We start from the raw sequence: 72,089 nt of genomic DNA, 5'->3' as shown, positions 1-72,089 counted from the left end.
GGAGTCTGCACACTCTCCAGTCCTCTCCAGAGTGGGTGCTAGACCTCCAGGTCTAATCAAATGTGTTTATCTAAGGCCTTTCATGCTGATAGTAACTTGGCAACTTGACCAAACAATTCCAAAATATCATCATGCGTTGTAGGGAGTGGAGGACGTTGTTATTTTTGTACTCAATATGACCAGCATGTCGACTCTTCCATGAGGACAAACAGGAGGGTTTCATTTTGAAGCCTTCTCATCCACAGCACATTACTATATGTAATTGTACTAAGAACCAGTGTGTCAAGTTGTCAACAACACCACGAATGCTTAGCTAAAATAAGATGAATCAAGAATTAGGCTTGTTAAAGTAATCTGGCAGGTACTGTATATCAATGTAGGCCTACGTGACAACCTCCACATCGCTCTCTCCTTTATAATGGCCTTTGTTTTGTTTTATGGACATGACTTGGAGAAGCACCAAAAGCACCTTTGCCTTCCAGACTGGAAGGTAAATGATTATTCAGCCATTATATTTAACATGCGCAAACAGAGATGACTATCTACACACTACCTTTATTAGAATGAGTCATTACATCAAATCTTCATAAAATGTGTTTTTAATCAACTTCCTTTGAGCACATGAACGTATAGAAGACTAGGTTTGGACATTCATCCACCCAGCCACTATTAGATATCCATGTCACCGCAAAATACATTATTATTATTTATTAATCTATTATTATTATATACATTACATTGATGTATTTGAGGTTTAACATGTTTTTATGTATTTTCATAATCTAACACAAAGTGTTTTCTAATTGATTTATTCTGCTCCCATCCTTTTCTGTTACTGTGCACACCAACAGTTTATCCAGCCAGGCTAAATTATTTAAGTGATAACGCCCGAGAGGCCGGTGTTTGGAGGTTATATTGGCAAGGGTGTTGTTTGTCTCGGGCCGGTGTTGTGCCGAAAATCTGACGAATTTTGGCAAAGATATTAATTTATAGATTAATAAACTTGAAACAAATAGCCAAACCTAAAACTGCATACATTACTAGTGCCTCCCCTGCGATCAAACCGCCCCCCCCAAAAAAAAATGTTTTAAACGCAGTCTAACGTGATAATTGACAGTTGCCTTGAAGGACACAAATAAAAAATAATTTCTGCTACTAAAATCTGTGAAATGTAGGCTAAACAGACAACGGAGTGAAGAGCAGAAATCTCAACTAGCAAGCAAGTCGCAGCAATGAAGAATTGAGTGTGTGCGCGTTCACGCGAAGGGGGGAGATGTTCGGCACAACACCGGCAATGTGTTTATACTATTTCATCCTTCCACAAGATATAGTCCCGAAAACAAATCGAGGGTTGCTACCTAAGCCGGCTGGTCGTTCGTTCTATTGGTTCGGTTGCCAGAGACGAGACCAAGTTCTAAATGTTCCATTTCCACACTGGCTGGCAACGTCCTTATCTCTTGCTTGCTAGCTAGCCAACTACAGCTAACTTACAGTCACGTCAAACAGTGCAGACAGAATAACAACAGTAGCTGCATTTGTTTAAGCTGTTTTCCAGTTACATTTATTTGGATACATCTCGTTAGGACACAAGGACACAGTTAACACAGTAACTTCGAATTGAAGCTGGAAAGACTGCAAACTAGCTGCACTTAATTTCCTTTTACCTTTTTTCAATTACAATTTCTTTGTATCCATAAACATGATTCCAGCTGATTCATGATTTCGACTGGTTGAGAAACGCTGCCTGCCTTTATCTCGTCCCGACTCCCGAACCCTACACATTCATTACTATGGGACAGTTGGGGATCAAATTTGAATATTGAAACAATGTTGGAAATGTCGGAGCGACAGACAGCAATGTTAATACAAACCTCCGCTTTTGAAAACTAAATGTTGGTCTAAAAGAAATGTGAGATAATATCTAGATGCTTTTTATAGTGGAGATGACGTTTATAATTTCCCTGCCTGGGTTGATGAGATAGTGGATTGCGCAGTCAGATGGAACAGAGTAAATATGCATTATAACGTCATAGATTTAGCCTGTGGTAACTAGTGGAATAGACACCAGCTGGAATGCGCTTTTAACCAATCAGCATTCAGGATTAGACCCACCCATTGTAAAAATAGGTACAGTCTTTGGATAACTGGGCCAGGGCTTTGAACATTGAAGTCATTTCCACAACTGTTAAGCAAATTGGCTACTTCAGAAGTTTGCGTATACTTTACAGTTACCGCAGTCTGATAGTAGGATATCTTACGAAAGGGAGAGCCACTCGATCATCTGTCAGGCCTGGAGCCTGCCTGCCTCTCTCCTCCCTAGTCTCTCCTCAGTCTCTCCCCAGTCTAGGGTTCCAGAATGAGGAGGAGCTATCTATGATGGAGGGGGACAGATAACAGTGTCTGGAGCCCAGAGGGAGCCATGATTCCATACAGTACACAGTGGCTAGAACCACATGAATACCCAGAGAGGTATAGATACATTGGTCTCGATCTGTCTAACTATAGCTTCATACCCCATATCATGCCAGTATTGTTCGATGGTTGTTTGTTTATTTCAGGCTGTAACGACCTGTAGTGTATAGCTGTGTGGGTAACGTACCTGTATATAGATCTTGTTATATACAGCTCAACAGTTTGATTATCCTATCCATTAATGTACAAACAACCTCAACGCGTGGTTTGATCGCATTGCCCCAGCGAACTAATAGCATCCCCTGTGATATTTTTCCATTGCTAGTGCTTCTTTGGCCTGGCATGTTTCTTTGTATGTTTAACACATTCCACTTGTTTGCTCTGTCACGTAGTGGAAAATAACATGTGGCTGAGTGCACGGAGCAGCGTGAGGTGTCTGTCACACTAGTCTGCAACCTGCAGGCACGAAGCCCCTGCTGCGGAGGATATGCACCATGCATGATGACATCATCACATGGTTTCTGCAGAGTTCTATATCTAGGCAGATATCAGAGAGAGACATAGTGTTACTTTTTTTCTTCTTCTTTTTAGCTTGCAGATTTTGCAGAAACGCAGCCTCCATCTCTCCTCTCCTCACCCACACTTGAAGAAAAGAACTCACAGGCTCCTAGTCTGGATTTTCATTGGTTAATTTTATTTTTTAGTGTAGACAGGATTCTGAAGAATGACTGTTATGAGTGTGACTCTGAGATTGTTCACCTTCTCTGATGTTGGCAGACAGCCATGATAGACTTAGATGCGGGTTGTTGACTCTAAAGTTTGATGTTCTATATCTTTCCCATATGGTTAATGATTTTGCAATGTTTTGTCACTGAGGTTTTTGTCATTGTATCACCCCAGGCTCAACGTCATTTATAGCTTGGATTTCACTCACCACATCACATTTTTCAGGTAGCTCAAATATGCATCGCTTGATTACAGTTATTTGCATATGAGATCTGAAATAAATATTCAAATTATCAACCAAATGTTGACGATGTTTGGTAGACGACGGTTGACAAGACAATGTCTGACATACAGGCCCAGTGTGCATGCTTTCAGGTATCTACAGTGTGACTAGTTCAACCTGTGCATTTTCTGAACCGTTTTTTAAAGGTACTGGCTTGGAGGAAATGAAGACCGTTTGAGGTGCTGGCAGATGTGAATCTGTGATGGATTCAGAGAGAGTTATTTCCAGTGAGCATCTATTTCTAGTGAGGAACTGTACCTACTGGCATTGATATACAGGGGCTTTCAGGCAATGGGATCTATTTAATATCCTCCTACGTTTCATTTGAGTTCTAAGGATCACAGGATATTTATAGTACTGCCAAGATATGTGATTTTTTCCAGACTGCTTGGCTGGGCTTTGGGGAGTGCCCAGGCCCAGCAGATGGTTATTTTATTCACCTTCTTCTCTCTCTTCTTTTTCCTCTCTTTCTCCCTCTATGTACTTTTTCATGAAAAGAATCAGCTGAGTCTTTTGGAGAAGGAGAGGAAATCCATCAGATCCGCAGCACAGCACCCAACCCCAGTGCCATACATTCTGGATGCTTCAAAGTAGCAGGAAGTGGAAACCTAATAAGGTGTATCCTCCAGGCTTCCTGTTAGGCTAACCCCGGAACCCTGGGCCCAGGGTACTTTAGATCTGCCACTAGATCCTCACATTTGACCCCCACACTTAAACTGGGTCCATTATGTGGTCAAGGCTGCAAACTCACCACTCAACAGGTCTCAGTGGTCATTTTGCTTTAGCATAGACCACCAAGGTAGATCTCTGAGTCATTGTTCATTAAAAACGCAATCCCATTACACATAATGCAATGTCTAGAATTGCTGGAAGAATATTATTATTTTTGAAGAAAACACACAAAAGCCTAAGAGAGGTCCATGATTTTCTTCACATGATCCTCTGCTCTCTTCAGACTGCAGCCTAGTGATGAAGGGGTTAACTGCTTCCATCAGCAGGAGACCCCGCCCACCCCAGGGGAGGAGATCAGGTGCCCATCTGGATCCAATCCCACCTGGACCCATGTAGATAAAAATAGAGGCTGCAGGGTGATGGGCCGTAGCTAAGGCACACCAGCCGCACATCAAAGCCCTTGAGACAAGGTACAGAGCTGGGGCGAGGGTCGAGGGCTGGGTTGGGGCAGTGGGCAGCCGCGTGCGTCCATGCTCATCTCTACTGGGCTGGAGTGTCTGCACGGTCTCATCTCCAAATTGAGCTTGGCTTTGAACCATGGGGATCAGCCTCTCCTTGGCCGTTTCGCAGATAATATGCGTAGATTAGACATGTTGAAAGGATATGTTTCCAATTTGACTCGTGCCACCCTCCTCCTCCCCCATCTCTCCTCCTGTCTCCCCTCTTTCTCTTCTCATCCCTTCCTCCCTCTGTCTGCCTCCCTGTCTGCCTGGGCCATGTGTCTGACAGCTGATTAATTCTCCTGTGGAGAGGGGGAGCCAAACGGTGGATTGATAAATCATTTCTTTATGCATCCTCAGGTAAATAAAAAAAACCTGGCCCTGGTTAAAAATACATTGATCCTCTGTCTGACGTGCCACAGATGCTCCACATTAATGTCTTCCTGGCCTTCCTCGGAGTAGCTCTGTAATTTATTAACTGTTTTTACATACAGACCCAACAGACGTGTTTTATCTCTACAATAGCACAGTGCTCTGCAAGACCATTAAATCAAAAGCAATGTTCAACATATTTTTCTCAAAAACAAGCATACTGTAGCTAGCTAGCTTGTGTGTGTGTGCGTGCGTGCGTGTGTGTGTGAGAGAGAGCATAGGTGTGTGTTGCACATGTATGTACTGTATGCACATCTGTTACAGCGGAGATGCAGATATAGAAGCTATTCAGATTGACCCCAGAGGGCTGGTGAGTTGATAGTCCACAGAAAAAATAGTTTTTTTAAGTAGGTTTTTTTCCCTCATAATTTGCTTCTATAAGCCTTGCTAGTAACTAAACTTCATAAACGATCTAGCCATGGTTGGGTAAATCCAACACTAGGTCTGAGTTTTAATTAATGTGTTTTTGTGTGACTCCCTTTAAGGACTAAATGACTCAAATGGAGTAAATTACTTAAATGGAAGGCTTTCCTAATTACATTGAACAAGGTCTGATATATTCAAGAATCCAAGAGAGCTGTGTTCAGTCAATTTATTGAAAAGCCCAAGTGAGTTTTGAAAATGTTTCTTATGAGCAAGGCATGCTGTTCAGTACCCCACCTGCACACACTCTTTGTCCCTCCAGATGTTCTCTCAAAGCAATGCAGTGTAGGGAGATATGAAGCTCTGGCTTTGGTCTGGTAGCATACTGACAGTCATCACTTACAGTATAGTAATGACAACACACTCTCGTCTCATTGGAGCTCCTCAAGCCCCAGAGTTTACTTTCAAAGCAGCTGCCATCGCTGGAGAGAGTCTGTGCTATAAACAAACGTCTTTAAGTTGAGAACAGTTTGGTTTGAGACAATGTGTTTACACAACCAATGTATGGTGCTGGTGTTAGACAGGGTGGGTTTTCAAATGATATGAGATTTAGTTATGAGATGCAGATGGGAGTCTGTAAATGAATTTGTGTGTAACACACTTATGTTTACAGCTGCATTACGTTTTCTTTAAGCTTCTTACGGTCCAAACAGACTTGAGAATACATTGGGGTGCAGGTCCCAGAGAGTGCTATTGTTTTAGTTCAAACCCGGTGAGGGCACAGCGCTCTGTGTTGTGGTGCGCTGCAGAGATGTCTTCTGGGGTGTTGTCGCGCTGCGATGTGTTTCTGATAAAGGTGGTTTCCTGCCACTGCTCCACTTAGCTGGGAGAGATAGTGAAAAGTGCAATCACAGCTGAAAGGGAAGATCCAGTGTGTGTGTGTGCGCGTATGTGTGCTTGTGTGTGTGTGTTTGTGTTTGTGTGTCTGATTAGCGGAGCACATCCTCTGGCCAGCCCAGGGAAGGGGTGTCCTTTCTAACAGCCCCTGATTACAGTTCCACAGCAACACACTAATGGCTGCCAGGTCATTGACCCAAAAACAGACCTTTTCTCTCTCCTCCCCCTTATCTACTTTGCAGCACAGGGGGGAATGGGGGACGGGGTGTTCGAGCTAAAGTAGCACTCTTGTTGGGTGCACGTCTGTCCTTTGTCAGTGTTTAGGCAGTGCAGTGTCTTAGTTTGGAAAGTTGGTGTATTTGTAGTCTGCAGAGTATAGAAATGCAAGTATTCATCAGCATGAACATTTCAGGAAGAGTTTGTTCTTGTCGACCCAAGCTGCTGTAACAAGATACAACTACTCTTACTAGTCTGTACACTGCGGTCAATGACTGTCCTGTTCTATATAAGTCTCCTTATCACCTGACACTACTCACACCCCTGCTGCACTGGTTGGCTCTCCCCTTCCCTGCCTCTCTCCTCTGCACTGGGGCTGGAGGCTGGGAGCACGAGCCAAGTCCCCAACCACACATCTGCCTGTGGGCTGCTCCGAGCCTCCTTGCTGTGCTGCAGGGGGAGAATGTGAGAACGGTGGGCCCTGGCCTTTCCCAGCCAACAGCCACGGCCCAGGAGATTGCCATGGAGCGAGTCTGCCTCGCCTCGCTCAACCCCGTGATATGGGAATTGGAATAGCCTGGGAGGGAGGGAGAGAGGGAGGGAGTTTGTCCCACTGAGTAGACTCAGGCACCCAGCCCGGCCCGTACAGTTAAAGATAGTTAGCTCTGTGTGTGTTTCCTTTTCTGTTGTTTCGCCTTGCCTCAGAGACCTAACAACAGTGCCACACAAGTGGTCGGGACTGGAGTCTACGCGGCCAAGTGGTTCCAGGGGTTATGACCTCTTTGTGACTTCATTTAAGACCAGTGTGTAAACGTGTTTGCATTGTTGCAGAAATTGGTCACTCCAGGGTTATTGATTGTTATTCTCCCATGTGCCCCTCGGTTGTTTTTCTGCCCTTTGTCCTTTTTCAACTCGTTGCTAAAGTTTCTCTTTCTTCAGTTACCACCTCTCTTGTTCTTACTACAAACAACTGTCAGAATTATTACTAGTATCACAAACACTTAACATTGTGTTATGACTCAGATCCACCTACCTCAACAGACTGTTAGTGTGTGTTATGACTCAGATCCAGCTACCTCAACAGACTGTTAGTGTGTGTTATGACTCAGATCCACCTACCTCAACAGACTGTTAGTGTGTGTTATGACTCATATCCAGCTACCTCAACAGACTGTTAGTGTGTGTTATGACTCATATCCAGCTACCTCAACAGACTGTTAGTGTGTGTTATGACTCAGATCCACCTACCTCAACAGACTGTTAGTGTGTGTTATGACTCAGATCCAGCTACCTCAACAGACTGTTAGTGTGTGTTATGACTCAGATCCAGCTACCTCAACAGACTGTTAGTGTGTGTTATGACTCAGATCCACCTACCTCAACAGACTGTTAGTGTGTGTTATGACTCATATCCAGCTATCTCAACAGACAGAGGGAGCACACCCCTATCCACATCGACGGGACAGTAGTGGAGAGGGTAGTAAGTTTTAAGTTCCTCGGTGTACACATCACGGACAAACTGAAGTGGTCCACCCACACAGACAGCGTTTTGAAGAAGGCGCAGCAGCGCCTCTTCAACCTCAGGAGGCTGAAGAAATTCGGCTTGTCACCAAAAGCACTCACAAACTTCTACAGATGCACAATCGAAAGCATCCTGTCGGGCTGTATCACCGCCTGGTACGGCAACTGCTCCGCCCACAACCGTAAGGCTCTCCAGAGGGTAGTGAGGTCTGCACAACGCATCACCGGGGGCAAACTACCTGCCCTCCAGGACACCTACACCACCCGATGTCACAGGAAGGCCATAAAGATCATCAAGGACAACAACCACCCGAGCCACTGCCTGTTCACCCCGCTATCATCCAGAAGGCGAGGTCAGTACAGGTGCATCAAAGCAGGGACCGAGAGACTGAAAAACAGCTTCTATCTCAAGGCCATCAGACTGTTAAACAGCCACCACTAACATTTAGTGGCCGCTGCCAACATACTGACTCAACTCCAGCCACTTTAATAATGGGAATTGATGGAAATTTATGTAAAAATGTATCACTAGCCACTTTAAACAATGCCACTTAATATAATGTTTACATACCCTACATTACTCATCTCATATGTATATGTATATACTGTACTCTATATCATCTACTGAATCTTGCCATCTTTATGTAATACATGTATCACTAGCCTTATACATTACTCATCTCATATGTATATACTGTACTCTATACCATCTACTGCATCTTGCCTATGCCGTTCTGTACCATCACTCATTCATATATCTTTATGTACATATTCTTTATCCCTTTACACTTGTGTGTATAAGGTAGTAGTTGTGGAATTGTTAGGTTAGATTACTCGTTGGTTATTACTGCATTGTCGGAACTAGAAGCACAAGCATTTCGCTACACTCGCATTAACATCTGCTAACCATGTGTATGTGACAAATAAAATTTCATTTGATTTGATTTGAGACTGTTAGTGTGTGTTATGACTCATATCCAGCTACCTCAACAGACTGTTAGTGTGTGTTATGACTCAGATCCACCTACGTCAACAGAGTGTTAGTGTGTGTTATGACTCATATCCAGGTACTCAACAGACTGTTAGTGTGTGTTATGACTCAGATCCAGGTACTCAACAGACTGTTAGTGTGTGTTATGACTCAGATCCAGGTACTCAACAGACTGTTAGTGTGTGTTATGTCTCAGATCCAGGTACCTCAACAGACTGTTAGTGTGTGTTATGACTCAGATTCAGGTACTCAACAGACTGTTAGTGTGTGTTGTGACTCAGATCCAGCTACTTCAACAGACTGTTAGTGTGTGTTATGACTCATATCCAGGTACTCAACAGACTGTTAGTGTGTGTTATGACTCATATCCAGCTAACTCAACAGACTGTTAGTGTGTGTTATGACTCAGATCCAGCTACCTCAACAGACTGTTAGTGTGTGTTATGACTCATATCCAGCTACCTCAACAGACTGTTAGTGTGTTTTATGACTCAGATCCAGGTACTCAACAGACTGTTAGTGTGTGTTATGACTCAGATCCAGGTACTCAACAGACTGTTAGTGTGTGTTATGACTCAGATCCACCTACGTCAACAGACTGTTAGTGTGTGTTATGACTCAGATCCAGGTACTCAACAGACTGTTAGTGTGTGTTATGACTCAGATCCAGGTACCTTAACAGACTGTTAGTGTATGTTATGACTCATACCAGCTACCTCAACAGACTGTTAGTGTGTTTTATGACTCATATCCAGGTACCACAACATACTGTTGGTGTGTGTTATGATTCAGATCCAGGTACCGCAACAGACTGTTAGTATGTGTTATGTATTACACAACCACTATCATAACTGAAGAGACTACAGGGTGGTTTGGTGACTAATCTCTAGTCTAGCCCCACCATGTTACACTGATAAAGAGCAGGACTGTCTGCTCTGGCTCAGACCTGAAAACCAGACCCTCCTCCTCCCCTCTTCCCTCCCAACACCTCTCCACTAGACACCACACCCCCACGGAGAACACTGAGGGCCACCCAAGGGCCAAACTTAGACCAGCAACATTCATCTGGGCTTAGTGATGGGTTTCAACATCCCTGTTCAGTCTATTGTACGCATTCATGCTATGAGAATCAGGAGGACTTCCTCCGTCGCCTACACCTTCTCTTGGAACATAGCTGCTTTTGGGCAGTCACACACACGCACACACATAGACATAATACACACAACAACACAAATATACACAGACAGACACACATGCAGTCACACAAGTTATGGGAAGTTCTGTTCTTCCAGTCGATGAACAACACTAACTCGATGTCCATATGTCACTGTGATCCTTGTATGGGAAAGTCGGTGACCTGAGGTGAGTTTGTCTCCTACGCAGCGTGTGAAAAACTGCTTTCCGACCCTCCCCCTCCCGTTCCCTCACTATTGATGGTATGTGTTACATTGTATTTTCTCTCTTGTCTTTTAAAGTTTCATTGACTCAGTGGGGTGGTACCCAGCTGGCACAGACAGACGCCTGACTCTGGTTTATATTAGGCCTTAGTCACTTGGAGGGCCCTGTTTATATTGCTGCCTGATTCTGGGGAATGCAGACTTGGGAAGCAGGCCCAGGGAACTTTTCCTCACCCCCCCCCCCCCCCCCCCCCATTTTCTCTCTCTGGCTTTTGTGAGATACACGCATGTAGGCCTAAGTGCCTTGGGGGGGGGGGGGTACATGCAGGCACTGCTAGGTCATAGAGGGAGTTTGGACAGTGTCATCTTGTTGGACAGTGTCATCTTGTTGGACAGTGTCATCTTGGACAGTGCCATCGTGTGACATCACACTGAGACAGTGAGAGAGGTAAGAGTGGGCTGATGTGTCTACTTAGTCATGTTGAACGATTCTGTGGAAAAATACTACTGGCAACATGGCTTAGTTGATTGCATGATTTCAGCTTCCTTGGAAAGAAGTGGTGGGACTTACCAAGCTTAATTCTAGGTATTGTACACTGTGGGTTTGTGGAATGTTGCCTTCCACTGAAAATAGCCATGGGAGATGATGATTTTGTTGTGTGTTCTGAACAAGCAAAAAATGTGCCACTGACTAACTTTAGAGCTTGGGGGTCAAACGACTCCAGGAATGACTTCAAGAAACCTCTGTTTCCAAATGTAGACAGTGTTAACCTTTGAACTACAGTGAAAAGAGACCATCTTTCCATGTTCTTGCCAAACTGAAACCTTATCTAGCCATAATCACCTGTCTATCAACTCCTTCAGATGTTTCCATATTTCAACAGTAAGGTTGTGACATTTTAAATACAGAAAATAAATAAATGAAAATGTAAGAGTGACTATGATCTCTGACCTTTAGGAGCTCTTGAGAGTTCCCTTGAAGAACATTGTATTTCCATTAGCAACTGCAACCCCAAAGAGCAATGATATGCAACTCTGCTTGTGACCATCTTCTGCCAGTTTAGGGCTCATAGCTGTCCGTCTAGATGCCCACTCATGGGCAGCAAACCACTCAGAGCACCTCCCAAGTCCCAGTGGCCTTCTCCCCTGCCGGCCTGGCTGCCCTAACCACTGGCAAAGCCACCGGCCAGCAGACCGATCAATTTAGGAATGTTTTCTTGTGTAAGTTGACTTCCACCTAGTTTATGGCTCAAAGCAGAGAGGATATATTTTAATGTGTTATTGCAAGAAAATGTGTTAATTAATGTTGTGTGAGTTCATTCATGTTGTGTATGTCTGCCTTCACACAAACTCTAAATGCTCTTGTCCTTTCCCACAAAGCTTTAACCTCTGAGATGCCAAAGGTTGTCACAGATTACTTTACTCAGTGTGGCCATTGGAAGAGAGAGGGAGGGTTGAATTCCTCACAAGGACAATATCTGCTGTAACATTCTAGTGTTTTAAATCAAAGTTAGACTTTGTGAAGATTTTGCATTTTATTTTCTAAACTGCTTACATTTTAAAGTGTCACCCGGTTTGTCCTTTAGCTTCAGTTGAGGAACCATTTGTAAAGTAGCTATAGAGATGTATTATAAATTGATAACATAATTAATCAGCCTTAAAAATATTGAAAGATACTTAGGGCTCTATTCAATCCCTATTGTGGAAGCGTTTGTCACGCCCTGACCGCAGAGAGCTTTTTATGTCTCTATTTTAGTTTGGTCAGGGTGTGATTTGGGTGGGCATTCTATGTTCATTTTCTATGTTTTGTATTTCTTTGTTGTTTGGCCGGGTGTGGTTCTCAATCAGAGGCAGCTGTCTATTGTTGTCTCTGATTGAGAACCATACTTAGGTAGTTTTTTCCCACATGGTTTTTGTGGGTAGTTATTTTCTGGTTTGTGTTTCTGCACCTGACAGGACTGTTTCGTGTTGTTCTATTTTTGTTATTTTTGTTATGAGTGTTCAGTTGAAATAAAAGCATGAACACTTACCACGCTGCGCTTTGGTCCACACCTTCTTCAACAGACAATCGTTACAGCGTTACAGATTTTGCAATATAAATGTAAAGGTCATTTCCGATTGAGCCGACATATGCAGCATTTACCATGAATGCCGTCTCCGCCAACGAGGGAACAATGCCTTTAAATTCTTATTTGGCTTTAGCGTAGAATTTCCGCAATACGGATTGAATAGAGCCCTTAGTGTGAATTAAGACAAGAAGCAGGTAACCAATTCCCCATGAGTTACTAAGGATTGTGGGATAGCAGGTGCTGAATATTACTTTATTTTCCTTTTCTCCCTCTTCTGCTTAGTTAGCACAGGCTGCAGTCACACACATTCACCCATGCTTGTTCTGTGTCCATTTTTTTTATTTTTGGTTATGGCAACGCTTGCACTCTTGCATCCTGGTCAGCCACCTCTGAGAGGCTGGTGGACGGTGAGAGTAGACTGGTGAAGTGATGAGAGGTGGAGGGGTGAGAGACCACTGTAACCAGAGACCATAGACCAAACATGACCTGGCTGTCTACTGCCTCCTCAGCTCTGCTCTCTGCCAAGGAGACCTCAATTCCCACAGTCAGAGGTAACCTAAGGTTTACTCAACTCTTCTACTTTCACAAGTGCCTGTGCAGGAAATACAGGCAAGAAGACGGTCCATTAAAATATCTCTCGTAATGTTTTACTTGCATTCAGTCTAGGTTGAATCAATGCGATTTACCAGAAAATGTCTTAGGCAAAGGATACAACCTAAGAACCCTGTCTGCAGTTTGACCCTATCTCCCTAGACAGAGACAGTAGATTTACTGCCAGGCCAGGTCCAGGCCAGGCCCTGGATTACCCAGGAAGAGCAGTCAGCACTACTGGGCACTAAATCACAACAGCTTCAGCAGGAGCAGGCCAGAGAGCCAATGATGTTAAGGGTCAAAGGTCAATGGGAAGGAAGCTCAAGAACAGTCTGTATCTACATCTTAGGTCACTAGAAACCCATGACTTGTGTTTGTGCCTTAGAGCTAACATGTTTGTTATACTCTTTATCAGTGGCTGTTCACTAAATGATGGTAGGTTGTGGTTCACTACTGGCATCACAGCTACAGTGTTCATTGTCCTTGATTTATTGATGTACAGAATTTGACATTCATTGTTTGTCAACAGCACATGTACTGCACAGTACAGGTTGTACAGCACATGTTAGTGGGAGTTGGAAAAATCCTTAACCTTTCTCTGACTAACTTTTCTCTCCAGGAAACATGTTTCCCATGTTTAGCCTTGAAGCCTCAGAGGCAGAAGTAATACAGTAAGACAACCTCCTGCGAATGCCGCTGAGAACTCCAGTAAGAGCTCCTTAGATTGTGTGTTTTTGTTAGACTACAGTGATTCACCATGCTTATTTCTGAATATGTATGGAAAGTGCCTGCTATGATAAGCAGGTTTTTCACTGTTTATTGACTCAATCTACATGGTTGAAAGTCACGCAAGAAGAGCTACAACTGACCACACATGAGGCTGAAGTAGTTTAATGAAGGGGGAGGGGCTGGGGGTTGAAAGCATTAGTAAAGGGGGAAAGGCAAGCTACGTACAAGAAGAAAGAGAAAAGACAGAGAGTGGAAGCCATGGGGCTTTGGTGAAGAACGAAAAGGGTTGACTGTTTTCTCAGGGAGAGGGTGGGAGTGGGGTGCTGAGAGCAGCAGTTCCATGATGCAGCTGTGTGTGTGCATGTGTGTTAGTGTCTGTGTGTTCACTTTACCTTAATTTAAGACATTCATATCTGATCCACTCACTCTTCACCCACCCACAACTCTCACACCCACAATGGAAAACATCTCCTCTCAAGCCAGTTATATTTCTTACCAAGGACATTAGAAGATAATATTGTTTTGATTTGTAATAATGACTTTATCATATGTAATGAAATCAACTTAATTTGCTGACAGACTTAATGAACCTGAGACAAAGCTAGACAATTAACACTTCCCTCAGTTGTTGAAGGTTATTTGAAAGCTTTCAAATCCTAACCATGGAAAAAATCTTACTCATCATGAATGTAATGCAAGGAGTCATTACAAGCGAGGGGGAATAGAGAGGGCTAGGGAGTGGAGGGTCCATAGCAGAAAGAGAGAGGACTGTGGGCCTTTGAGGGGTGGGCGGCAGCAGTGGCAGGGGTTGAGGGGGTGGCCAGCATGGGACTGGTGTGTGTTTGTAAGAAAGCCAGACTGGGGGGAGGGGGGGGGGCTACTCGCTGACTGTGATTGGAAGCAGATGTTGGCGAGAACCAAGGCAGAGATGAAAATGTTTCGGAAAATTCTCAGGCCTTCCCTTTCTGGGCCCTGGCTCCAGCTGCCAATCAAAGCACGCACACACTGGTCTGAGGGGCGTTCAATGCCGTCTGATTGGCCAAGGGCTCTAACGTGGGCGCTCTGAGCAGATGTCCTGGGAAAGTTGTTGAATCCCAGCCGACCCGCTGTAAAAGAGAAGTGAAAACATTCGGTCCTACAACTGGACAGTGACCAAAACCTGTTCTAATCCAGCTGCACACACACACACACACAAACACACACACACACACACACACAAACACCCGTGCATGCTCACACACACACAATCCACTTGTACAGACAGAGGAACACATGCATGGAATCACATTCTTACAGTATGTCCAACTGAAACGCTTCTAGACCTATAAATATCAAATGCAGTGTCTGTATTCAAGTCAAGTAATAAATTGGCCTCTTAAGAACCAAAATTGAAAATGACCTTTATTCAGGAAAATAAATTATAGCGTATTACCGTTCCCCTTTGTTCTTGTGGTCTGGAGAAGACATTTTGTAATCAATGCAGGAGAGTGGCTCCACACATTCACGACCATCCCTTCACCCCACCAACCCTCCACACTCTCCCCTTAACCGGGCAAGACCACTCCACTCACTCCTCAAACACACATCTACTCCTTCACCTCCTCACAATGAAGCCACCCCCCTCAGTGTGGCCCTGTATCTGACAGGTACTGTAGTGCCTGGGTTGTAAATCAATCACCATTACTAATGGAAAGTCCACATTACCATGTGAAGCCACTCCATTTCCTGCCCAGAATGCCAGGTCCCTGGTACCCAGGCCCTCATGAATGCAGGGCGGGCAGTCCACCAGCCCCAAGACTGGCTCTCATTTCAGCAGGGCTACCACGAGGACCAGGGGTGCCTTTGGGAGTCAATGGCATATTAACTGGGGATGCGACAACAGCAATAAAAATGCAAATTGCAGCCCAAGCTGAGGATGCCCCAGCCGTGACCTTCATAAACCTGTATAATACAGTCCTCCACCTGCAGTGACATGTGGGTCAACCCATCTCCTCCACCACAATACACACAGATGAATGAGAATGAAAAGAAAAAAAGCAGGAGATTGACTACCTCCTTTTCCCGGAGTGGGAAGTCATAGTAAATACAATGTCTTCTTTTGTATGTCAATCAAGTTTGTTAATTACATGAATGTTCCGTAAATGTCAAACATCTTAAAAGTGTCACTATTTTCTGGGTGTTTACTCAGTCTCTGACAACTGTGGTGATTGTGTAAATCCTTCGTCTCTGAATGATGTTTGGTCACAGCAGTAACCATGAGAAGGGTCAGACCGTTGGAAAAGATAGTGTCTCTTGAAACGGACATGGACCAATGTGTTTATGTGTTCCCCAGACACCACTCCTACCCTGGGTCCATATTAACTCAAACAAGCAAACTCTACCATGGAGAACAATAAGACCAGAATAGAACCAACTCTGTTGTGTTACTGCCAATGGGGGGCCGAGGGGAATGTTGGTCATATTTCATGCCTTCTCTGCGTAATGGAAGCAGTGAGCTGTATCTGTCTGCGTCACACTCTCCCTCTCTCCCTACAGAGGAGCTGTGATTAAGTACTGAGAGAGGCAGAGATCAGGGAGGTATTATGGGTTCTACCATCCTAGACAAATTGCTTAACCAACTACGCAATAGGCCTGCACAACATAGAGTGCTTACTAAATAGGACTAGGAGTTTTGCCTGGTAAGGTCCGGTGGTTAGGAGAATCTAATGGCAGTAAACACAGCACACAGCCAGTCAAAGGTCCTATCCCCCTCCTACTCTATTCTTCCCCTGCATCTCAGTCTTTTCATCTTAACAACATGTCATCCTGAAACGTGTTGAACAACACAATTCACCAACCTCTGTAGTGCAGCTATCTCAGTCTGAACCTTAGTGTGCCCTATCCTCCTCCTCATGCTCATCCTCTTCCTCCTTTCTCACTCCTGTTTAAAAGACTAGGCGTAGGAGACAGATGAAGCTTCGCAAGCGAGGCCTTTAGATAAATATTTGGGTTGAAGTCTGACAAATGCGTCTCTCTCCATTTCTGGAGTGGAGTAAGCTGTGAGCGACATGGGGTCTCAGACAGGGAGGCAGACATCTCCGTCTCCTGACATCTTGGTGCCACCACCAGGCACTACGGTTTACTTTTCTATTCCGCTGTTATGTTCTCTCTCTTTTCTCTCTTTAGCAGTGATTTAGTTTTGGGGGTCTGTGAGTTGAGTGAGATACAAACAAATTACCATGTGAAGTCCACACCTCATCTGAGTGCTTTGTCTCTCTCTCTCTTTGGATGTGAAACCAACAGGTGTGAATGGTATCATGATGTGTTGGGTTTTGTTCCGGGTTCTTTGGCACGAGGGGCCTGGTTATAGTGTCTGGTCTGGATCACAGGCCCACGGGGTGGAATCGTAAATGTTAGAAGAGCCACCTGCATCACCTAAGCCACCCTCTGCACATGCTCCTCCAGTCCATTAGAAAATTAGCCAGTGTGTCTGTGTGTACGTGCTCGTATGCGTGTATGCGTGAGTGTCAGCATCTACATCCTGTCTACTGTATTTATAAAAAGTTGCAGGTACGAGACGTTTTAGTCATGTTGCATCCAAGTCCCAGTAAAAATTATACCATTGTTAAGGAGTCTGAGACTATAGTTTTAATAGTAAAGTTCTAACCTAAGCTTCTTCCCTACAGCTCATTTGAACCATGAGCATATTGCACGCTATTGAACATCTCAGCAAGGATCTTCCTACTTGGTTTTTGATGTACAAAACGTCTGAAATATGGTACGGATTTCAAGGTCTAGCCTCTGTTCTGATGTGACATCTCATACCAAGCCATTATACATTATCATCCCAGTAAAGGAATATAACATTTTTCATCTTTATGCCAATAACTGATAAAGCTTAGTTTGGTAGAGACCATTCTGTGACAGTGGGATGAAAACACTAGTCTGTATTGGGACTGGTCCTTGGCCTTTTATCCAGTGTGCTGTTCTAGAGGAGCCAGACAGCTGTGCTGTGTCGGCCAGGGCAGCGGCTGGGGAGCAGGCCACGGCCTGTATGGTTTTTATCTGAAATGGAATTGCTAGGAGCCTATGGTTACAAACACATGAATGGGCCCAGTGTGCCTGCTTCTGCTTTGACGTCACCCATCGCCGTGGAAGCGACATCCCAGCATGCCTTTCAGAGGGGACCTGGATCTGCCACCAGGCCCAAACTGAGACCAACACATACTATTAATCTGCACATTGTAGATGTACTGTATTCGGCTGCATTTACACAGGCAGCCCAATTCTGATCTTTTGTTTCACTAATTAGTCTTTTGACCAATCAGATCAGCTCTGAATAAGATCTGATGTGAAAATATCAGATTTTATTGGTCAAAAGACCAATTAGTAGGAAAAAGATCAGAAATGGGCTGCCTGTGTAAACACAGTCTTAAGTGTTATCATGGTTGAGTGAGATACTGACTTGCTCAGGTAGGTTTTGGATGTGAGTTATTAATATGCAATGTGTGATATGTATAGGCCTAGTATATGCCCAGGTAGTTATTAAAATGAGTACACAGAAATATTTTGAGGATAATGATGTGTACAGGATAAAATTCTGTATCTACTTTTATTGTGTTTACAAAGAGCTGACTAAGACTGCAATTTCTAAGACTGCAATTTCTGATTCATTTCATGTTAAGAGCTCAATGTACTGTAAGTTACAGTATAGATGTAATGTTTCTAAAGCCTTTTTTGCTCTGGTAATATCAGAAGAAATAACCACACAATACACACAAAAGTATGAAATATTTGTTCACATATATTTTTTATGACAATTTTTTTTAAAGTACATTAAGAAATAGAAGCTTCAGTTTATAAAACTTTCCAGCAGAAATCAATGATGGGCCAGCATCAGCCTTTTTCTTTAACAGAAAGGTCTATTCTCTATATCGAAAGAAAATCGCTACATTTTTCCTGTGCTACCTTTATTTCCCATGAAAGCACCAGCTGTCTGTGTCTTTTTCTTTTATAAAATATAAATTATTGAAAAATATTCAAATGTTTGTGAACTAAATACATAAAAAGTATCTCATTAACAAAAATACAGAAACACTATAAAATATACAAAAAACAACACCATCCATAACAAAACAGGTTTCCTAATGGATCAGTTTGAGATATGGTAATATGTTAAGGTATCTGTGTATGTATGTATTTAGTCCATTTAGAAATAGCTGTGCAATACTTGTGTCTACAACTTAACGTATATGACATTTACTGAAACAAACTTGACTTTGAAGTCCAAACAGACACAGTATATGTTCCATTTAAACAGACAAAGATATTATATTCTGATCTACTCAAAATGGTGACTGGCTTGGAGCTGGAAGGCATCGTCAACAACAAGTTAAGCATATATTTAAATATCTGAACAGTTGTCCTAACATAAAAAAAACATTCTTTGAAGTAAAAACATTTGAACAGTAATAATCAAACAGTGATGTGAATCCTGGAAATGTAGCGTGCATAAAGGACGGAACCACAGAGATTGGGTGTATTGATTTGTTCAAGAGAATTCAATCTTCTCTACACAATTACATGTGTGTGTGTGTGTGTGTGTTTATGCTGACTGACACTTGAAGTACCAACTCTGTGGTCAGTTGCCCAACTAAAACGTAACTAATATGGAAAGATATCGCTTTCCTATAATCTCAAGGGGGAACTACAGTCAGTCCAGCCAAATCTCTTCGCTGAGTCCTAACGCTGAGTGCTTTCCAACAAATCAAAAGATCAAAGCAGAAACAACACTTTGAACGTGAGGGAATAACGGTCCCTGTCCTCCAAGATGGTGGACATACCCAAAGCCCTATCTATCGCCTAGACCTCACATGGATTTGGTTATTATTCCTGCTTTGTCTCTTGCTTATTTGTTTAATCTGGGTCTTAATAAAGCGTTATGAAATACAATCTGTACAAATAGACATTTCAAAACCTATTTTCATCAATATGGGTAACATTCAGCCACTGTAAACAATAACATTTGTATTTTAAGATGATATTTCTTGACTTCGGCTTTTCCCCTAATGCCTGCGTACAGTCATGTTCCCACTGACGACAACCAGTGGGAACAGTGGGAACAAGCCGCACAAGTACATACAGTATTCAGGGCATATAATTTCATTTATCGATTCCATATACTGAATAGGATGTCCTTCTGTCTTAGAAACAATAGAAAAGCATGTACAAAGCATGGTAAGAAAATAGCATATAATGCCACATCTCTCCAAGTAGTCCTTTAGCCCAACTGTTTATGGTAGTCCTGTTTTCTATAGATCTCTACCTCCTCCGAAAGTGGTGAAAGGGAGCATCAATACAAACACTTCAGTTAACAAAAGCCTCCAAGCTGTGCAGCGGCACAAGCATTAATCTCATCCTCATGCCATAATGATGATCATTCTCTTTAACTTCACAACTCCACGCTTCCCTCCCAAAACCACCCACTCCTCTTATTCAAACAGTCATCCAAAGTTTATACTCCTCGCTTCGAACCCTTATCTTTTCATCCTACTACCATAATGCATCCTCGATATACCTTACCTATCTATGGCAGCTTCCCTTCATTCAGAGAACACCACATAACACACAAAAATACAGTATACTCTACATTCCTAAGCTTTCCGACAAAACCAATCCCTCATGTACATGGCTCGCAATTCAATCTGTCGACAACAGGTCCCTCCTTCTTTGTTCTCGTCTAAAACAATGCTAAAATGGGGCATGGAAAACCACTTAATATACAGATTGAGCACGTTTGTCTCTTTTATGTCCAAATACTTTCAAAACTCACCACAGAAAGGGTGTCTAAGGACTTTTATTACTGGTGGCAGGACAGTAATGTATGCAATCTGCAAAGTCCTGGTGGCAGACAGTATATTTCTATAGTGAAGCGGCAAATGTGCAAAGGTGAAAGCGTCAGTTTTAAAGCAACGGTTACTTTCAGTTGTCTATCAACTGCTCTTGGTATGAGTAAGTTACTCTCCACCCAACCTATGAAAATGAGTAAAAAAGCCAGTGTCTAGTGTCGTCTGTATAACCAAATCAGCATGTTTCAGTTATTGGGCTTTCGCAGAGAGGAGACAGGACTAACTTAGCCTTAAACGGTGCAATGTTTAGTTTCAGAATAGCTTCATCAGCATAAAAAAAACTAAACGGGGGAACCCTGGTCGGACTGAGACTCAACAGTACAATCTCAACGATAATACTGGCACAAACATTATGCTTCTGAAACAACAGTAAAAAATAAAAATACTTTTTTGGTCCAAGCTGAGAACTCTACCCAATGTCTATTGTGTGCAGTGGCATAGAGACAGTGACCTACTTCCACTACTTTCCATTTTTAATTTGGCAACAAATTCCATAGAAGGAACTCTCCATCCATGCAATGTCCTTCCCTAAAATGAATCCTTCACTGTCTCTTGGCCCTCTTCCTCAATGACAGTTTTTTGTCCTACTTAGGCTAAATGGCCACTCTATTCTAATTGATAGCTTTCCATGTGCCTTGAGTTACTAAGTAATACCTGTATCTATCTCAAATGCAACAAATTATGAATTTGCACATTTGGCATAGTGCTTCCTTTCTGAACATCGTTTGACAACAGCTCAAAATGATACAGACCACAGTTTAGGTGTTAAGAATGAACATGTTTGGTCTCAAAATGGACGCCCCCTTTAACCGGACGGTAAATATCAATCTCTGAGCCCCAGTCCCCTCAGCTCCTTTACTCTCCTCTTCTTCTTCTCTTCTCTCATCCCTCTGTTTTCACTCGTCCACATCAGGCTTGACGTCCAGCATGGCGTGGAGCTCCTCGGGGGTGTATCCCAGCAGGCTTTTTAAGTCACAGACAAAGCGGTAGACGTAGCGCTTCCCTGATGTCTTGTGGATGATGTTCTTGTCGTAGTAGTAGCGCAGGCCTCGGCTCAGCTTTTCGTAGTTCATCTTGGGCTTGTTTTTCCTCTTCCCCCACCTCCGAGCCACCTGAGTCACAGAGGGAAAAGGCACCCTGTTACACTGTGTATCAAACTTGAGACAAAGCTCTGCACTAACCTCACAATACAGTGTTATCGTGTACATGTCTTCTCTTGACATGGATCAATATTTAATGTAGCTAAATGTACCTGATACCTCTAAGTCTAAGTGAGGCAAATTACAGTGTTGTTGGCCTCACATTAAAAAGACATCAACCTCATCTGTCTAACTGTTTTGGGCCCCCATGCCATGTAAGGTCAGTGGTGGGGGGGGGTCATGACCTCTCACCTCGTCAGGGTCGGACAGCTTGAACTCCCAGCCGTCTCCCGTCCAGCTGATGAAGGACTGACAGGATTTGTCCGTCAGAAGCTCCAGCAGAAACTGCCACAGCTGGATGGGGCCACTGCCTGCAGAGCAGAACCAGGATAAGGGAGAGAGATGAGAACAAGGTTAGAACACTGAGAGAGAGGAGTCTTGTTTTCAGTATAATACAGATCAGTATTACAGAACATGTCATCATCAGCCACATGCAAACACAGCATATCTGTGACTGACTGTTCTCCTCATGCTTCTCATTAACTACTCGTCTTAGGGTCATTCATTTCCTACTATAAAAAGACAAATATTCAATTCTAAATCAGACGTGCACAAGGCACGATAGTGGAGAGAAATCAGTGTTTTCACAGACAAGGGTCCCATTCATCATGAATCCCTTTGTGTACACTTTTCCCTCTGCAGTATCTGGAGCTGGAGTTCACAGCATATTTTTGTCTGACTGTATGAATTCCATGGCAATGAAATCACTGTGGTTTAAAAAAAGAGGGGGTCTTCGTGTGTGTGTGTGTGTGTGTGTGTGTGTGTGTGTGTGTGTGTGTGTGTGTGTGTGTGTGTGTGTGTGTGTGTGTGTGTGTGTGTGTGTGTGTGTGTGTGTGTGTGTGTGTGTGTGTGTGTGTGTGTGTGTGTGTGTGGTGTAGACTCCCAGAGATCAGCCATTAGAAACATTACATTTAATCTAATTGGTAAATAAATGTTGTTGCCTTCTGTAATGTTCAGGTATGCACTGATAATGCAATATACTATAAAAGCAGTTTAATACAATTACCTACAATTTGAATAAAAAAATATATACTGTAATTTGTAGACTTAACAAATGGCCTAAATGTGACAACCAGAACTGCTGGGGTTATTACATGTGTGTTGACAAGAAAAAGAGTAGCAGAAGTGAAAAACAAAGCTTCCGTACTCTTTGATCTTGTGGTTTTCTGTACAGACAGAAAACCCCACTCAATTCAAATCACACCTGCCTATGCACTGGCTGCTTAGCAAAGCTGTAGCCGAGCAGAGCTGTTACCTCCCAGAACTGGCTCATAAACGCACCCTTATACAACACAAACCAAAGCTTTCAGAGAAATGGGACTGTGGGTTGAACACTTGAAAGCAAAATAAGTCATTTTCAATCCAGGCCTTCTACCCTCTTCACTCAGTTATGAACATGAATGCAAAGACAAATCTAACTAACTGCAGGTCAGGACAAAAATAATTCCAACTACCTTCTTAGGGTTTGAGGGATGTAGTTGTGAAAAGACAAATGTTTAAATCCATACAATACATTCTTCACAGTCCCAAGGTTAAATCTGGCCAGTATCTAGGGGTGATGAAATTGGGGGTAAAGGCATATATTATCAATTAGGAATCTAAAATGGCATACTGCATAATAAAACACACCAAACTTCAGCAAATAATCCTCCAGATCAAGTCACATTCCAAAAACCCCGCTACTGTAACAGTGGGCCCACATAAGGATGATACAACAGTGCCCGTTTCCAACCCCCTCGAGCGCTCACACGAAAATGTTGGCGACCCCCCCAAAAAAATCTCCAAAAATATGTTAAAAGCCTCCAAGCACAATGGGCCTCATTGAAAAAACATCTACGGTGGAGAAAGGGTGGGGGGCTGGCATTCATAGTACTGTTTAGGATCTGCCCTTAGGCTACAGTCTCATCTGTAAAGCCTATGCAGGGTGGACAGAGAGACAGAGAGACAGAGAGAGAGACAGAGACAGAGACAGAGACAGAGACAGAGACAGAGACAGAGACAGAGACAGAGACAGAGAGAGAGAGAGAGAGAGAGAGAGAGAGAGAGAGAGAGAGAGAGAGAGAGAGAGAGAGAGAGAGAGAGAGAGAGAGAGAGAGAGAGAGAGAGAGAGAGAGAGAGAGAGAGAGAGAGAGAGAGAGAGAGAGAGAGAGAGAGAGAGAGAGAGAGAGAGAGAGAGAGAGAGAGAGAGAGAGAGAGAGAGAGAGAGAGAGAGTAGGCTGTAATTGTCCAAGGCACTGTGGCTGACTGCCTGCTGCATCCCAAGAGCTGACAGAAGTGTGATTGGTGATGAGAAACACAGTCAACCTCTGAGTTGACGACTGACTGAGCCTCACTTATCTCACACCTTCTTTATCACACCAACTCATCACTGTGTGTGACAGAGAACCGTGTGTGTGCCTGTCAGTGCACAGCTACTGGGACAGGAAGCCAAAACACGTTTTCATCAACAGCTATTTGAGATACTACATACACGTCTTACTCTTTTTTGGCAGATTCTCTCTATTTTTCACATAGTAAGAAAATGCATTTGTTGCTTGGGGGCATAATGGGGTGGTCTTTCTCTTGGCTGCAGTACAGGATACAGGGTGATAACAGTTAATAACAATGGTTGTTGCCAGCTAGACATAAGCATATTGAAGTCTCATGTTTCTTTTCTTCTCTTTAGTTCTGCATGACTAAAAGCTCTGAGAAAGTATTCTGACTCCAATGAAAATATGTGAACATGCATTAGCCTCTGAACATGAGTCTACGGTAGCTTTGTATCTAATGCTACATCATTGTACACATAGGGAAGTGAATTACTTTGCAGAAATGCGTGCATGCATGATGACATGCAGCAAATAGCCTACAGATGTAGGATCTTAATTTGAGCCAGTTTGCTACAGCAGGAAAATAATCCTGCAGCAACAGGAAATGTGAATTATTATGTGGATTAGAATTAATGGACATTTTTGTAGGGGGATGATACATTTTTCATAAGGGAAAATCAAGTCTGAAATTTCTAAGTGGAAATTACAAACTTCAGAAGCCTTTTAAAACCATTGCAGGAAAGTTCTCCTTCAACAGGGTGGATCAAATTAAGATTCTACATCTTTACCACAAGCTGGCATTATATTACTAATGTCAAAGACTTCAATGAGGGCATGCCAATTGTTTATATCTATCTTTCACTTTATCTTACATTTCTAATTTACATCTAATGTACGTCTCTGTAAGTATACAATTATCATCAAAAGATTAATGCATGAATTAGGTAATTTACATAATTGATTAGTACAGACAACCTTGCAGATCAAAAATGACCTTGAGATGCCAATTGTAGGCAATGCTTTAAGCAATCTGAAGTATACGTTGTCAGTGACGTACAGTGTGTGTTCTGGCATTTCCCTTCTTCCCTACTAGTGACCTTGTGACTGCAATTTAATACAGAGGGGAGAAAGTCCCCAAAGGACTAGTCTTTCTAGGGCATTAAAGTTATTGAGAGACTGTTTCCCCTTAAATTGCTTCTCAGTCTCCATAGATGTACAGTGCATTAGGAAAGTATTCAGACTCCTAGACTTCTTCCACATTTTGTTACTTTACAGCCTTATTCTAAAATGGATGAAATCGTTGTTTTTCATCATCAGTCTACACACAATACCACCAAGCAAACACAGGTTTTTAGATTTTTTGCAAACGTATTACAAAAAAAAAAACTGAAATATGACATTTACATAAGAATTGAGTACCTTTAATCAGTACTTTGTTGAAGCGCCTTTGGCAGCGATTACAGCCTCGATTCTTTTTGGGTGTTACGCTACAAGCTTGGCACACCTGTATTTGGGGAGTTTTTCCTATTCTTCTCTGCAGATCCTCTCAAGCTCTGTTAGGTTGGATGGGGAGTGTTGCAGCACAGCTATTTTCAGGTCTCTCCAGAGATGTTTGATTGGGTTCAAGTCCGGGCTCTGGCTGGGCCACTCAAGGACATTCAGAGACTTGTCCCGAAGCCACTCCTGTGTTGTCTTTGCTGTGTGCTTAGCGTCATTGTCCTGTTGGAAGGGGAACCTTCGCCCCAATCTGAATTCCAGAGCGCTCTGGAACAGGATTTCATCAAGGATCTCTCTGTACTTTGCTCTTTTCCTCGGTACTGACTAGTCTCCCAGTCCCTGCTGCTGAAAAACATCCCCACAGCATGATGCTGCCACCACCATGCTTCACCATAGGGATGGTGCCAGGTTTCCTCCAGACGTGACGCTTGGCATTCAGGCCAAAGAGTTCAATCTTGGTTTCATCAGACCAGAGAATCTTGTTTCTCATGGTCTGAGAGTCCTTTATGTGCCTTTTGACAAACACCAAGCAGGCTGTCTTGTGCCTTTTACTGAGGAGTGGCTTCTGTCTGGCCATTCTATTATAAAGGCCTGATTGGTGGAGTACTGCAGAGATGGTTGTTCTTCTGGAAGGTTCTCCCATCTCCACAGAGGAACACTGGAGCTCTGTTAGAGTGACCATCGGCTTCTTGGTCACCTCTCTAAGCAATGCCATTCTCCCCTAATTGCTCAGGTTGGCCCGGGCAGCCAGCTCTAGGAAGTCTTGGTGGTTCCAAACGTCTTCCATTTAAGAATGATGGAGACCACTGTGTTCTTGGGGACCTTCAATGCTGCAGAAATGTTTTGGTACCCTTCCCCAGATCTGTGCCTCGACACAATCCTGTCTCGGAGCTCTTCGACCTCATGGCTTGGTTTTTGCTCTGACATGCACTGTCAACTGTGGGACCTTATATAGACAGCCTTTCCAAATCATGTCCAATCAATTGAATTTACCACAGGTGGACTCCAATCAAGTTGTAAAAACACAATTTGTAATAAATGCGCAAGAATTTCTAAAAACCTATTCTCGCTTTGTCATTATGGGTTATTGTGTGTAGAGTCATGAGGGGAAAAAACAATTTTATCAATTTTAGAATAAGGCTGTAACGTAACAAAATGTGGAAACGGTCAAGGGGTCTGAATACTTTCTGAATGCACTGTATATATACTGTATATGAGCTCTACTTTGAAACATGGAGAATTCCACTCCCTTACGGAAAGACCACATGAATTTCATGTGAAATCATGTGATTTTCCACATGTGAAATCATGTGGTTGTTCTGTATAGGTTCCAAAATGTCAAATGGTGAATAGGGATTTAAGTAGCAACGAACTGAAAACCTCATAAAAAGAATACTAAAATAGAATGTGCCAGACTTGGATCTTTTTTTTTACTTCTAAAATGTGTTTCTTTCTGTTTAAATAGAAGATAGAGTAGTTTTTTCATCAGGTAGAAAGAAAGGGGCTATAACAGATGAACAGATAAATCTACTCAAGTGTTAAGTGCACAGGGCAGGTATCGTTTTGTGTTTGCACCCGGGTTGCCAAGACGACCTGGAAAATAGGTTGAGATGCGGCCACAGATAAAACGGTGCAGATGAAAAAGTCAGAAGTGCAAGACAACGCGAGATGGAGAGAAGAAAGAGAAGAGGCTGAGAGCAAGTGTTTCCTGTAAGTGCATGACTCTGGGCCTGCAGTGCCACAGAGGCTGATATAGAGGAGTGTATATAAACGCTCTCAGCCAGAAGCTGTGCTGCCAGTTACGGAGACCCAGTTACATTGAGGTACACCTACAGTATGTACAACTGCTGCAACTGCCTGGCAAACATGTAACATAGGGCCCAGTTGGGTGGCATAAACACGCCTGTAAGAAGTAAGAGGGATGAATGTTTGGCCATGCCTATTGTAGTTGATCGCACATTTTTAAAACTGTAACCTGCATTTAGTCATCTTATCTATCAATATAGAGAGGGCTCTAACTCCTCTAGCTTCACAATGAGATAGGGTGCAGGCCAGGCAGCAGGCTGTTAGCCAGCCTGCCAGTTTAGTGGAGTCTGCCACTTGCACAGTCAGTGTAGTCAGCTCAGCTATCCCCATTGAGACCGTATCTGTGCCTCGATCTAGGTTTGGCAAAACTAAACATGGCGGTGTTCGCCTTAGCAATCTCACTGGAATAAAGACCTCCTCCATGCCTGTCATTATTGAATGAGATTGTGATATCTCACATCTCAAAATAGGGTTACCTAATGTTAGATCCCTCACTTCCAAAGCAGTCATAGTCAATTAACTAATCACTGATCATAACCTTGATGTGATTGGCCTGACTGAAACATGGCTCAAGCCTGATGAATTGACTTTGTTAAATGAGGCCCCTCCTCCTGGTTACACTAGTGACCATATCCCCCGCGCATTGCGCAAAGACGGAGGTGTTGCTAACTCTCTGGCTACCTGGATAAAGAGCTAAATAAACTTCAGTTAGTGCTAAATACGGCTGCTAGAATCTTGACAAAAATTTGTATCACATTACTCCAGTGCTTGCCATTCTACACAGGCTTCCTGTTAAGGCTAGGGCTGATTTCAATGTTTTACTGTTAACCTACAAAGCATTACATGGACTTGCTCATACCCATCTCTCCGATTTGGTCCTGCTATACATACATACATACCTACATGTACGCTATGGTCACAAGACGCAGGCCTCCTTAATGTCCCTAGAATTTCGAAGCAAACAGCTGGAGGCAGAGCTTAGAGCTCAATTTTCATGGAATGGTCTCAACCTTTAAGTCTTTACTGAAGACTCATCTCTTCAGTAGGTCCTATGATTGAGTGTAGTCTGGCCCAGGGGTGCGAAGGTGAACGGCAAGGCACTGGAATGACGAACCACCCTTGCTGTCTCTGCCTGGCCGGCTCCCCTCTCTCCACTGGGATTTTCTGCCTCTGACCCTATTACGGGGGCTGAGTCACTAGCTTACTAGTGCTCTGCCATGCTGTCCCTAGGATATGTGTGTCACGTCGTGCCAGGCTTTTTATGCTCTACTCGACTTGAGTGGGTTGTGTCACTGACGTGATCTTCTGGTCTTGCTCCCCCACGTGCTTGTGCGGTGCAGGAGATCGTCGTGGGCTATACTCAGCCTTGTCTCAGGGTAGTATGTTGGTGGTCTGTTGATATCACTCTAGTGGTATGGGGGCTGTGCTTTGGCAAAGTGGGTGGGGTTATATCCTGCCTGGTTGGCCCTGTCCGGGGGTAACTGGGATTATTATTTGACCCTGCTGGTCATCTATAAACGTTTGATAATCTTGAAGAACAATCTGGCCTCAATGGCCATGTACTCTTATAATCTCAACCCGGCACAGCCAAAAGAGGACTGGCCACCCCTCAGAGCCTGGTTCCTCTCTAGGTTTCTTCCTAAGTTTCTGCCTTTCTAGGGAGTTTTTCCTAGCCACTGTGCTTCTACATCTGCATTGCTTGCTGTTTGGGGTTTTAAGCTGGGTTTCTGGCATAAGCACTTTGTGACATCTGCTGATGTTAAAGGGCTTTATTAATACATTTGATTGATGAATTTATTGATGACATCATTCATTCATTCATTTCGTCTGACCTGTGTATCCTGCGAGTGCTGCGGCGGGGATGACAGGTTTGTCCTTGCTGAGGTCTGAGCGCTCCCTGACGTAGTCCTTGAAGGTTCCCTTGGGCTTGTGTCCGTGTAGGGCGTTGGGGTAGTCCTCGGAGTCAAAGTTGTCGTAGGATGGGACGCGCTGCAGACTGTTGAAGGAAGACTGGCTGCTCCAGGACTGGGTCAGACGGTCACAGCTTTCAAAGCTCTCAATGCTCTCAAACGAGTCCTGTCCTCCCAGCTTACCTGAGAGACAGAGAGCAGAAGCTGTTAGTTGTATTGTCTCAAGGTGTGAGAGGGAATGATAATATAATTTTCTGAAAGTAAATCGTATTGAGCAGGGACATTACGATTTGACAGAGGACAATATTTATAGCAGGAATACACATTAGACATTGGCAGTAAATTACACTCTCACTGAGCTTCTTTGTTCTGTATAACGCAATGTATGGTCTTGGCCCCTTCATTTCACACTCAGTTTAGCATACGCAACTGGCATTTGGTTTTGTCTAATTGGAAGAAGATCAATACAAATTGAATTGCTATTTCTGGCCTTGGCAAAGATAAGAGGAGCATTTCAACTGAGAGCTATTAAAGAATGAAAGATAATCCAGTGCCTCGACTGATGCTGAAATCTTCAATTGCACAAATTGAAGCCACGTGTGGTTTTCGGTGGTGCCACAAATACTTTCCCACATTGAGAAAGCACAATGCGCTGCCAAAAACCCTGGGATTTATTATGTACGAGGCCTGGACATACCTTGCAGGCGAATGCCCAGTCAGTCCACTGGATTGGTCCTGTGTACTGTAAAATCCCTGATACCCCCTATTCATTTGTTCAGCTGGGGGATTTGAGAAGAAAATCCCAGCTTTATTGGTATCAATGTAAACCACACTGTTAATTCTTTTCCAAACGATCAGTGGGAAAGCAAACAGATGTGCATGTGATTAAGTAAACAGAGCGGTTCTTGAGAAAGAAAACCCACGCTCTCTGACACTCTGTCACTCTCTGTCCTTGCTGAGAACAGCCTCAAGGTTGAGATGTGAGAAACAGAGATGAGAAAGTTGAGAGAGAGAAAAAAAATGTGGTTGTTTTTTAAAGTTACCTCGCTTGAGCTGTTTTACATGAAAGCTATAGGGACAGACAGCTCTAATGAACCGTCTGGCTTTGTTCACTTCTCACTCTTGACACAAACAATTCATTTATTTTCTCCTCGAGGCGAGTTTGCTTGATCCACAAGCCAGCTATAGGGCCTCCTTTCTACTATCCTGGTACATGAGTGATGTGGCAGGGCAAGATTGGAGAACATCAGCAAAATCACACGCTCACAGTGATGTTCACAAACCCAACACAATTAGCTAGACCTCAAGACTCACACAAATCATATCTATCATAGATTCATACTGTATGGATTGAATCAGATTGAATCAGAGTCTCAGTCTTATGCAGAACTGAGACATGGACTAAAGGCCTACTCACGTAATGGCCCCAATTACCCAAGTTAACTTGTTCCTCTTTGAGATAGGGCACCTAAAATACAGCAGCTGTAACAGCCACACTACACTAAACCTTGATTTCCAACCATTTCCTTCACTATCTTGTGTGTAACCCCTCACCTCTGCTGATGCGGCCCACACACATGTTGTCGGGGGAGACCACCTCCTGTTTGACGGAGAAGTAGTCCCCCTGAAGTGGATTGAGGGGCATGTCTCGGAGGATGACGTTGGGGTATTCACTCTCGTACTTGAGTGACAGCAGGTCCTCTGAGCTGATTGGGTGAAGGGTCTGGTAGGACTCTGTGATGAAGCCCGGCTCGGAGTATTCAGAGGGAGGAACGCACTGGGCATGTTCAATGCCATAGCCTGCAGAAACACAGGAGTAGGAGGCGGATGAGGAGAGAGAGAGGGAGGGGGTGAGAGAAAGGGAGGAGGAGAGAAAGATAGAGAGGGATTAACAAACCATTGATGCATTAGATCCAGACTTACAGTACATAGGATGTAGTCCCCTCAGTGATACTTACTGACAAAGTAGTCTGAGGTATAGTGGGATTCCTGGAAGGTAGAGGTCAGGCCGTTGACAGGGAAATGCTTTGTGTCTTCTTCATGAAAAATAGATATCAACTGTCACTGACCCCGTCATTGATTTCATGTATCCTATAATTTCATGTATCCTATAATAGCCATAAACACACTGCATGGCGCTTGCAACGCCAGGGTTGTGGGTTCATTCCCCACGGGGGGACCAGGATGAATATGTATGAACTTTCCAATTTGTAAGTCGCTCTGGATAAGAGCATCTGCTAAATGACTTAAATGTAATGTAAATGTATGGTTGGGCCTAGCTGATTAAATATTAATGACCAGGAGGAACGGGAGGTCTTCCTCTTCGTCTCAGATTACCATGTAAATGCTAACAGCGCTAACACTTGAAATCGTTTTGCACAAAGATAGACAATGCTGTGCTTCAATACACACTACAGCTAATGTGACCGGAACAGTAAGCATTTCTGAGGCTTGTGATTGATACCAGGGTTGGGCTCAATTTTTCATTGAAGGTAGTCAATTCAGGAAGTAAAGAGAAATCACAATTTAATAATATATCAAAGGCATTTCTTTTTTTAATTACTTCTCAATAAACTGAAAAGTATTTAGATAAAAAGTTTTGACATTTCTGAATATTAAATTACTTCAATTCGAATTGAGCCCAACACTGATTGATATGTTGTACGGAGCATTATGGGTACTGTAGTACAATCATGCTATAGCCTGGGCCTACCTTTCTGAAGCATCTCTAGATGTTCCCAGAGAATGTCGCCCACAAAGTCAGGAGCTAGATCGAGGAAGCGTTCCTTCCCCAAAGCACACAGACTGGCCCCGTTCATACAGAACTTGTGGAAGTCCACGCTCTTCAGGCTGAACTCATTCACCGTCCACGTCAGCCACTCTCCCACGTGGCTCTCTGTCCACTGCCTGGGGTCTGAGAAGGACATGGGGGGAGAGGGAGGGACATGTCACTGAAGAGCTACCTGAGGTCACAGTCATATACATGGTCACAAAATACCTCCAGTCCACTCCTCTGGTTTAATCTACACTCCCCTGAACTAGAATGGAGATGAGGTATTATCAGGCCACAGAGCCATTTCTCTAGCACATTCATTTTCATTAGCAGTTTCAGTGGGTCATGATTTTAGACCTGCTGCTGCTATTAGAGGTAAGAGGAGGAGTGGTGCAGATACGTGGTGACAGTAACAATAGACTGTCAGTGAAACCCCAGCTATTTGCAGACTGCCTGGTAGGGCTGGACTGGGGAAACCAAATATAGACCTGCTATTAACAAAATGATGAGCTCTTCGGTATGCCTCAATCGAAGAACCATAATGAATCATTTTTGTCTGTCTCTCTACCCCGGCTTTCTCTGATTCCTACAGTCTGTCTGACAACCAGTACACTCAATCTGTCATTTTGAATATAATGTCACCACTTAGCTATCTTTAGTCATACTGAGAGGAAGGGTTTAGGTTTTGAGTGTGTATAGGGAAACATGCCACAGTGGTTAATCTAAAAATATACATGTAAAGTGAGAGATAGAACAAGAAACAGAGGGAGAGAAAGAGAAATAGCGAGAAAGACACAAAAAGAGAAAGTAATCCCTTGTTTAAGTGCCTTACCTTTGGGAATAGCCAGTCGTTGCTGTTCCTTTGTGAAGCCGCTGAACGTGTCCTTCAGAGCCTGCGACATCATCTCTTTACTCCCTGGAGTGAGCAGGGGCACGTCTCCACACTCCAGATCTGTCAGTCACACAGGAGAGAGAGACTAGCAGTCAGAGACAGAGCACAGGGCCACACACACACACACACTGTCCAGACAGACAGTGTATCAACTTGGGAGAGAATCAATTATACTATAAGGTAGCTGCCGCAAACACATTGGTCAGATACGTGTGTCCACAAACAGTACATGCTCCAGCTTCCACTCTCCGTGTTGTCAAAGTGCCTCAAAGCGAAGGGTTGTTTGTTTGGCAATATAATACATGAATGACTCACACATGGACGAGGTAGAAGGGCTTAAGAGGCTTTCAGAGGCCATTCTCACTGACCTGGTCACACCCTGGGTGGGACTCACAAGGTGGGGCTAATACCTATCAGTGGCCACTGTGACCTCCTAACTATGTCCTCCCTTGACACACAGAGGGTCTACTGTCACCCCGACACCACGGTGGTCAAACGGCAAGGGTCAGAGGTTAGGGACGAGGTGATGATGTCACCCTGAGCCCTGCCAGGCTGGAGGGGGTCGAGGGGGTGTATGAAGGGTGAGGGGTGTCTCTGGGGTCCCAGACACACAGGCTCACTGTTCTCTCCTCACAGCCAGTGGGCCCACAGCAGGAGACAGAGCACTCTTTGATGGCTTTAAACAGTGCACGATGACTCGCACTGATCTAATTCAACTCTACCAGATTACAGAGGGGTGGATGGAGGGAGGGGGAGAGGGAAAGCCCCCAGGGCAGGAGAGCTAGACTAGAGTGCTAAAACTCTACTCGGATCAAGATGGCAACAGTCTGAAAAAACAAAGACATGAAAAGAGAGAGAGAGAGACAAACACAGACAGAGAGACAGACAGAGAGACAGACAATCTACTGTGAATAAATATAGAAATCCCCACACCGCATTTCATAACAAAGAAAGGCATAAATGACTACCACGGCTGTATGTCACTCTGTCTCTATCACCCCTCGCCGTGTGAGGTAAACTACCAGATCACAAGCAGGCCCGGAGGGAGATTGGAGATGTTTTGTCACCACTCTGCTGTCTCTCAACGCCACAGATGTTCTGGCATCTCTGCCCTGGTTTGATCTGCCAGCCCAGCGAAGGGGAGGCCTTGGCGATGTGCAGTTCATGCGTGTTTTCAACGCTCGTCAATGTTCCCGACTTCATATGGAATGCACAACAGCTATCTCTCCTCGTTGGGCTGTGGAACTGTAACCCAACACTGCCTGACTGGAACCCAAGGCTCTCTCTCTCTGTTTAACTGCTGGAAGCTGACAGGCCACATTATGCAGAGTGCCCAAATGGAGGCGAACCGTAACACTAACGGTGTGTGATTGGATTAGGCCTCCATGCTCCCTCTCTCTCCATTTGGAAGACCTGATTATACTGCATATTAGAGTATCCACTCTGTTGGCTAGGTTACACATTTCTACAGTATCAAGCTATTTTAGTATCATTTTGCAAAAGACTGTAGAGGCTTTTGTCAGACAAGGCCCTCGACATCACACAGCAAAACAGGCTCCGATTCTGAAAGCATTCTGAAATTAAAATAAAACGAGACCTGACTGTATAGCGTACACCATGTCCCTGACTGCACGGTCAACTTGACCGTCTTCACCAAGGCGGCTGGTTGTTGAGTAACTATGTAGTGTTAGATAGCACTAGCGGAGAGCGGTCGCAGTCTGAGATGAGATGGAGCATGCTCAGAGTCAGACTGTGCCTGGGCTTTGATATCTATCAAAGGCAAAGACTGAGGGAATGTTGCATTTTATTTGAGATGGATCGAGCGGAGTTTGTCTGCACTTTCAAACCAACTCAAAGACACACATAGCTCCCTCTGGGTGAGCAGGTGGGGCTTCAGATCCTTCAGAAACAGCTGAAACAGGCGGTTTAAAAAACCTAGAAAAGACAGGTGTCCTAGTTATGACTTAACCAATGTGCGAGGGTCTGTACTTAACCAATGTGCGAGTGTCTGTACTTAACCAATGTGCGTGTGTCTGTACTTAACCAATGTGCGTGTGTCTGTACTTAACCAATGTGCGTGTGTCTGTACTTAACCAATGTACTGCATAACATTCATGTTTTAACTTGAACATGATATTTCCTGGTGCATGAAGCTCCTATAGTCTGAACTGAATATGATTCTGTTTTACACATTACAAATGATTACATTTCATACAGTATACTGAGAATGGTGCTCACTCCCTCTCTAAACAGCCTATGCAGTTCTCTGTAAGATAGCTAATGTACTGTCCATCCATTAACTGGGGAGGCAGGCTTGGGTCTAGAGTCTCTGCTAAAATATGAGGTCCTGATATGGTTTCAATGCCTGGGAGTCCCATTATGGCAGGCTGGGCAGAGCAGGTCACTATCACTGAGCGTTAATAAGCATCCGCTAGCCACCTCTAACACAGAGTGGTAGTCTATCATAGGATAAGATCCATCCATTTAGTGGACTGACAGTGTGATTGGGTTTAATATGGGGTGTGATTATGACAGAAGAAGGGTAAGGTTGGTGATCTATGACACCCACAACTTAGATTACAGAGTGGAGAAAGGGAGGACCGTGTCTGCATGTGGCTTGTGGTAAATAGTTTTATTGCCTGCCAATTAAGAGAACATACGGATCATTCCAATTTTAATTAGAAGTGGTATGTAAAATGGGACTATATAATCATTGACAGACATTGGGAGAGAGATGTGCTGTAGATATACTGTAAAATATATTGACAGCCACTGCTCTGGTGTCATCCTGTGAGTAATGTCAGTGAGTGCTTGATGTGCGGAGTGCCACTATGATATCTGTCCCGAGAGATACCTACTGAATGGATGCTGTGCGTGCCGGACTAACCATCTCCCTTCCCCCACTCCTAACCTTCCCTGCAGACAAAAGGTTCCAGTCCACACCTCTGGCCGCCAGGTCTGTTAGCAGTCGGGAACAGGAGGAGGAGGGAGGCACACGTGAACCAAATTAGCAGCCTTCTTCGCCTGTGCGCCGGAGCGAGGGCGTGAAATTGGGATTTTGTGGCCAGGGCCATGGCCCTAAGGAACCGTGGTGGGGCTGGGGTGCGGCAGACCAAGGCGGGTGGGGTAGGGTGGGTGAGGGGAGTGGAGTGGAGGGAGACTGGAAGGATGAGTCATTGAGCTGTAATGTGAGTTGATCACAGGCCTCAAAGTGCTCCCTCTGCTCTCACACACTCTCAGTGTCTGGAACGGTGCCACCTCCCTGCCTCTCCTCCCTGCCTCTCCTCCCTGCCTCTCCTCCCTGCCTCTCCTTGCCTCTGGCTGAGACTGCTGTGTTCATTCATAAACTCCCTGCTACAACGTTGCCTCTGGCTGAGACTGCTGTGTTCATTCATAAACTCCCTGCTACGACGTTGTCTCTGGCTGAGACTGCTGTGTTCATTCATAAACACCCTGCTACGATGCTGTCTCTGGCTGAGACTGCTGTGTTCATTCATAAACACCCTGCTACGATGCTGTCTCTGGCTGAGACTACTGCGTTCCTTCATAAACTCCCTGCTACAACGTTGCCTCTGGCTGAGACTGCTGCGTTCATTCATAAACACCCTGCTACGATGCTGTCTCTGGCTGAGACTACTGCGTTCCTTCATAAACACCCTGCTACGATGCTGTCTCTGGCTGAGACTACTGCGTTCCTTCATAAACACCCTGCTACAACGTTGCCTCTGGCTGAGACTGCTGCGTTCATTCATAAACACCCTGCTACGATGCTGTCTCTGGCTGAGACTACTGCGTTCCTTCATAAACACCCTGCTACGATGCTGTCTCTGGCTGAGACTGCTGCGTTCATTCATAAACCCCCTGCTACAATGTTGCCTCTGGCGGAGACTGCTGCGTTCCTTCATAAACACCCTGCTACGATGCTGTCTCTGGCTGAGACTGCTGCGTTCCTTCATAAACACCCTGCTACGATGCTGTCTCTGGCTGAGACTGCTGCATTCATTCATAAACACCCTGCTACGATGCTGTCTCTGGCTGAGACTGCTGCGTTCCTTCATAAACACCCTGCTACGATGCTGTCTCTGGCTGAGACTGCTGCGTTCCTTCATAAACACCCTGCTACGATGCTGTCTCTGGCTGAGACTGCTGCGTTCCTTCATAAACACCCTGCTACGATGCTGTCTCTGGCTGAGACTGCTGCGTTCATTCATAAACCCCCTGCTACAATGCTGTCTCTGGCTGAGACTGCTGCGTTCATTCATAAACCCCCTGCTACAATGCTGTCTCTGGCTGAGACTGCTGCGTTCCTTCATAAACACCCTGCTACGATGCTGCCTCGATATGCATGGAGCAGGCAACTTCCACCCACACAATGGGAGAAAGAGACACTGTGCTATCATGTGGCTATAAATAGTCCTAGACTGAGTGTGTATGAATGTGTGTGTGTCCATTTAGGTCTGTCACTGTGTGTGTGAGAGAGAAAGACAGTGGGTGTGCGATCAAAGTGGGGAGAATGTCTATAGGGCTATTCAGTGGACTGTCAAATATTTCAGCAGTGAAATGCTTTTAAAGCCATAAAGGGCTGATTTATTTCAGTCCGATGTGAGATTAACCTCCGTGGCTGACAATACACCTCTCTTTCTCTCTCTCTGCAGCACTGTAAGGCTGTATTTAAGTATGCGAGAGGGTCCACTTCCTGAGGCTAAGGTGTCACTTCCTAGAAAGAAAGAGAGAGGTGAGTGGTGGGTTGAGCGGGTCGGTCATTTCAGGGTTAACCCCTTTATGGAAAATATCCCTCCACGGCTTTATAGGTTATTAGGCAGCGTGGTGGGTACCACCAGGGGGTCCAACTCACTCAGGGACCCAATGTCCAGAGGTGACACCGCTATCTGATAGAGCTTTGATGGGGATTCCTATCAGTCCGAGTCTGGGAGCGAAGGGTCATAAACCCTGCTGACATAAAGAGAGACCATTCAGCAGGGGAATGAAGTTGGGGGGGGGGGTTCAGAGGGTAGTCTATGTCCTGAGAGGACTGCTTGTTCTATTTGGATTCCCATGTGAGGGACAGAGACAGTAATAGAAGAGGCCGCTCGGCACTCGCTAGAGGAAGCTGCCGGGCAGGCAGAGCAGTTGCGTTACATCAGGGCCGACCATGGGCCAGTCCAGGCGCTGCTCTGAGGTCACAGGCTGGGGCTATCCCACCATCCATCCATCCCTCCTTGTTGGAACACTGCAGCTATTCTTAGGGCTCCACCGCTGTCTGCTGGGCGCCCACTCCCTTCACAAGCATGTGGTGCTCAGCCTCCGGACCTGTAACTATTACTACTGTTGACCAGACCTGTAACTATTACTACTGTTGACCAGACCTGTAACTATTACTACTGTTGACCAGACCTGTATCTATTACTACTGTTGACCAGACCTGTAACTACTACTACTACTACTACTACTGTTGACCAGACCTGTAACTATTATTACCCAGACCTGTACCTATTACTACTGTTGACCAGACCTGTATCTATTACTACTGTTGACCAGACCTGTAACTACTACTACTGTTGACCAGACCTGTAACTACTACTACTGTTGACCAGACCTGTATCTATTACTACTGTTGACCAGACCTGTATCTATTACTACTGTTGACCAGACCTGTAACTATTACTACTGTTGACCAGACCTGTATCTATTACTACTGTTGACCAGACCTGTAACTACTACTACTACTACTACTACTGTTGACCAGACCTGTAACTATTATTACCCAGACCTGTACCTATTACTACTGTTGACCAGACCTGTAACTACTACTACTGTTGACCAGACCTGTATCTATTACTACTGTTGACCAGACCTGTAACTACTACTACTGTTGACCAGACCTGTAACTACTACTACTGTTGACCAGACCTGTAACTATTACTACTGTTGACCAGACCTCTAACTACAGTATGTCTCTCTCTGTTTACAATACAAAACACACAGCTCTCCAGGCTCTGAGGCTAACAGAGACTAATGCCCCCACAGCTTCTCTTCTTTATTTCTCTCTCTTCTCTATGTTTGAAATTCTAGCTCTGATGTAAAGTAAGTACATTAACTCGTCCATATTGTTTACCAGTCTCAGTTCATGTGTGATGACATTAACTGCCTTTTTCAATTGATCCAAGGCTATGCCTGGTGGATGCTAAGTATTTCTCTTGAAAGCTGGTGGAAATTCCCTGCTTACTGCAGAGGGGAAAACAGAGACAAAGCTCTTACTAATGGCTCATGCTCACCATCCATGCCAGCCGCCTACATGTCTTGCTACTCACGATCATACACTCAATACTTCAATCATAGAGAAAGAGCAGATGGTTTTATGCGTCTTCAAAGTAGAAGTGACGACTGGGTTGCAAAATGTCTCACTCTGCAAAAATACATACACATTGTGCAATGCCCCAGCTCCCTATGAAAAACGCCTACAGCATATTTCAGAACACTTCAATCTACCCAAGACAAAAAACATGGGAAAAAGCAGGAAAAGGCTGTTCCATGTTCTTTGTGAGTTAGCAGGGCTCTGGCTATCTGTTAGACTACCATGCCAGAGAGCAGAGCAGGTGGTGTGAGCTTAGCGGCATGTAGCAGCTTTCCCTGGCCCCAGCCCTGCTGTAAACACACAGGGGATGCTCTGAGGGAACTGTTTAGGCATTAAATCAAACACACGACATATCTGACAAACAGTTTACTCGCTCGCTTAGATTCTTCTAACAAACCCACCATGCCTGTCCCGTTTTCAGCCCAAACTGCAACATTCCGTGAGTACAGTTTCCTGACACTGTTCTGAAATGTGGCGGGAAGCGTTACCGCCTGAAAGTAGAGGGAATCCGTCATATTAACAGAATATTAATTAATTCCACAGTTCTGTTTGTGACACTCTACGCACACAAACACTATATGGATACAGTTCTACATCATGCAGCTCAATGTGCTCTGCTCATTCTAAAGCATGGGCGACAGATGGATAGTGGATAAATAAATTCCCTCCAGACCACATTGTTTTCATGTTGCGTACCATACATTCCTCTTGTGTTTTACAATCACTAATGTGCTTCCCACAGCGTTCTTGTGTGCCTCTAATGAGTCAGAGAATGACTGTGGCCCCTTAGAAAATGGTTGGAGTTCAAATAGATGAATTAATCTCTATTTTCAATGGAACAGTGATGTTTTAGAGTTGAAATTGATGTTTGAGTGAGAGGCAAACAATCGTATATTTGTAAAACATATCAAACATCTACTTACTTTTTACCTCTTTATCTCAATGTAGGTGTTTTGACGCAATGCAACACTTCAGACAAAATGAGATAGCTGTGTGTGTGCTGATCATGATGTGTAACAGATGGATAACAGCAACTCATGGAACACATGCACGCGAGCGTGCAAACACTCACACACACAGACTCCTCCAAAACATTGAGTAGATGTGACTCACACCGTCAAAGAATGACTGAACTTAACATTGTGTTCCTCTTGACGTGAGTGAACATAATGCAAGCAATCAGTCTATCTAAATAAATGTCATCATTTACTCACTATTTGTCATTTCTTCCTAAGAAGTTCCCCAAAAAAACACACTGGAGTCTGAGCTCTGAGGGCTGAGGATAGGAGCACGTAGAGAGACCTCTTCATGTGGTTTTATGAGAAACTGCCAGTGGACTGTGTCCCAGCAGCTCTGTAGTGATGGAAGTGAACGCTGTCAAGTTCTCATTAGGACGGACCCTTGGGCCTCCTCCAGACGCCCACAGTAATTGTCGTTAGCAACACTCAGTCTGGAGATTGCCAGGCCAGGCCACTCACTCCATCCCAAATATGCAGATATGAAGAAAGAGAGAGAAGGAGCCAGGCCAAGCTAAGGCATCCAGCTGTTCCAAACACCCAACTCCCAACCAACCACAGCCTGAGCCCTGGCCCCAACCTCCCCTCCTTGGGGTCCAGAGCAGGGCAAGGTAAGGGCACATGCGCCTCCGATTTGACTGTGCCTGCGTCACTGAGACCCGACTCGACATGAGAGTGCCACAGAGCCTCACCTACATCATAGAACTCTCCTCCTCCGCCACAGCTTTCCTTATTGTTCCTTGCTAAGTAGAGCAGACCTGCTTGTCAATACCCCTCTGATATAGTAGGGTTGACAGACATTAAAGCGCAGGCTGTGGCTCATGGGACGTTCACTACTAGCCTGATTACAAAAGCAGCACTCATGCTGACTCCAAAAACAGGTGGTCTGCAGAAAACTGAAAATGCATACAAAAAAGGAAAGAGGAAAATCTGGGCCGCTGGCTGTAAACAAAAGACCGGGCTGGCCTCGGAGGACACCAGATTGATGTGTATACCAGGCAAGGTATTCTTACTCTGGGCAAACAACCTCCTGATGAGGAACTGTAAAACAGCAATATGGGGACAGCAATACATGTAGTGCCACGCACAGGGAATGGTGGGATGCGTGGGAGGTGGTTGGCCATGGTTTGGTGAGGCAGCGTGGACCCCACTAGTCAGTTCCCAGTCAGCTCTCCCAGTCAGTCCAGTAATGTGGAGTAATGGGGAGAGGAAGGGCCTGTGGCGGCAGGAGGCAGCCAGTGGCATGCGGTGGTGCGGCTGGTGCTGTGACTCAGTGATTAGCAGAGACTGACAGACGGCTGGGATGAGACAAGCCGACGCCACATCAAGGCCTGAGGTGACGTTAGACTGAGAGATGCTCATGTGGCCCACAGAGAGGATGGGAAAGAGGAGGGAGAGAGGGAGAGGAGGAGAGGAGGAATGAGAGGGGGGAGGATGTAAAACTCAGGGACGTGCTGTTTCTTTGTTTTGGTTGCTGTCTCGAGAAGACTTATTGGTGAAGGCTACACTCCAAGAGATTAATCTTCTCTGATGTTTCTGACACGGTCAAAATAAATGATCTTTCAAGAAGTTCACATACCATTATACTACCAAATTACATTTTTCAACATGATTCCACACATACCTATGCTTCAGCACATCTTACAGTATGTCACACCTTCAAATGCCTTTCTTGCTCCCTCTCTCTCCACATATGCTTACTATTTAGTACACTGATGTATCACAAGGTAGCACACCTATTGTATATGACTAAACTCTAAAAGGCTAAATTAATGCGTGCAGTCATCCCGATATTGCCCATTCACGATAACATTTCACAGATTAACAGGGGAAGACCACGGTCAAAGAGATGAATGAACGAAGGATGAGGAGGGAGGAGGAGATACCCATTTAATGATATTATAGGGTGACATCACAGCCCATTGACAGCAGAGACACTGTGTCATTGTGGCCAGTAGTAAAGTACTTCTCCTCATAGACAACCATTCTACCAACGTCTGCTCTGCATAAAATTAGACTGTGGCCCATTCAGGAGACTGGGCATCCAATGCCCACTGGGCACAACGGCAGCCTGGCATCATGGATACATTGTTAAGGTAAACACTGTCTAATTACTATGGGTACAGCACCAAATACCAGGCACCGAAAAGTGCTCTTGATCTAACATCCTGGTTGGCCATTACTTGACTCAGCAAAGTGAAATGGACCTGAGCAAACATGTTTGTTCTGTTGGGTCCAGAAGCAGCAGCCCACATCAGAGGAGGCTGAATCGCCCCACCGCTGTTTGCACAGCTGCCAAGTGGCCAGGCGGGATCAAACACGGGCACATTTTGCATTTTATACCCCACTACTGAAGGAGCGCTGAAAACGTCAAACCAGCCCTCAGCCGACACACGCTTATTCAAGCCACCATGCCCAGGAGGAAAACACACCTCACCATGCCAACAGGCACCCACCCGGGGAGAGATGGGTCGAGCCTCTGGCTCCTGGCCCGTTGAGGGCCCTGGCTGGCTGTGTGTGGCTAGGGTGTGTGGTAGCATAAGGGGTTCTGAGTGCAGCCGCCCGGCCCGGTAGTGCAGCGGGCCAGTTAAGACAAGCAGCGTCTTAATCAGATAAAAGAGAGACTGCGACCGAGCAGTCCTGCCTGCCGCACACATTCCTCTCAGTCAATTAACCCTGACCTGCAGACCTGACGAACAGAGAGAGCGGGATCATAGACCATGCAGGGAGGACTCAGTCAGTACAGGACAGCACATGTTCTTATACAGGATACAGGATGGTAGGAGTAGTGTATATACAGTACTGTAAAGAAGCCATAAGCTACATTCTTTTGAAATCAGAAAAAGAGGCCGTTATATTGCAATCCGACACCTTCCATCTTGAGAAGAAATCGGACTTATCTAAGCCTTGGCAGTTCCACTCCATAGCTTTCTAGTTCTGTTATGGCTACTTGATAAATGGGGTAATCAGCTCCTGCACCATGCTCAACGTTATACTGGGCTTACAGTAATTGGAGCACTTTATTGCCAACTATTCACTTGCATGTGGAAAACTTGTATTTCCCAATATATCATTGGCACTACTGTGTGTGGGAATGAAGGAATGAAGGATCTACTATGTCAGTACCACTACTGTAACTCGGGAACCTGCTTTGTGGAATATAAACAGCTTTGTTTTGGATCACCCCTAACCTCCACCACAGCCTGTAGGCACTTAAAAAGAATTACCTCAGTGGGATAGAGTGAAAAAAGCTTCAGTAAACTGACACTCACTGCACCTTCACAAAGATAGAAAAATAAACAAGACAATGAGATGTACTCCAACCACTTAATCCTATTGTCTTGCTCTGTGTGTGTGTGTGTGTGTGTGTGTGTGTGTGTGTGTGTGTGTGTGTGTGTGTGTGTGTGTGTGTGTGTGTGTGTGTGTGTGTGTGTGTGTGTGTGTGTGTGTGTGTGTGTGTGTGTGTGTGTGTGTGTGTGTCTGCGCGTGCATGCGTGCATGCGCGCATAGAGAGAAAAAGAGACAGAAAAAAGTTATACCTGTATCTTAGTGTAAATGTTACTAACCAAATCCTCTGCCTAAGTATCATCACTCTATAGCTCACTTAACCCTTTCCACCATTCACAGACAAAGGGCTGTTCTAGTATAAACCAGCCACCGAGGAACATTGCAATTTCCTCTTTGGATCAGAAGGAGCAGGAAGGGTTCAGTTCATCAGTGGGCCATTGGTCTACTGTCCTATTTGCAGTGAGAGAAGCTAGCTACATGGAAACTGGGAAGGAGTAGACGGAATGTGTATGTCTGATGTAGAGAGTCTTGGCAGCTACAGCCTGACCCCAGCACACATGGTCGGTAGAGGGAGAGGGAGCTAGCATTGCGAAATGGCTTTGCAAGATAGCAGTATGTTTTGGCAACCCCACTGCAGCTGTCAGCAACTTTTTTATATGAGTGTGTTACCATTCCTGTGTGTGTGTGTGTGTGTGTGTGTGTGTGTGTGTGTGTGTGTGTGTGTGTGTGTGTGTGTGTGTGTGTGTGTGTGTGTGTGTGTGTGTGTGTGTGTGTGTGTGTGTGTGTGTGTGTGTGTGTGTGTGTGTGTGTGTGTGTGTGCGTGCACCTTCTGCAGGTGTAATCTGAATTAAAGTGGTGAACACATCACCAGTGCTTCACCTCAAGGAGTCATTACACGTTCTTCCTTTTTTTCAGCGTATCGGGTTACGGTGTAGTGTATGTATTATGTTTCCATGACGTCTCAAGCCTTTGCCACCTTAACAGCTGGCACACTTCTGAAGCTAAAAACTTGTCTTATTATTAGCCTGATGTTAGCTACTAAAGCCCAGTCAGCCCTATCAATGAAGAAAGAAAGAGTGAAATCAGCCTGATTCTCTGTGTAAAAGAACCGAGTCACTTTGAGGGGAATTAAACCACAAGGATCTAAATACAGACACAAACACTGTGGTGTGTGGGCTTGTCTCCATGCCACAGCCCAGTGCAACCTGGCCTGGCCTTACGGGCAGCAGGCAGGATATCCAGCCCTTAGGCCTGCACACTCATCACCCCGTCTGCCTCTGGTTCTCTCTGGAGACGCCAGCTAAACCACTCAGCACAAGGAGGAGATGAGAGGGGGAAAGGAGAGGGGGAATACTGATGACTGGGCGTGGTCTCCCATGCAGACAGAGCAGCATGCCTGATATGACACCCCCCTCCCTGTGCTGGGGCTGGGGCAACTCTGGGTGGCCAGGGAGGGAGACTGGGAGAGGCCGTTAGATGGGCTGTGATTGGGAGAGGAGATGGGACTGTGATAGTAGGTGCCCGGAGAGGCATGATCTCAGGATGAAAGAGAAGGCTTACTCTCTAGAGGGAAATCATTTGGACAGACTTTTTTTTTTACTATTATACCAAAGGCATACACAACAGGCACAAGGGTACTGTAAACCTCCATAAATAATCATGTGTTCAAATTAACAAACTTTTTATGAATGAGGAAATGTGTCAACTGTCAAATTCAAATATATATTTTTAACACGCTTATGCACAATGTCACACTGATTGCTTTAGTCTTACGTTATTTACCATAGTTGAAGTAAGTGTTCATACAGGTAAAATAGTTCAATCATGTCTCCTCATAAATTAACTCTTCATCCTCTGAAATATGATTGTCAGTCTAGTGCAGGGTTCAGCAGCAACAGCCTACAGTCTAGCCTTGTGATACAGAGCTTTAGACCAGTATAGACAGAATAGTCCCTGCATCATTTCTACTGAACATGAGATAGAAGATTAAGAAATACAACTATGTAAACAGGGGATATCATTCATTTTGTAGGTTAGGAGTAGGTTATAAACCAAGCATAATGTACTGTAACCTAAATTGCATAAAAGTAATGTAAAACAAAATACATGCATTTTCCCTTGTCCATTATTTTATCCAACACAACTGTCTGGAACCACAAACATTTATCGAAACATGTTGTCTTGTTCATGCATACACAACAATTATGGAGATGCGATAGGACGCGGACATTATGTCCCGTTAGGCTACATGATGGCTTTATCATAGGGAAATACTTATCACCTCCACTGATACATGTTGCACTACATAGGATAGCATTTTGCCTTACAAAAGTTGACGCAAGTTTGAAATGCAAGCCGCTATGGAGCGGGTAATATGAAACATACGGAGCACAGGCTACTGTAATTACAATGTTATATTGTGTCAAAGTTAAAAAGTTGATTTACTCACCGTCCATTCTTTCAGACTTTATGATGGTTAACGTCGGTTTCATATCGACAGCTGCCGTCATGATCATCAGATCAATTTGTTCAATAACGGGATGCTCTATTTTTGTCTCTCTCTCTAACACAATAGTTCCGAGACAATTTATTTTAAAAAAAAGGTTTTATTCCCTTGCCGTCCAATAAAGTTCTGATTTACTCAAAAACAATATTGCGTTTTTTCTTATCCTCCCGCTTCAATTTATCTCAACCAACATTTCTCCAGTAGGCTACAAACTTCTCTCTCCTCTACTCTCTCTCACTCTCTCTCTCTCTCTCTATTCAATGGCTTTCTCCCTCTCTCCCTCTATCTCCGTCAGGGCGTTTCTGTCGCTCTGACTGAGAAGCACGGAAAAGGTTGTTCCCTCTGTGGAGCCTAAATGTACGACTTGACATCTGAAGGGGCGGCGTTTCGACCGCTGGTGCTCAAGTTCGTTTTGCATGGCCCGGTTCCCCGGGTGAGGAGAGTTCTCATTTTAGAACATTCCATTAAGTGACATCTACACTCAACCGGAGCACCAGGCGATGCAAAACGAACTCCACCAGTGATTCACAATTCAATTACGTTCTTGTCCACTGTCTTTCTGTGAGAAACAATGATCCACATGTTCCCGCAAATTAGTCAAATTCAGAGGCTGACAGTAGGCTATTTTGGACATCTGATTAGTTAGGCTACTTCTTGTATTTAGAGATACGTTTTGTTTAGAGTTTTTATACACAACAATAGACCTACAGAAGTTCATCCATGTTCTATAATCCTAATGTCAAAGACTCCCCCATAACGCAACATAAGGTCTTCAATTAAAATGTTGAACAAATTACATAATTATGCAGATAGAGACCTAATACAGTGAGTCAATAACCCTATACAATTTGCATTGTTTATGAAACATTCTCACAGTCACTCTTAAGCACAAGTTAAAAGAAAGGTGTGGGAGGATTGTTAAACATCTGATAGACCAGCATACAGAGCAGTATACAAAGAATCCCAGGCGAAGGGGTCCGTCTGTGTCCAATTCCAAGGGTCCAAGCGTCCTCATAACTTGCAACCGGCCCTCATAAACACCTCAGATTATTTCCTGTTCACCTTGTACTGATCAATAAAAAACAAGCATGCCTATTTACAGAACTACCTCTCAGGCTTTAGAAAAGGGATGACGTCTTGGGAGAATGCACAGGATTTGATGCTGCTGAAACTTGAAACGCATCCAAATCACTCAGTAGACACAGAGAGTTCCAAATAACTGGACCAATCGTCTGTTTATCGACACAAATAGAATTGGGGCCCCTGTCATCATGGCCATCACTGCTAATTTGATTTGTAAGTGTTACTGTATAATCTATAAGATCCTTTTTATATTTGAGTCTGTTTTTTAGGCTACTCTGATGAGGGACACTCAACGTGTTATTTTGGATATTGAATCAAGATTTAGTTCTGCCTCTTGTAGGAGAATGACTGAATATCTGAGCGAGAGAGAAAGAGTGCTGGTGCTCCACTTGAAACAATGACAACCACAAAGAAATGACCTGCCATTGTAACAGATTGTCATTGCAATTTTTTACGTTGCTCTGCTTCTTTAGTGGAACCTAGTTATGTTGACAACAGTAGGAGGGTCTGTCCAAGACAATATTACTGGTAGAAGTAGACAGATAAAGTACAATAGTTTCATTGTGTGTGAGCTGTAGAATTAATGCCCCAAACAAAGAATATAGTGACATAGGATTTAGCCAATGTATCAGCATCCAATCTACACAGGTCTGCATACACAAAATAACATAGCTAGATAAGTCAATATGATCCATCCTAATTTGCAAGGCAATATGATTCTGCATGTACGTAGCTATATCTCCAAATGGGATTGGGAGGTAGGGAAGCCAGGGGTATTGATCATGTATGGATTTTTAAATAGGGATCTTTCCCCTTCTCCATTAGCAAACCTGGATATGAGCCATAGTGGAAATGCCAGGCAGAGATGTTGTGTGGCCTCTGCGGTCTCACTGCTCCTCACAAGGAGCTGTCAAGTGGGTGGGTGTGAGGGGAGGGGTGGTTTAAAGGTACCGCTTACTTCATTTCAGTCAGTCAGTCACTCTCCACTCTCTCCCTCTCACTGCCCTCTTTGTTTTGGCTTAATGAGCTCCTTGTATCTACTCTTAAAAGGACAGCCCAGGTCCTTTGTGCCTGAGGGCAGCCATTAAGACTAATAGCGTTGCTGACTAATATCTGGACCGGAGCTAGCTGAGTGGCCTTTTCAAGGCCACTTTTCATTATGCCCCCTCTCGCTCCCTTATAAGTACCATCCATGTGTTAATGGTGAACATTTAAAGTAGGTATTAATCTATCTATCTATGTACTTAACATCTTAGTTTGAAACTTACTAAGTTCTGGAAATAGGTCAAGTTGAATATAAACTTTTGTTTAATGTTTTGAGAGCTCCACAGACACATATAAGCGCATGCAGACAAAAATGTAGAGGGGATGTACCCATTTCCACTTGGTTAATACACTCTGGTTTTCATTCAGTATTATATTTCTGACAGGCTAAACTCATTTCCATGAGCTTTACAACAGAGGGAATAAGAGCTGGGTCTCTCTTTACTAAAACCAATGGTTCAAAGAGAAACTCTGAGAGGAAATATTAAAGTTGATTAATTTATTACAAAAGCCAGTTACAGATGTAGGATCTTAATTTGCAGGATTGCAATGCAGGACATGTAAAATGTGCACTGTATTTGAGGTTTAAAAAGGCTTCTGAAGTTTGTAATTTCAGACTTGTCCATTAATTATAATCCACATAATAATTCACATTTCCTGTTGCTGCAGAATTATTTTCCTGCTGTAGCAAACTGTCTCAAATTAAGATACTACATCTGTAAGAACTGGGGCTGCTGTTTTTAACCACACAAACAGTTTCCTGGATACTACCACGTCAAGTTAGTCACTGGTCATTGTAGTGTAATTTATATATTGTACAGTTACAGGAAGAATGGTTATGGGAATGAAAAGGTCTCTCTATGTCATTTTAAGTGTAAGTGACAGTCCTCCCAATGAGGTTGAGCAGCACCACCATCATGTCCCACAGATAAGGCAACATGTGCACTTGGGTTTCAATGTCTCGCTTCTTCACCTGGCAAATGCTGTTGCCATGGTTTTGACAGTTAGGGGTTCATGCAATGGCATTGCATTTTAGCACCCATAGCTAAAGCAAAGCTGCTCCTCGGGCACATCTGTGATGGCTGACTGCTTCTCTTTAATCCAGACATGTATCTGGTGCACCTGCTGCTGCTACCAGAGGTTAACTGACAGGTAGCTAGCTGAAAGGACCTGCTGCTGCTACCAGAGGTTAACTGACAGGTAGCTAGCTAAAAGGACCTGCTGCTGCTACCAGCGGTTAACTGACAGGTAGCTAGCTAAAAGGACCTGCTGATGCTACCAGCGGTTAACTGACAGGTAGCTAGCTAAAAGGACCTGCTGCTGCTACCAGAGGTTAACTGACAGGTAGCTAGCTAAAAGGACCTGCTGCTGCTACCAGGGGTTAACTGAAAGATAGCTAGCTGAAAGGACCTGCTGCTGCTACCAGAGGTTAACTGACAGCTAGCTAATTGAAATGACCAGCTGCTGCTACCAGGGTTTAACTGAAAGATAGCTAGCTGAAAGGACCTGCTGCTGCTACCAGGGGTTAACTGACAGCTAGCTAATTGAAATGACCAGCTGCTGTTACCAGGGGTTAACTGACAGCTAGCTAATTGAAATGACCAGCTGCTGCTACCAGGGGTTAACTGACAGCTAGCTAATTGAAATGACCAGCTGCTGTTACCAGGGGTTAACTGACAGCTAGCTAATTGAAATGACCAGCTGCTGTTACCAGGGGTTAACTGACAGCTAGCTAATTGAAATGACCAGCTGCTGTTACCAGGGGTTAACTGAAAGATAGCTAATTGAAAGGACCTGCTGCTGCTACCAGGGGTTAACTGACAGCTAGCTAATTGAAATGACCAGCTGCTGCTACCAGGGGTTAACTGAAAGATAGCTAGCTGAAAGGACCAGCTGCTGCTACCAGGGGATAACTGACAGCTAGCTAGCTGAAAAGACCTGCTGCTGCTACCAGAGGTTAACTGACAGGTAGCTAGCTGAAAGTTTAACCTATGACCTATTCTATATCCTGGGGATTGAAGCACACCTTCTTTTGACATTGGTCCCTCTCTTTAAGTTTTGGATGTCATTCCTTGATTACATCACGATGACATGCCTCCCCCTGGTTTTAGATATGATTAGATTTACAAGGATGTATTACAGTATGCTTTGCTTGGAAACAATGGCTAGGCTGGGGAATTGTTGGCGAGCTGTTGTTTCTTTATGTACCTTAAAATGCAACACGTTGACATGTTTGTCTTTTTGCTACAATATGAAACCCAGACCCTAGGGTTGGTGGTGGAGAAGCGTACTGAAATGAAAAACATTATTCTGTTACCACCAGCCAATCGCAATGGCATGACTGGATTGGCCTCCCTGTTCTTAGGTACCACTTAGCGAGTTATTGACCAGTCACTCACTCATTCATTCACACACACACACACACTAATGACACAGTGGGATCCTTGTTGGCCCTTGTCTCTTAGCCGTCTGGGGATGCGACAGGCTGGATGCAGTCCTGCTGAGATCACAGGCGTCCAGTAGGGACAGAACCACAGGCTGTGTGTTTGTGTGTGCATCTGTGTGTGCGTGCGTGGTGAGTGACCGTATGTATGTATGTTTGAGTGAGTATGCTGGGCCTGCCTGAACATAAGTTCAGCTCTTTCTGAACAATTAGCTTCGATAAAAAGGACATCTCTTCCTCCATTAGCGCCACCATGTGCCCCCCATCCCTCCATTGTGTAGATAATTCAATCCCCCCCAGGCCTTTCTCCTTCTCTCTCACAGTTAGAGAGAGAGCTCACTGATAAAGCTCCACCACCCCCTGCAGCTAAAGGAAAGCCCCTCCTCTCCTCAGCTACACTACAGCCTGTTGATTAGAAGCTTGTCTTCATTACAATATTGTGTTAAAATCATTAGCTGGATTGATTGGTTGACTATAAAAGCTCACTCTATTCCAAATGTGATATGATTATGATACCATTATGATTAGAACAATGACATAGTCATTACCTGTTATCGACACTGACACATTGTTCAGTCCTGACACACTCATAAGGGTGTAATGACAGTATGTATTACTAAGCCACACAATAGCATTTTTACAATAGAGATCTTTACCCACATTTTCCATCTTTCCAATGAGTTGGCATTAGTTGCATCACTGCTCCCAGTGATTGTACTATATGTCCTTGAAGACTGAATGTTCTGTATATGTAGTCACTGGTTAGTCACTGTAGAGGAACTGACCCCACTTACCTTTCCCAGGACTGGTCATTGCCACTACACACAGAAGCTCTCTAGAGAACATTTTTTAAGTATGCCTGATGGTATTATCAGCTATCACTACAAACAAAGCCAATGTCACTACTACAACCACTCTCAAAAACATAGCTTAGCGAAGTGGGGCTGCGCTGTGACCCTCTGCTCCAGAGTTGTCTCTCTTTTTTCCATTCTCCCCTCATTTTGTTTTATTGTCGGGGGAAGTGTGCTTCGGCCTGATTAGCATCGCTGTTTCCTCCTTTCCCATAACCTCCAGACCCCCGCAGCCTGCCTGTTTACTCGTAGAAAAGACGTGCCCCTCATCAGAGGCGACCCCCCCCACAATCTCTCCCCCCTCCCCTCATTTACTCTCCTCCTCCCTCCCTCTCTCCCACCACCCCCAGCTCTGGCCCTGTGACCCCCCCCCCTCCCCCCCTCTATCCCCTCCTTTCCTCCCTCCTCCCTACTATCCAGCTGTTAAATCACATCAATTAAAACCTAGGCCAATGGTCCCTGAGTTCCATATCACAGCTGTGTGTTCTAAATGGGAGTGTATGTTTAAATGTACAGTGAGATCATAGGTGCCTGGGAGTGGATGTGTGTGGAAGTGGGTTTTTTACTGAATGGGAGGATACAGTAATACAATACATGCCAGAAAACTGGTGTGAATTTAATGAATGGATATGTGTGGTGTGAGCGACTACCGGAAGTAAAGTGTGTGTGTGTGGATGTGTGTGTGTGTGTGTGTGTGTGTGTGTGTGTGTGTGTGTGTGTGTGTGTGTGTGTGTGTGTGTGTGTGTGTGTGTGTGTGTGTGTGTGTGTGTGTGTGTGTGTGTGTGTGTGTGTGTGTGTGTGTGTGTGTGTGTGTGTTTGTTTGTTTGTGTGTGCATTTCTGTGTTTCAGTGAGACTGTGCAGCACACACACCATGGATCTCTAAGTGGGCGTTTATGATCAGACCCAGTGGTGTGAGAGTGGCCAGGTTTCTGGAAGAGGAGAAGAGCAGAGCATAGAGTGGAAAGGAGACGGGTGGAAAAGAGAGGAGAGTGGGGGGGTATTGTAAACAGTACTATGGCATGGCGGATGTCAGGAAGCTGTGTGTGACAGTGGGCTCAGGGCCAAACATGCAAAGGCCCTTCAACATACAACATCCCTTCACCACATCTGCTCTCAGCTCTCTCTCACAGTTACTGTAACAGCACACTATAAATCCAAAGTCCAACAAAGTCCTCTCATGTAAACGAAAAGGGTGTTACAGTACTGAATGAGGAAGTCAGTCTTTCAAACTTTGAGTTGTGTTCCTCAATTAAAAGTAGAGAACATTTTCATTACTGGCCCCAGTACTCAGTGCACATGTGCTGATATTATGTATCTGTCATCTCTGTGAAAGGGAACCAGGGCAGTTTGTATTGGTCATACACATAGTGAAACAGAAAGAGGTTCTTCACAATTTGTATACTGTATTGGACATTCTAGGTGGATACTGACACACAGACAGTCATTTTCCATAATGTTAGCCTGACTCGACAGCAGTTGAGGTGGTATCTGTGTTTAATTGCATTGGTTCCATGAAAGGAAAAATGTAATGCGTGTTCATTAACAGAAATATGACATTGATTAATCGTGCGCTGTGACTTGGGCTGTAAAATATGAAAGGGAAGCACACACAAATGTGTTCAAAGCTAAGCAAGGTGCAGGAGTGGCCTCATAAGCGGGCCAAGCTTACACACATGGTAAAGTGTGGCTTCAGGAAAGAAAGAGCACATCTGCTGGTGGCACAGTCAGCCAAAGAAGACTTCTTCACGGCTATCCTTACTAGTTGATTTTCTCAGTAGGTTATTGAGATGACCTCAAATGACTCTCGTTAAGAAGTCAAAATATTTTAATTTGAGAAACATATGGGTCAGATCAATGGTTTCAGGCAGTGGAGTGTGTCAAGGGTTACTGACCTGGTTTGGAGATTCCAGCTCCATATACTGGGAGGCTACACAACAACATGCAAATGACACTCAGTGGGGTCACTAAATAACTCTAATTTCATCTACAGGTGGTTGCATTGCGCGGACGAATGAACGGCAGTGGTTTGCATGATCACCATCATGATGGAGAGGAGGTCAACTGGAGGTCGTTTTTTTCCACTTGATAAAGTTTATGTCAACGGTTTAGCATTGGAAGCACTGGAGGCTCCAAAGGAGTGTGTCTCCAGCAACAAACATCAGCAAATCCCATCAGATCCAGCCCTGACCCAATCCCCCGAGAGGAACCAGAGGCTTGGGAAAAATACGGCCGCCCTTTGACCCTCCTGCCTCTTGTGCCCCTGCATCCAGCCTGGGTGGAGATGGAAGAAAGCTGGTGCCCGGCCTAAGCAACCCCCACTCCCCATGGCGTGTGTCCCAGTCCCCTGAATAAATCACTCTTAAGAACGAGGGAGGCCAGAGTCAAACAGAGACAACGCACTGGGAGGAATGTTCCAGTTTAAAATAATCGGTAGAAAAAAAAGAGTGCAGGAAGAAAAATGCGGGGCATGTGGCGGTCCCCAGAGGAGGAGAGGAGAAGGCATCTGGTAAAGGCCCTGGGGTCAACGTCACCATGGTCCCCAGGGAAGAGGAGACCCACAGGGTCCACTCACCCGGCCGCTGTGCATGCAGCACTCTGGAGCAAGACGGACTGCCTGGACTGGTGTGTGTGTGTGTGTGCGTGCGTGTGTGTCCATGTAAGATGTGGGGATGGGGAGGTGGGTGCCTGTGTGTGAGTCACAGTTCATTTACCACGCCCCTCCACACAAAGTCCTTTGTTTCCAGTGAACACATAATTCACAATGAACAATATATTTCACCCCCAATCTCATTTCCGTTTTTACCCCAATCTAGTTTCCCTATATATGAGGCAATGCAAGGCATATTTTACTTTGCTTGGTTAACTTACCGTTTTAAGTGCAGTGACATGAACAAACAGGCAAAAAAAACGGTGTTCTGTAGGATTTGGTCTTAGTGAGAGGCTTACTTTGGCTCCTACCTGTGGGTGCGAGGTCGTGTCCGTTGGGGACCTCCTGCAGGGTGACATCCTGGGGGTAGAGGGGTCTGGATGGGGGGTAGTGCTGCTGCTGCTGGGGGTGAACCACCATACCAGGGAGCTGGGTCAGTGGTCCCATAGCCACCCCTCCACTCTGCCTCTGTAAAGGCAACAAACAGCAGGGGGTTAACTCACTGGGCCTGGACATGATCTAGCGCTGGGCGATATTGCCAAAATATAATATCACAATATGGTTCTTATTTTTGATGATATGGAGGTATTTGGTGGTATTTTAAGTTTCTGAATAATATACGTTTTAAATCTGTTTTATGAGTAGTGCATAATCCGAGGATGGCAACAAATGAATTATAAGTGGTTTTAATGGGCTTTCTCCATTCCAATTGTTTTATACTCAGCCAAACTGGGACAAAACTGACATTGAAGTACTCAAATTCTTAGAATTTTTCATTTATGTAGCAGTGTACTAAATCACCTTTTTAGATGGTATTATAAAAATCCATACCAGCATACCTTAAAAGACGATGTATCGCCCAGCCTTAACCTGGTTCCTACAACAACAGCAAGGCACAGATGCAGTATACAGTATCTCAACCTCACGTCTTGTTTACTTTCAAACTGTGTTTACTTGCTGTACATAACGTGATACAACAGTTTACTGACTTACTGCGAAAACGTCAACGAGCTTGATTGTAAGGGGAGAAGAGACCAAGCTAGAGTTTTAAAAATACTATTTTGGAGTGGAGCTGGTTTTGTTTTATGCTTTCCGTACAGATACAATGAAGGCTAAATTTGATTCAATAGGTTTATCTTTGTTTCATCCTGTTGATCACATGTGAGATTGGACTGAGGGGAGGTCCAAAGTGAATGAGTAGTTAGGGGGAGGACCAGATATGAATACTGTATGTATGTGGATACATTATATATCAGGTGAGTAGATAACGGTCAGGACTATTCTGAGAAAAACGTCCATTGACTCAAAATCACACTAAGCAAGCACATGGAACATGATGCAGTTCTGATGCAGTACTTTAAGATATGGGTGTTCACACTCTGAAAGTGACATTTGATGCATACCTGGCAGGGATGTGATGACCAGTAGCAAGAAGCATAGGAGCCTCTCCAGTATCAGTTTCCATCTATCACCTCACCATAGGGACAATAGTGGTGGCTCCTGTCACCTCACCACTAAACTGCCTGCTGCCTGGTTGGTCTTCACTACAGGCCTGGCTAGGAGCAGAGACCTCAGATCAGGGTACCTGACTGACTGCCCATCTGATAAGGACTCTTGTTAAAGCAATGCTGGGTTTATCAGTAGGCTGTCAGCTTTACAGCCAGCTAATAGTGAGTGAGAGGGGACTAATCTAGGGAAGTCTCTAGGGGGTACGTGGGCCGATGACGGCACTATCAGTCCAGTCTGGCAGGGAGAGGGGAGTGATAGCCAGCGGAAGCGGGGCAGTCGTATCGGCACTGTAAAGCACAGGAGGTTGGGGCACCTTAATTGGGGAGGATGGGCTTGTGGTAACGGCTGGAGCGGAATAAGTGGAATGGTATGAAATACATCGAACACACTGTTTCCATTTGTTTGATGCCATTCCATTTGCTCTGTTGTAGCCATTATTATGCGCCAGCCTCCCCTCAGCAGCCTCCACTGTTGTAAAGTGATATTGGAGGTCCAGCAAAAGCAGGTTGCTTGGAGTTCTCCATTCCTTTTGTGGATGAACCTTTGAGATCACACATCTGATTTATAAAAGTAGGAGAGTCAGGGGCAATTCAACTACAGCATCTTCCACAGTTATTCCTTTTTTTAACCTTTATTTAACTAGGGAAGTCAGTTAAGAACAAATTCTTATTTTCAATGACGGCCTAGGAACAGTGGGTTAACTGCCTTGTTACAGGACATGGTCACAAAACATGGAAACCTCTGCCATTTCTTTCACATAAACACCCTCTTTGCATCCAGAATAACATGGAAAATTACCAAGGAAGAGGGCAGGGGAATCAGAGGCCTTTTCTCTACTAATACATGTCAATTCGTAGGAAAAGCAGTGGCAACCCAGGTTCACCTTTCGAACACGTCTGGCCTCGGGTACAGTAATCTCAATTTCAAAGGCAAACAGAACCACCTGAGCCAATTAGGGGCGAGGGAGCTTTATCCCTCCATGTTTTGTACCAGAGCCAGGTTGGGTTGATATTTGCATGTGACCTCGTCCTCTTTGTCTAACGGGGCTGCATTCTGCATACAAATGGCAACATTTCTGCCAACGCTTGTCAACCTTCACCTTTCAGAGCTCAAATGACAGGAATCCCAATGTCCCTGATTCCTGTGATCTGACAGACTGTATTCATATGGTCCTTTCATTTGGATGGTGTTAAAAAGACTGTTTACAAATAGTCTGCTCTATAGCACATCAAGATGGTATTACGTGGTAAAGTGTTGTGTTGTTCTGTGGGGCTGCTCTGCATGGCTCTAAATAGACTCAGTGATGGTTAGGCCCCACACTAAGATATTTACTGCCGACATGGTTAGGAGGTAATCATTGTTTTGTGGAGCAGGTTGTGCAATCCAGAGGTGATTGAAACTATAGTCTATATTTTATTCCACCTCAGCCTCCCAAGACAATGTCTACCTTATACTCACCTCTGGCCCATAGTGGTCTAGAATGAAGAACTGATAGTGGATTTTGTTTAACGACAAATAGTGTCAATTTTTTCTAGTAAATCTAACACCCCAGTGTTGAACTAAGTTGACATGGACAGTCAGTATTGCGGTAGCTAGGTTGATGGAATCCAGAGGTACTGTGCTAACACACTCTGCCTACACTGTGGCGTGTGGTAGGTAGCTAGCCCATCCACAGGCTGTAACAGCAGTGTGATTTATGGTGGTCGGGGTCTTACCATCGCGCCCAGACGGTCACAGGGGTGAAGGGTCGGGTAGGAGGAAACTGGATCCATGTAGTAACTCATCCTGGGGTTTGGATGGAGCAGCAGGCCTGTGGAAGCGATCAGCATACAAACAGCCGGGCGGGGCCCCTATCAATCACACACTGTTTACACTGTGTTTGTGTGTGACTACAATAACCTGCCACCACGGGTCAACATAGAGTGGCATCACCCCACACTACCCTGTGTAACATCTAATGCAGACATCCCAAACAACATTGTTAGAATTCTTCCTTTTTGCAATGTTGCCTTTAAATGACATAATCACTTGATGGAAAAGGGTTTAGAAATAGAGGATCTTCAATGAATAAGAACTTCCCCCCAAAATTTTTAATTTGCACGGACAACAATGCAATAACAGATACTAAATTCTAGCCTACAACATTCCAGTCAAAATTATAATGAATTCAGTTGCTATTGTCTCTCCATATTTGGACATTTATATTAGGCAGATTTTTTCAATATTCCGAATTGAACATGTTTAGTCACACTATCTCCAGTGTTGATAGGTGATCACTTAACTGACTTGCCTAGTTAAATAAAGGTTAAATTTGCCTGATGTTCCACCACTCCTTCCCTCCTTGTCCTCTCTCTCTCTCTCCCCCTCCCTCCCACTCACTTTGGGCATCTCTCAAGTGTTTACTAGCAGCAACATCCACAGACAGGGGGAGCAGAAACCCAGCTGAGATGAGAGCTTTTCCAGGGGAGCTGACTGACTACGTGGGCAGGGACAAGTAGCCTAGCATGTAGACCTTATTTAGCACACATAACAAAGACTTTATCATTTTCAAGTGATAACTAGTGTAATTGACTACTAAGAGAAAAATAGGTTATCTGTCTATCACAAAATTACATTAGGACACAAATACTTTGCAGTTCATTGTGAGGTACTACATTTTTGTAAATATATTTTCGAAAAAACAATTGTCTTAATATTAAAAATAAATATAATTTGGCTTTACGTCTGTGTTTGGAAATATAAACATGTTTTCCAAATGACTGGGTCAGTGGCCAATGGCACAGCAGAGAATCCAAACAGAGACGCACGTGACAATGCTATTGCATATGAATGCACATATACCAAAAATATTATTAATCTGTAATATTTTTCTTGTAACTATTTTGATGTACGTTTGAAGAAAGAAAAACCATGTCTTCTCCGTTTCATTCAAAATGCAACAGATTGTACGGTTCATGCACGCTCCAACAGCATTCCTCACGGGAAGCGCAACAGCACTTCAAAGCGAGCTTTACAACACGACACATCAAATTCCTATTTTTTCACCTATTTATATGTAAACAATATTATTTTCTACCAACATATATCTACTGGATTTGTAAAATTGGTAAGAGTATATAACCTTACCGTGTGTTGTGAGTGAAACTTCTTGCAGGCTGGTTGAGTGGTGCGCTCTTGCACGCTACTTGGCTGTGACAGTTCAGCGATAGACAATGCACTGATGCTGTACCTGGGCTTGCCGTGAGTCCAAGGAGGAAGGACAATGCACTTGCCGGATTTAAGTCCCACCCTCGAATCCTACCGAGACCCACTCAAAATCCTTTTGGGGTTTTCCATACATTCGCTAAGTAACCGAACTGCTGTTATCCAAATAGAAAAACGTCTAATTGTTTCGTGATGCATCTGGGTTTTCATCATCAATCCTATACAGGTTTGTCAATCGTGGACTTTACAAGTCAACTTGTATTCTTACTATCAAGCCAATGATATGATCAGCTCGGTTGGTTTTGCAGGTGTAGCTGGAACTTGGAAATATGAAATTCATTTTTATTTCCAGTTTAGGTTGTCATAACTAGGATGAGGAGACAGGAACATACCAAAGCAAGAGTTAAAGGGAAGCCAACTGAGCTAATAATGGTGACAATGGATAGGCTTCCTGTGTGGCCTGGTATAAGCCACCAGTTATGTGCACACAGGCCACACAGAATCACATCGGGGGAAGAGTCAAGCCAGGGTGAGACCAAGGGAGTGGTCAGTCAGTTGTTAGAACATACAGGCCAAGGGCTTTTTCTGTCCTGCCTGGTGTCAGGAAGCATGTGCTCATCAACAGTGTGTCACCACCAAGGTGTCGCAAACAGCACATGTCGTTGTGGCTCATTGCTGCCTCCGGGTCACTAAAGGATGCCCTTTAATATTTGTCATCTATTTGCCCCTCCAGAGTTCTCTAGTGGCTGGTGCCTCAGCGCCGTTCAGCCCCCTCCCAGGCCATGCATGTGTGACGCTGATTAGAGCCCTGACGGAAACTAGCTACTCGTCTGCGAAATGAGAAGAGGTGATTCCACGCTCTGTGAAATCTACAAGCCCTCTGTCTGATAGGGTGCTGTTATACACAGGTAACAACAGGAGATGTATCTATTCAGTTGGTTATTAACTGTACTATATGTATTTATCTATCTGTAAAAAAAACATTCTACTGGAAAACATCATGGTGAGGAGGGAAAATCAGGTTTTTATCAGCTCAACACTTGCGACTCATCTGAAACACCTTTGTTCTCTTGACCCTGGTTCTCTTGACCCTGGTTCTCTTGACCCTGGTACAACATTTGTTTGAATTAGAAAGTGCACGGTCCAAGCCCCTGGCAGTGGCTGCCTCTTTAAAGAAATATCTTGGGGGTGCTTTCAAGTCCAAGGTGAGAGGCGTGAAGGAGTGCTGTAGACGAGGAGCCCAGTGGCAAGCCGGGCTGGGGTGGGCGGCCTGTACTTTCTCAGCGCCCCGTTTGAAGCCCTGACGCGGGCCTCTCGCCCCCGGCCCCCCTTTTCTCCCTTGGCCCCCTTAGGGCACACATGGGCAACACGTCGGGGGCAAAAGGGGAGGAGATGAGTTATTGCCATGCGGAGAGAGGAAATCAGGCTCACCCCTCTGATGAGCTAAATTTAATAAAGGGGGAGGAATGCGATCCAGATCTCTTCTGATGCCCTCTCAATGCTGTTTCAATTATCGACGTTGGGAGTTCAAAGGGGAGGCCCCGATACACTTCTGCTCCACATGAAGCAGCTCTCATCACTTGGCCTCATGCCTTTCACCTCCCCATTATTGTGCCACCTTTTTCCGCTCAGTCACTCTCTCTCAGTCTTTCCTTCTCTCTCTGGCTCAACTGCAGTCATGCTTTACATTAAACAGATAGTGAACACCCTGCCATCGCCACCAGTAAACCCCATCATTCAGTGGGAACTTTTTTATTGCCAACTGTACTTTCACCAAAGGCATGGTGTTACTTGACGTTCACAGTTTCCCTCCTGATTTTTGTCTTAGTGAAACTACAGTTATACAGTGCCTTTGGAAAGTACTCAGACCCCTTGCCTTATTCTAAAATTTATTGAATCGTTTTTCCCTCGTCAATCTACACAGAATGTACTATAATGACAAAGCAAAAACTGTTTTTCAAAATGTTTGCAAATAAAAAACAAACCCCCTCAAAAATTACATTTACATAATTATTCAGACCCTTTACTCAGTACTTTCTTGAAGCACATTTGGCAGTGATTACAGCCTCGAGTCTTCTTGGGTATGACGCTACAAGCTTGGCACAACTGTATTTGGGGAGTTTCTCCCATTCTTGTCTGCAGATTCTCTCAAGTTCTGTACGGTCGGATTGGGTGCGTTGCTGCTCAGCTATTTTCAGGTCTCGCTAGAGATGATGGAGGCCACTGTGTTCTTGGGGACCTTCAATGCTGCAGAAATGTTTTGGTACCCTTCCCCAGATCTGTGCCTTGACATAATCCTGTCTCAGAGCTCTATAGACAATTCCTGCTACCTCATGGCTTGGTTTTTGCTCTGACATACACTGTCAACTGTGGGACCTTATATAGACAAGTGTGTGCCTTTCCAAATCATGTCCAATCAATTGAATTTAGCACAGGTGGACTCCAATCAAGTTGTAGAAACATCTCAAGGACGATCAATGGAAACAGGATGTACCTGAGCTCAATTTCGAGTCTCATAGCAAAGGGTCTGAATACTTATATAAATAAGGTTTTTCTGTTTTTTATTTGTGATACATGTGCAAAAATGTCTAAAAACCTGTTATTGCTTTGTCCTTATGGGTTATTGTGTGTAGATTGCTTAGGAAATTGTTTTATTTAATCAATTTTAGAATAAGGCTGTAACGTAACAAAATGTGGAAAAAGTAATGAGATCTGAGTACTTTCCAAAGGCACTGTATGTACTCTTGTTATTTATTTCACAATGTTTTACTTTAGGCATCAGGAGAGTTTTGCAGGTCTCAGTCCTCAATGAATTGACACAGGGTTGGCATGGTATAGCTGGCACACTTCGATTGTGGGGTGAACTATTGTGTTTAAACGGAGGTAAAAGGTAAGAGCAGTACTTCCCAGGCTTCCTTCCATGGATCAGATAAGCCAGAAGAACATCAGAAATCATTCAGAATATCATTAAGAAGATCTCTCAGTCCTGTTCTCATCTCTCGTTGACAATATGCGTCTGTCATCCCAATTCCCAGTATTGTTTTAATCAACACCCTCCCCCTCTCCCCAACGGTGTCCTGTGGTGTGTTGAGTGGGTGCAGACCATGAATCCTTTGTCTCACTTTCTCATTTTTGGATCTTCTAAAGATAGCACTGACAGGTGATATTAATGGTCTTTTATTAGCAGTGTTCTGATTGCTGTAGGTTGGGCTGCGTTCATCCCTTTCTAAGGAGAGTGAGAATGGGGAGTTCTCCTCCCACTCCCCTCACACAGGAGATGGCCACTCTCTTTGATATGATGCCCGAATCCTTTCCTTTCCCCCCCGAAGAAACTGGCCCGCAGATGTTGCTACGCCGACTACAAAGAAGGAGCTCTTTATGAGGAGAACGTCTATTTTGGTCCCTGTGTGTCTCTGTTTCTGAGATGTGGTGCTTTGAGAGGCAGAGGCCTGATCTTTCTGCTCAAGACTTGTTTTATTCCTTGCCGAGATCTTTTTTTATTAAATCCCCAATTCAAATTACTAAAGTGAGGATGTCATATTGTATTACATTATCCATGTGCGGTCACTGTGGTAGAGTTTTAGGTCGTTGAAAAGGCTAAGAAGCTATGTTGACATTGGGAAAAAGAAAGTGTGAAACACTGGAGTACTCAACTCAATTAATACTAAAGTCATAGAAAGGCTCTCTGTATTAGTTTGAGTGTTTATACAGAAGTGGCAGTGGTTAGGTAGGTTAGGTCTCACTCTGACTCAAAGAACAGGGAGTTTGTGGCAGTCTGACTGTGAAGCAGAGGTCTTGGGAGATATATTATCTTTAATTAAGGCACCAATCCCTTTGGCAAGTTGTCTAAACAGGCCTAAATAGGCCTACTAAATCAGACTAACATCCTCAGTATTTGATGGTTTGGGAGCGTGCAATCGCTCCAGATGGTTCATGTTTCTGGAGTGTTTCATGAGGGATGGCCCAGGACAGGGATCTTCTGTTTAAGCATTGCCTTGACAGACCTGGTTTCACAGAATCACATGCTGAATCCCCCTCTCTCTGTGTGTGTCTCTCTGTGTGTGTCTCTCTGTGTGTCTCTCTCTGTGTGTCTCTCTCTGTCTCTCTCTCTCTCTGTGTCTCTCTCTCTCTGTGTCTCTCTCTCTCTGTGTCTCTCTCTCTCTCTGTGTGTCTCTCTCTCTGTCTCTCTCTGTGTGTCTCTCTCTCTCTGTCTCTCTCTGTGTCTCTCTCTCTCTCTCTGTCTCTCTCTGTGTGTCTCTCTCTCTCTCTCTCTGTGTGTCTCTCTCTCTCTCTCTCTCTCTCTCTCTCTCTCTCTCTCTCTCTCTCTCTCTCTCTCTCTCTCTCTCTCTCTCTCTCTGTGTCTCTCTCTCTCGCTCTATGTGTGTCTATCTCTCTCTCTCTCTATGTGTGTGTGTCTCTCTCTCTCTATGTGTGTCTCTCTCTCTATGTGTGTCTCTCTCTCTCTCTATGTGTCTCTCTGTGTGTCTCTCTCTCTATGTGTCTCTCTGTGTGTCTCTCTCTCTGTCTCTGTGTGTCTCTCTCTCTCTCTGTCTCTCTCTCTCTCTCTCTCTCTCTCTCTCTCTCTCTCTCTCTCTCTCTCTCTCTCTCTCTCTCTCTCTCTCTCTCTCTCTCTCTCTCTCTCTCTCTCTCTCTCTCTCTCTCTCTCTCTCTCTCTCTCTCTCTCAGTCAGGGACTGTGTTGTTGAGTTCAATCTAAAGAGCATTTCCCCCTGCATTTGACTGTTGCTCATCTCAGCTCACAAGTTGTTGTCTTGAAATATCTACGGGGTCATGACACTGTCACAGTACTATTAAAACAAATGCATCCCACTTCACCTCTTGAGTAAAGGGGACAGAAAGTAAAAGTATTTTTAAAGCCCCTTGAAAACTTTGGTAGAAGAGCAATGCAAATGCATTTTTGAAGGTTGTGGCACGTATACAGAGTTTGATTTTGACCCAATGGAATGTTATTTCTCAGAATTGTAATTCAAGATCAGCTAATGTACCAACTAACTGCAAGTTGCAACACAGTGATTGAAATCATCCCCTCCATATGTCTCTTCTGAAATACAACAGTGTGGTAAAACATTTCAGAGTTAACTGACTGCCTTTAACTTAGTTTTAGCTCAAGAAGCAGAAAATAAAGATGAAAGAAGGGGAGAGAGGGGAAAAGGAGTAAAGAGGAGGAAGAACAAGATGCTGAGTCCAGCGTGCCCTTGATAAGCTGCTGGCTCCAAAACGAACACCCACGCAGCCCCCTCCCCTCCTCTGTCCAGCCTGGGCTCCGGTCCCAGCACCGCCACTAACTATTCCTCTTCATTAGCCGCCTAGAACGAGATGCTTGTCATGTAATTAGAAGAGGGGTTTTCTGAATGCTTGTGAAACACATACTGTCATTAGAGACGTGAGAGAAAGCTGGTAAAGAGAGAAGAGGGCTAGAGAGGAGGGTAAGAGAGCAGCACAATGTGAAGCTGGAGAGAGAGGGGTCAGCTGGAGTGGCTTGCCTGCTTTGTAAAGGGGGAGATAGTGTTAAACAGCCTCCCTTGTGACTCTCTCTTCGGTGTGTTTTGGACAATCAGTAACTCCATCCTAGTCCCATTGTGTTAGCGCTGATAGCAACATAAGTGACACAAGTAGATCTGCCAGGCTCACTCAGCTCATCTATGCTGTGATCTGTGAAGGTGCAGTGAGGCTTATCAACGGCAGGGCGATGAGAGGGAAGATGTTGCTGCTTGTCAGTGATTTTCACCAGGGTCTGGGTAGTGTCCAGTCCAGAGCCTATGCTTTCTTCCAGTCTGCCCTGGGAAAGACATCGCTCCTGCCACCCCTCACTCATATGCTCCCTTATTCTTACCAGGCCTTGGTTTCATTAACATATCTGAAGGGATGTAAACTTAGCTCTACAACCCCCCACAATACTATAGGTACTCCAGCTGCTACAACGATGGAGGCCTGCTAATGCTCACCCTGAGAACAGCAGAAGCCACTAACCCATGGTTCCCTCTTCCCTTCCCTCCACTCCCTCCCTCCCTCCACCAGGTCAGGCTGAGAGAAGTGTTTATAGAGCCAGAGCCTATAATTAATGACAGGATAGTTCATTTGAGTCCTCGTTCTGTTCTGTGGAGGTAGATAGATACAGCCAGGGGGTTAGATTACAACTGCTTAAATAATACCTCGCCATCCCATCCCCTCTCCATCTCGCCCCTTTTCACTCACACTCAGTCTTATCCCAACATAACCGTCCTCCGGAGAAGTGTTTCTCACTAGCTTTCCTCCTGACTATCCCACTTGGCTCCCCTTCCCATGCCCCCCTAACCCCCACCCCATTTCCACCCCGCCCCCTTACTGTGCAGCGCCGGAGATATTTTTAGCCCAGAGTTGATGTTTTAAGGATGTATAGTCCATCCTGTGCCATGATTCTCTCTGTGAGGAAACGGGATGCTCTCTGTCTTCCCCCATTCTTCTTTCCATCCTTCCCTACCTCCCCTCACATTCTCTCTCCCTCCACCCCTCTCTTTACTTAGCCCCCACCCCCTCTCTCTCTCTCTCTCTCTCTCTCTCTCTCTTTGTCTCTCTTTCTCTCAATTCAGTTCAAAGAGGCTTTTTTGGCATGGGAAACATGTTTACATTGCCAAAGCAAGTGAAATAAACAATAACTAAAAGTGAGAAGAAACACAAAACAACATTAATCAAATGTACAGTATTGCACTCATAAAGGTTTCAAAAGGATAACGACATTTCAAATGTTATATTATCAGCTATGTACAGTGTTTTGACATCTTGCAAATAGTTGAAGTATTAATAGTAAGGGAAGATAAGTAAACAGATTAATATTGGTTGTATTTACAGTGTTGTTTGTGGTAGCCCTGTTTTCATGGCAACGGGTCACAAATCTTGCTGCTGTGATTGCACATTGTGTTATTTTACCTAATAGATATGGGAGTTTATCAATATTTGATTTGTTTTCAAATCTGTGAGTCTGTGTGATCTGTGAGAAATATGTGTCTCTAATATGGTCATAACTTTGTCAGGAGGTAAGGAAGTTCAGCTCAGTTTCCACCTCATTTTGTGAGCATTTCTTCTTTTGAGAGCCACGTCTGCCTACGGCAGCCTCACTCAATAGCAAGGTTATGCTCACTGAGTCTGTATGTAATCAAGGATTTTCATAATTTTGGGTCAATCACAGTGGTCAGGTATTCTGCTACTGTGTACTCTCTGTTCAGGGCCAGATAGCATTCCAGTTTGCTCTGTTTTTTGGTTGGTTCTTTCCAGTGTGTCAAATAGTGATCTTTTTGTTTTCTCAACATTTTGTTGGGTCTAATTGTGTTGCTGTCCTGGGGCTCTGTGAGGTCTGTTTCTGTTTGTGAACAGAGCCCCAGAACAAGCTGGCTGATGGGATTCTTTTTCTAGGTTCATCTCTGTAGGTGAGGGCGTTGTGGTGGAATGTGTGTGCATTGCTTTTCTGGATTTTCTGGATTTTTTTAAATTAGTGGGTACACTCCTAATTCTTCTCTGCATGCATTGTTTGGGGTTTTACGTTGTACAATAATAATGTTTTTGCAGAATTCTTCATGCGGTCTCAATTGGGTGTTTGTCCCATTTTGTGATTTCTTGGTTGGTGATTGGACCCCAGATCTCATAACCATAGAGAGCAATGGGTTTTATAATGGGTTTTATTTTTTGCCAGATCATAATTGGGATGTCGAGTTTTATGTTATTTTTAATGGCATAGAAAGTCCTTCTTGCCTTGTCTCTCAGATCGTTCACAGCCTTGTGGAAGTTACCAGTGCTGTTGATGTTTAGGCCAAGGTAGGTATAGTTGTTTGTGTGCTCTAGGGCAGTAGTGTCTCGATAAAAAATGTAGTTGTTGTTGTTATGTTTGTTCCTTATATAATGACAAACCAGGGCGTAGGTTTAACTACTTTTAATGAACATATACTTCAGCTAGAAAACGCCATGTTTAGCCATGCAAGGCATTCTTTAACCATCCGCATAGCCTGCTGGGTAACGTAGTCTAAATGTTATTAACACATAACAACACAGTTGTCCTTCCAACTGGACCTTTTTTGTACCAACATTATTTTTGTCGCACTGAGATTTACCGTCAGGGTCCAAGTCTGGCAGAATGTGTGAGCTGCTGTGGCCCTCCTTGGTTGGGGACAGAAAGGGAGACTGAATGCATTCAACCGAAATGTGTCTTCTGCATTTATGAATCAGAGAGGTGTGGGGGGCTGCCTTAATCAACATCATCGGCACCCGGGGAGCAGTTGTTTGAGGTTAACTGCCTTGCTCAAGGGCAGAATGGCCGATTTTTCCGCCTTGCCAGCTCGGGAATTTAGAACCAGAGACGTTTCGGTTACTGTCCCAATGCTCTTAAACATTAGGCTACCTGGCGCCCACAAAATGATCAGATCATCTGCAAACAGTAAACATTTGACTTCAGAGTCTAGTAGGGCGAGGCGTGGTGCTGCAGGCTGGTCCATGCCCTTGCCAATTTATTAATATACTGTATATGTTGAAGAGGGTGGGGCACAAGCTGCATCCCTGTCTCACCCTACAGCTCTGAGGAAAGAAATCTGTGTGTTTATTGACAATTTTAACTGCACACATGTTGTTTTTGTACATTGATTATATAATATCGTATGTTTTCCCACCAACACCACTTACATCAATTTGTTTAGCAGACCCTGATGCCAAATTGAGTCAAAAGCTTTTTTGGAATCAGCAAAGCATGTGAAGACTTTGCTTTTGTTTTGTTTTGTGTGTTTGTCAATTAGGGTAGGCAGGGTGTATACCTGGTCTGTCATACAATATTTTGGTAAAAAGCCAAGTGGAAATGTTTGAGTCTGCTGTTGATGATAGTGCAGAGCATTTTTCCCGAGGTTACTGTTGACGCAGATTCCACAGTAATTATTGGCGTTTACTTTTTCTCTACTTTTGTGGATTGCGATGATCAGACCTTGGTTCCAAATATTGGGGAAGATGCCAGAGCTGAGGATAATGTTGAAGAGTTTAAGAAATGCCCATTTGAATTTGTGGTCTGAATATTTTATCATTTCGTTTAGTATACCATCAAACCACAGGCCCTTTTGGGTTGGAAAATTTGTATTTTGTCCAGTAGCTCATCCAATGTAACTGGAGAATCCAGTGGGTTCTGGTATTCTTTAATAGCTGATTTTAAGTTTTGCAAATGATCATGTATATGTGTTTTCTTTTTGTTCTTTGTTATATGGCTGAAAAGGTTGGAGAAGAGATTTATCCATACTTGTCACGTTCCTGACCTGTTTTCTCTTGTTTTGTATGTGTTTATTGGTCAGGGCGTGAGCGGGGTGGGCATTTCTATGTGTTGTGTTTCTATGTTGGGTTAAAGGGTTGCCTGGTATGGCTCTCAATTAGAGGCAGGTGTTTGGCATTTCCTCTGATTGAGAGTCATATTAAGGTAGGTTGTTCTCAATGTTTGTTTGTGGGTGATTGTCTCCTGTGTCTTTCGTGTCTGTGTATGTGCACCACACGGGACTGTCTTGGCTGTTCGTTCGTTTGATGTAGTCTGTTCCTGTTCGTGAGTTCTGCGTGTAGTTATGTAAGTTCCATGTTCAGGTCTGTCTACGTCGTGTTTGTTATTTTGTAATTTCCAAGTGTTTTCGTATTTCGTCTTCGTGTTTCAATAAATATAATTTATGTCTAATTACCTCGCTGCGTATTGGTCCACCGATCCTTCTCTCCTCTCCTCTTCCGAGGAAGAGGAGGACGACACCCGTAACAGAATCACCCACCAACAAAGGATCAAGCAGCGGGGAGGAGCACAGCGACAGCTGCAGCAGAAATCCCAGGACTCCTGGACTTGGGAGGAGATCCTGGACGGCAAAGGACCCTGGACTCAGCCAGGGGAATATCGCCGTCCCAAGGCGGAGCTGGAGGCAGCGAAGGCAGAGAGGCGCTGGTATGAGGAGGCAGCGCGGCGACGCGGTTGGGAGCCCGAGAGTCAGACCCAAAAAAATTATTGGGGGGGGGGCACACACGAGGGGAGTGGCAAAGCCGGGTAGGATACCTGAGCCAACTCCCCGTGCTTACCGTGGAGTGAGAGGGCGTCGTACTGGTCAGACACCGTGTTATGCGGTAAAGCGCACGGTGTCCCCAGTACGCGTGCTTAGCCCAGTGCGGGCTATTCCACCTTGCCGCACTGGGAGGGCTAGGTTGGGCATCGAGCCGGATGTCATGAAGCCGGCCCAACGTATCTGGCCTCCAGTACGTCTCCTCGGGCCGGCGTACATGGCACCAGCCTTACAGGTGGTGTCCCCGGTTCGCCTGCATAGCCCAGTGCGGGTTATTCCACCTCGCCGCACTGGCAGGGCTACGGGGACCATTCAACCTGGTAAGGTTGGGGAGGCTTGGTGCTCAAGAGCACGTGTCCTCCTTCACGGTCCGGTATACCCGGTGCCACCTCCAAGTACCAGTCCACCGGTGGCAGCCCCCCGCACCAGGCTGTCTCTCCGGGTTCTCTCTCCAGCTGCTCCCACCTGTCCAGCGCTGTCAGAGCTTTCCTCCTCTCCAGCGCAGCCAGTGCCTATACCACGCACCAGGCTGTCTCTCCGTCTCCTCCCTACAGGTGTGCCCGTCTGCCCAGCGGCGCCTGAACTGCCCGTCTGCCCAGCGGCGCCTGAACTGCCCGTCTGCCCAGCGGCGCCTGAACTGCCCGTCTGCCCAGCGGCGCCTGAACTGCCAGTCTGCCCAACGCCGCATGAACTGCTCGTCTGGACTGAGCCGTCGTCCAGCCAGGACCAGCCAGAGCCGTCCAGCCAGGACCAGCCAGAGCCGTCCAGCCAGGACCTGCCAGAGCCGTCCAGCCAGGACCTGCCAGAGCCGTCCAGCCAGGACCTGCCAGAGCCGTCCAGCCAGGACCAGCCAGAGCCGTCCAGCCAGGACCTGCCAGAGCCGTCCAGCCAGGACCTGCCAGAGCCGTCCAGCCAGGACCTGCCAGAGCCGTCCAGCCAGGACCTGCCAGAGTCCGTCCAGCCAGGACCTGCCAGAGTCCGTCCAGCCAGGACCTGCCAGAGTCCGTCCAGCCAGGACCTGCCAGAGTCCGTCCAGCCAGGACCTGCCAGAGTCCGTCCAGCCAGGACCTGCCAGAGTCCGTCCAGCCAGGACCTGCCAGAGTCCGTCCAGCCAGGACCTGCCAGAGTCCGTCCAGCCAGGACCTGCCAGAGTCCCTCAGCCCGGAGCTGCCGCCCCTTATCCCGGAGCTGCCCCTTATCCCGGTGCTGGCCCTTATCCCGGTGCTGCCCCTTATCCCGGTGCTGCCCCTTCATTTAGGTGGTTTTAGTTGGAGGGTGGTCATTGGGAGGGGGATACAGAAGCGGGGAGTGACTATGGTGGTGTGGGGACAGCGTCCGGAGCCTGAGCCACCACCGTGGTCAGATGCCCACCCAGACCCTCCCCTAGACTTTGTGCTGGTGCGCCCGGCGTTCGCACCTTAAGGGGGGGGTTATGTCACGTTCCTGACCTGTTTTCTCTTGTTTTGTATGTGTTTATTGGTCAGGGCGTGAGCGGGGTGGGCATTTCTATGTGTTGTGTTTCTATGTTGGGTTAAAGGGTTGCCTGGTATGGCTCTCAATTAGAGGCAGGTGTTTGGCATTTCCTCTGATTGAGAGTCATATTAAGGTAGGTTGTTCTCAATGTTTGTTTGTGGGTGATTGTCTCCTGTGTCTTTCGTGTCTGTGTATGTGCACCACACGGGACTGTCTTGGCTGTTCGTTCGTTTGATGTAGTCTGTTCCTGTTCGTGAGTTCTGCGTGTAGTTATGTAAGTTCCATGTTCAGGTCTGTCTACGTCGTGTTTGTTATTTTGTAATTTCCAAGTGTTTTCGTATTTCGTCTTCGTGTTTCAATAAATATCATTTATGTCTAATTACCTCGCTGCGTATTGGTCCACCGATCCTTCTCTCCTCTCCTCTTCCGAGGAAGAGGAGGACGACACCCGTAACAATACTGTAACGGCTCTCGTTGGTGGAAGGAAGAGTGGACCAAAGCGCAGCGTGGAAAGTGTTCATTATATTTATTTTCAAAAAACACTCAACAAAATAACCAAAGTGAAAACCAAAGCGCACAGTTCTGTCAGGTACAGACACGAAACAGAAAACAAGATCCCACAAAACCCAAACGGAAAATGACAACTTAATATATGATCCCCAATCAAAGGCAACGATAGACAGCTGCCTCTGATTGGGAATCACACTCGGCCAAACACAAATAAATAGAAAACATAGAATTACCCACCCGAGTCACACCCTGACCTAACCAAACATAGAGAATAATAAGGATCTCTAAGGTCAGGGCGTGACACATACATCTCCATTTTGGATAGATAGCTCTTCTTGTTGTTTGTTTAGTGTGTTCCAATTTTCCCAGAAGTGATTTGATTCTATGGATTCTTCAATCACATTGAGCTGTTTTCTGACATGCTGTTCCTTCTTTTCTCTTAGTGTATTTTTGTACTGTTTTAGCGTTTCCCCATAGTGAAGGTGTAGGTTCTGTTTTTCTGGGTCTCTGTGTTTCTGGTTGGATTGTTTTCGGAATTTCTTTCTTAGGTTTTTGCATTCTCCATCAAACCATTTCTAATTGTTAGTTTTGTTAGGTTTTCTGCTATAATATTTTTAATTAGAATGTTAGCTGATAGGTAAAATATACTGTTCTGGCATCCTACTGATAAATTTACACCTTCAATATTGCAGGGAAATATTTTGTCCAGGAAGATGTCTAGGATCGATTGGATTTGTTGGCCAATTGTTTTTTGGTAGGTTGTCTACACTGCTCATGTTTTAATAACATACAGTTTGTTTGGCTTCGATACATCATGGTGGAGATTTGATCTGTTCAAGTAGATTGTGATTTTACTGTGGTCTGATAGGGGTGTTAGTTGGCTGACTGTGAACGCTCTGAGAGACTCTGGGTTGAGGTCAGTGATAAAGTAATCTACAGTACTACTGCCACGGGATGAACCGTAGGTGTACTGACCGTAAGAGTCCCCTATAAGCCTACCATTGACTATGTACTGACAGAGCTGCCAGAGTTGTGA

General features: G+C 44.7%; 1 protein-coding gene across 6 annotated transcripts; it reads right to left on the bottom strand.

Moving 5' to 3' along the window:
• Positions 1-18,562: 18,562 nt before the first annotated feature.
• Positions 18,563-59,103, bottom strand: LOC139549305 (protein c-ets-1-B). Of its 6 annotated transcripts, none has more exons than XM_071359616.1 (10): positions 58,942-59,103; positions 57,531-57,665; positions 54,606-54,774; positions 33,013-33,132; positions 32,121-32,321; positions 31,366-31,443; positions 30,962-31,207; positions 29,330-29,590; positions 22,078-22,196; positions 18,563-21,798 (listed from the first exon to the last, which is right to left on the bottom strand). In XM_071359616.1, the coding sequence occupies exons 2-10, from the start codon at positions 57,642-57,644 to the stop codon at positions 21,583-21,585; spliced, it is 1,524 nt and encodes a 507-aa protein (XP_071215717.1). In that variant the 5' UTR covers positions 57,645-57,665; positions 58,942-59,103; the 3' UTR covers positions 18,563-21,582. The 6 variants fall into 6 exon arrangements, with proteins under 6 accessions (XP_071215717.1, XP_071215713.1, XP_071215712.1 ...); XM_071359612.1 differs by having other exon boundaries at positions 57,531-57,625; positions 58,942-59,092; XM_071359611.1 differs by lacking the exon at positions 58,942-59,103 and having other exon boundaries at positions 54,618-54,774; positions 57,531-57,659.
• Positions 59,104-72,089: the final 12,986 nt, after the last annotated feature.

This window comes from Salvelinus alpinus, chromosome 22 (genome assembly GCF_045679555.1).
Source record: "Salvelinus alpinus chromosome 22, SLU_Salpinus.1, whole genome shotgun sequence".
In the NCBI taxonomy this organism is placed as follows: domain Eukaryota; kingdom Metazoa; phylum Chordata; class Actinopteri; order Salmoniformes; family Salmonidae; genus Salvelinus; species Salvelinus alpinus.
This window is presented reverse-complemented; position numbering and strand designations above follow the sequence as displayed.

Excerpts from the sequence above, each read along its gene's own strand:
- LOC139549305 (XM_071359616.1), bottom strand. The coding sequence starts at position 57,644 with ATGCTGATCGCTTCCACAGGCCTGCTGCTCCATCCAAACCCCAGGATG. Across the intron at positions 54,775-57,530 it reads GTGACCGTCTGGGCGCGATG|AGGCAGAGTGGAGGGGTGGC; the intron begins GTAAGACCCCGA and ends TTGCCTTTACAG. Across the intron at positions 31,208-31,365 it reads TACCTCAGACTACTTTGTCA|GCTATGGCATTGAACATGCC; the intron begins GTAAGTATCACT and ends GTGTTTCTGCAG.